Source organism: Nicotiana sylvestris, chromosome 8, assembly GCF_000393655.2.
Source record: "Nicotiana sylvestris chromosome 8, ASM39365v2, whole genome shotgun sequence".
Lineage (NCBI taxonomy): Eukaryota > Viridiplantae > Streptophyta > Magnoliopsida > Solanales > Solanaceae > Nicotiana > Nicotiana sylvestris.
In genome coordinates this window covers 164,817,957-164,890,045 of record NC_091064.1, presented here as the reverse complement: position 1 = coordinate 164,890,045, position 72,089 = coordinate 164,817,957, and the positions used below count along the sequence as shown (strand labels likewise).

Below are 72,089 nucleotides of genomic sequence, written 5' to 3'. Positions count from 1 at the left end.
ACGTTGCAATCTTCCTAAAAATGAATAAAAGCGGATTCAATTAAAAATGCACATAGGTTTGAACATGTACTAAAATCAGATAATTAAGCCGAATATAACAGTTGAGAGACCGTGCTAGAACCACGGAACTCGGGAATGCCTAACACCTTCTTCCGGGTTAACAGAATTCCTTACTCGGATTTCTGGTTCGCGGACTGTTAACAGAGTCATATTTTCCTCAGTTCGGGATTCAATCGGTGACTTGGGACACCATTAATCTCCCAAGTGGCGACTCTGAATAAATAATAATAAATCCCGTTCTGATTGTCCTTTAAGTGGAAAAACTCCCTCTACGCCCCTGCAGGCGCAGGTAAAAAGGAGGTGTGACAGCTCTGGCGACTCTGCTGGGGATAAACCAGAATCTCTGGTTCAGGGTTCAAAAATTCGAGCTTAGATAAATTTGTTATATTTGGTTTTATGTGATTGTTTTTACATGTTTGGGTCTAATGTGCTAAATGATGCTTTTACCGCTTTGATATTATCTGAACTGTATATAAACTGTGCCGAAACCCTTCTCTTCTTACCTCCGGGGATGTGCTTACTTGTTGAGACCCCCTATTCTGTTTGTGTCATACCTTGAAATAAGAAAGAGGCCGGACAAGTTACAAAGCCGGACGATCTCGCGGGTCCCCGGTACGTTGCCCCCTCCTCGACTCGAGTTGTTCGCTCGGGTACACAGTCTATAACAAATACTCAGGCTTTGAACCTAGAATAACATGACTTCATGTCGGATCCCTAGTAGGAACGATTATTTGCATCATATTGCATTTGACTTAGGGGACTCAACACAGGGGTTAGGTCCGTCTAGGAGTAGCAACCTGAAATGAAAAAGACCATCCTGATGCATCTTATTTGTTTTCCGCACATTTATTTGCTTCGGACTTGCATGCTGACCGACTTTTGAATGTTTTGAGGAAAGAGAAATAGCAGGATGAGGGTTAAAGAGAGTTAATCGCCTGTTTTTAGAAAAAAACAATGTCCAAATAGTGTCGAAACTCTGCCGAATTTTTGAGAAAATGAAAAAAAAGAAGGAAAAAGAAGGAAAAAGAAGGTTTTGTTTATGAAAAATAGTTTTATTTGCCAATGAAAAGAGTCTTGTTTTCAAAAGAAGTTTGTTTTATCGTCCCGAACTACGCCGATTTGATTCTCACAGGGTGCGGGATACGTAGGCAACCCTCATCGGGTCCAACCTCCCTTTTACAAAAACGTCAAAATTTTTGTCATATGCCATTCTTGCTTAAAATAAGCCGAATGTCCCCAAAAGGGCACCGGAAGGCTATTTTCGCAAGAACAACCACCCTGAGTCATTTTTAAATGGTTTGCGGGCACAACCTTAAAATCTTCCTCCCGGAAGCGCTGAAAGGCCGTGTTTTCAACCGGGTCTTTTATTTCAATTTGAAAAAAAGAAGAAGAAAAGAGTCAGTAATAAATCGAGTAATGCCGTTTTTGGCAAAAATAGCCGAATGTTCCCGAAAGGGACGTCGGAAGGCTGACTTTGCATAAACGGCCACTTTTAGTCATTTTTGGATTTTTGACCAGTTGACTCACCCAGCCTTAAAGTCTTCGTTCCCGAAGTACTGAAAGGCCATGTTCGAAACCAGATCTTCCTTTTAATCTGTGGAAAATTAAAAATAGTCAATTTGTTGAGTCAAATAAATTTTATTTTCTTAATCACCTTAATAAATGTGCAGGATGAGTGCGATGCAAAATGAACCTTTTTCAATAATGACTAAAATCCCTTTCGAGTTGCGGCTATGGTGGGATGATTTAGGTGGTAAGGGGCAAGATGAGGTCAAGAAATATCTAAAAGGTCTTACGGGTTTATTAGAAATCCAGCCTAGGGGGGATATCATAAGAGCTTTGGTCACCTGCTGGGACCCGGCACACAATGTCTTCCACTTCCCCGATTTTGAACTCACCCCAACTTTAAAGGAAATAGCCGGGTACATCGGAAATGCTGAAGTTCCGATAAGGCAAAAATACCTGGTTGCTCCAAGAGCTGTCACCGTGCATCGGTTTTTAGATTCATTAAAAATACCTAGGACGGTCCATAACTAAGATTTGGCCGCGAGTTTTTGTAATCCGCGCTTCATATACGATAGATACGGTCATGTCGGAGGATTCAACAATCCGGGTAACAAGTTATGCAGCAAAAGTAACCGTCAGAAATGGGATGAGCATTGACGAGTGACTTTTATGATAACCTTTTTGGGCCTTTTGGTGTTTCCAAGGAAAGACAGAAACATTGATTTGAAAATAGCCGGGGTCGTCAGTACCTTGCTCACTCAAGATGAAAGCACTCTTGCACCTATGATAGTATCTGATATCTTCCGAGCTCTCACAGCCTGCAAATCCAGAGGGAACTTTTTCGAGGGGTGTAACTTGTTGCTACAAATATGGATGACTGAGCATCTTTGCCACCGTTCCCAGCTCTTGAGTTATGGTGCCTCGAAGAAAACTTGCATAGAAGAATTCCAAGCAAGAATCAAGGGGGTCAGTCTACCTGAGGGAGTTACGGCGTGGACATCATTCTTTCGGACCCTCACGGCCAGCCAAATATAGTGGACGCTAGGATGGTTGCCCGTTGATGAGGTCATATATATGTCGGCAGCTAGGACCCACTTTCTATTGATGGGGCTCAAGAGCATTCAGCCCTACGCGCCATATAGGGTTTTGAGACAACTCGGGAGATGCCAAACAGTGCCACAGGAGGAAGATCTTAGTGCTCAAGTAATTAAGATTAGCCCTGACGGACAGTTTCCTGAAGCAAGAGTCCGTCAGATCTGGAGTGAATGCCAATATTTAAAAGTAGATACTTGCGTGCAGGATTGGGCCAAAGGCAAAGTGGCGCCATGATACCTTGCTTGGTACAAGAGAGAACTTAAGCACGAAAGGCCGGCTAAAAGACCCCATCTCCAGGAGTTCGTCAAGGCGTCACAAGAACAATGGGAATGGTTGGCTAAAGAACACGAGTACAGGGTGACAATAGGCAAGTTGGAGAAGCAAGTTATGGATTTGAAATTTGAGAAAGATTTGCATATCGCTGCAGATGAGGGAGAAAGGAGAAAACTAGCTCAGGAAAACGAGGTCCTCAAAACTCAAATCCAGGAAATGAAAATAGCTTCCAGAAGCTAGGAGAGAAGCTGGGCTGAGAAAAGGCTCATAAACTGTCTAAAGAAGAAAGTCCTCGAGTATCAAGAAGACCTGGAAAAATCTAAAGTTGGTCTAGCGAGAATCCAGGTGAAATGGATAAAGAAGACAGAAGAGCAAGTACGGTTCATGCAACAAATGAAGTGGGACTACGAAGAGCGGATCTTCAGACAAGACCGAGATGCCAGAAAAGATATGGAAAGGGACAAAATTAAGGGAAGAATCGACGATATCGGGCACTACATCATCATAAAGTGCCTAGCTTGTGAGGATATGTCCTGTACCACCTTATTTGCTTCAATAATGATTTATGTCCACCAGATCATGGAAGATTTGAAAGATCTGCAAAGGGGCCTTGCACCAAAGCCCGCGGCGAGGCCGAACGACGCCCCGCGGGTGCCAAAATTCAAAACTTTGAGACATTTATAGTTTGAGTCTGTATTTTCCTTGTCTTCAGAGTTTACTGTCCGTTGGAGTTTGTATTTCCCTTTTTGCATAAAGTCTATGGTCTGTATCAAGCCTGTCAGATTCCTTTCAAAAATGTTTTGCCTTGTAATAAAACGTTTTGCTAATGAAGATTGAAAAATCCAAAAATAGTGTCTCTATTTTCCGCACTCGTGACAGAACTACGCACGGTCTGATTCATGCGGGGACATGATACATAGGCAATCTCTATACGATTCGACCACTACTAAAAAAGAAAAAAAGGAAAAATGAAAAATAAATAAAGAAGGATAGAATAAAGGAAGCTTAAAAGAAGGGGCACAATTATGAGAGGCCGGAATGACGCACGCAACCGAAGCAAATGCATGATAGAAAATTGTTAATTGCCTAGGTGCATTGCATACCAACGTGTAATTGCGTATGTGTTAAACTCTGAAAACTAACAAGTTTGTTGATTTCCATAGAATTCAAGCAGTTAATTTATTTAGAGGATACTGGCACATTACCATTACCAAACCAGATCAAAGGGACCAATACCGGAAATCATGTCTAGCCCAGATGTCGACATTAGTGTTGAGGTAGAGGAGTTGGACGTCTATAAAATGAAAGAGGAGATGCTCAAGCTTAAGCAACAGATGGCCGAAATGTACCAGGCCTGGTCCAAAGGGCAATCACCGCCAGCTTACCCAGCTAACCCGGCTTTTACCCCACCATTAGCTCAGTCTCAGGATCATCCCGCCACCGATCCAGGCTTTCCCATTTATCAACACTACCATGGAACTACTTCTCATACGCCACAAGCTCCACCACAAAAATCAATTCCATATCCTCCTCCGCCAATCACCCCTGTCTTTGTGGCATCTTCACCAACTACACTCCATAAATCCCCAAGTGAACCTGTGTTCCAAGCTCAGGACAACCAGTATTATCCCCCGGAGCTCACCTTCAAAGCGCCCGAAACCTATCCACATGATCCACATTCTGACATACCAGGGAAAGCAGAAAAACCGGCCAGAAATCCTGAACAGGAAGATATGTTCAGAAAAATGAAAAGCATAGAACAATCCTTCAGGGATATGAGAGGGTTAGGAGGTCAGGTGAGTGTAGCTTACAAAGACCTGTGTTTGTTCCCAAATGTACAGCTACCGACAGGGTTCAAAATGCCCAAATTCGACTTGTACAACGGACACGGTGATCCGGTGGCTCATTTGAGAGGTTTTTGCAGTAAGATGAGGGGAGCCGGAGGAAAGTATGAATTGCTAATGGCTTACTTCAGTCAGAGTATGAGCGGAGCAGCATTGGAGTGGTACACCCACCAAGATCACAGAAGATGGTATACATGGGATGATCTGGCACAAGCATTCGCTTGTCACTTTCAGTATAATCTTGAGATCATTCCAGACCGACTATCTTTGACTAAACTAGAGAAGAAGCACAGTGAAAGCTTTAGAGAATATGGTTTCCGGTGGAGGGAGCAAGCAGCAAGGGTAAATCCCCCAATGAAAGAGAGCGAGATGGTTGATTACTTTTTGCAGGCTTTGGAGCCGACCTACTTTGGTCATCTTGTGTCCGCAATTGGCAAATCTTTTAATGAGGTTGTAAAAATGGGAGGCATGGTCGAGGAGGGGCTTAAATCCAACAAAATCATGAGTTATTCAGCGATCAAGGCAACTACCCAGGCCATTCAAAGTGACATTGGGGGTGTGCTCGGGAAAAAGAAGAAAGAAGATGTCACGACTGTTGAGTCCGGAGCCTGGTTCGGATCTAGAGGCCCGTCACCCTACTATAGCCAATCACGACCCTACCACCAAAATTACCCCCACACTTCATATAGCCCTCCACAGCACTACTACCCACAACCAGATCCCTATTTTTTCGTCCATCATGCACAAGCCTATACCCAAACCCCGGTACACGCACAATGGCACGCGCCGACTCCACAAAATCCATACCCAGCTCCACAAAACACATATCCACCCCCAAGGGCCTACAGAAATCCCCCCGGGATAGGTTTCCGACCAAACCCAGCCCTCAAGAATGAGAGCTCACAGAAGCAAAAGACTTTCACTCCACTGGGATCTTTTCCACAGATTGAGGCAGTTGGGCATGTTGAATCCAATTGAGCCTAAAATGCCAAATCCTCCCCCTAGAAATCTTGACCATTCGGTGAGTTGTGGGTACTGTTCAGGGGCCCCAGGGCATGATACAGAGAAATGTTGGAAGCAGAAAACAGTTGTGCAAGAGCTTATCGATACTCATCGGATCGAGGTTCAAGCCCTAGAAGCACCAAAATATCCACATAGATGTTTTTGCGTCCGACATTTCTCTAGCCAAAATCCGGGAGGAGTTAATCAAAGCACTCATTGAGTACAAAGATGTTTTTGCGTGGTCATATGACGACATGCCAGGTTTAAGCACTGATTTAGTGGTCCACAAATTGCCTATTGATCCAACGTTCCCACCCGTCAAGCAAAAGTTGAGGAAATTCAAAACTGATATGAGTGTGAAGATTAAAGAAGAAGTTACCAAGCAGTTGGATGCAAAGGTTATTCAGGTCACTCGATATCCTGTCTGGTTGTCTAATGTCGTGCCTGTATCGAAGAAGGACGGCAAGATCAGAGTATGCGTCGATTACCGCAATCTCAACAAAGCAAGTCTGAAGGATAACTTCCCACTACCCAATATCCACATTTTGATCGATAATTGTGCCAAGCACGAGATTGGATCTTTTGTGGATTGCTATGCCGGGTATCATCAGATTCTAATGGATGAAGAAGATGCAGAAAAGACGGCTTTCATCACGTCGTGGGGAACTTATTGCTACCGAGTAATGCCATTTGGGTTGAAGAATGCTGGGGCAACTTATATGAGAGCGATGACTACTGTATTTCATGATATAATACACAAGGATATTGAGGTATACGTAGATGATGTGATCATAAAATCAAAGCATCAGGCCGACCACGTCGAGGATTTGAGGAAATTCTTCCAGAGGCTTCGTAGGTACAACCTCAATCTTAACCCCGCCAAGTGTGCATTTGGTGTTCCATCTGGAAAGCTGTTAGGATTCATAGTCAGTCAGCGAGGCATCGAGTTGGACCCATCAAAGATAAAAGTCATACAAGATTTTCCCCCTCCGAGGAACAAGACTGAAGTGATGAGTCTGTTAGGAATGCTGAACTACATCAGCTGGTTTATTGCTCAGCTCACGACAACTTGTGAGCCTATTTTCAAGTTGTTGAGGAAGGACGTTACGGTCAAGTGGACTGATGAGTATCAAGAAACATTTGACAAGATAAAAGGTTACTTGACAAACCCACCTGTGCTGATTCCGCCAGAACCAGGGAGACCCTTGATTCTTTATTTGACAGTCTTGGAAAATTCATTTGGTTGTGTACTGGGGCAGCATGACGTCACCGGCAGGAAAGAACAAGCCATCTATTATCTTAGCAAAAAGTTCACAACTTATGAGGTTAAGTACACTCACCTGGAAAGGACATGTTGCGCCCTAACTTGGGTGGCACAGAAATTGAAACATTATTTGTCATCCTACACTACTTACCTCATTTCACGCTTGGATCCATTGAAGTATATCTTTCAAAAGCCTATGCCGACAGGAAGACTTGCAAAATGGCAGATTTTGCTCACAGAGTTTGACATAATCTATGTGACTCGAACTGCGATGAAAGCCCAAGCATTGGCCGATCATTTGGCCGAGAACCCGGTCGATGAAGAGTATGAGCCACTAAGGACTTATTTTCCTGATGAAGAGGTGATGCATATTGATGAACTAGAACAAGCCGAAAAACCAAGCTGGAAACTTTTCTTTGATGGGGCTGCTAACATGAAAGGAGTCGGAATAGGAGCTGTGCTTATTTCTGAAACAGGGCATCACTATCATGTTACTTCTCAGCTTCGTTTTTATTGTACCAACAATATGGCTGAGTACGAAGCATGTATTTTGGGTTTAAGGTTAGTTGCAGACATGGATGTCCAGGAAATCTTGGTCTTGGGAGACTCGGACCTTCTGGTACATCAAATTCAAGGAGAATGGGAAACGCGATATCTGAAGCTCATACCATACCGGCAATGCTTGCATGATCTTTGTCAACGGTTTAGATCAGTGGAGTTCAGGCATATTCCAAGGGTCCATAATGAGGTCGCCGATGCTTTGGCTACCCTAGCATCAATGCTGCACCATCCGGACAAAGCTTATGTCGATCCTTTGCATATTCAAGTCCGAGATCAGCATGCTTATTGTAACATGATTGAAGAAGAACTGGATGGCGAACCATGGTTCCACGATATCAAGGAATACATCAGAATGGGGATATACCCAGTGCAAGCCACGGGGGATCAAAAGAGAACAATTTGACGGTTGACAAGTGGATTTTTCTTGAGTGGAGGAGTTCTGTATAAAAGAACACCAGACTTGGGATTGTTAAGATGCATAGATGCTAGACAGGCTATGGCTGTCATGTCCGAAGCACATTTAGGAGTCTGCGGACCACATATGAGTAGATATGTGCTGGCGAAGAAAATTCTCTGAGCAGGTTATTATTGGCTCTCCATGGAGCGAGATTGTATTAGTTTTGTGCGCAAATGTCATCAGTGCCAGATACACGGAGATTTGATTCATTCTCCGCCATCGGAATTACACACAATGTCATCACCATGGCCCTTCGTCGCTTGGGGCATGGATATCATTTTACCAATTGAGCCAGCAGCATCCAACGGGCATAGGTTCATTCTGATAGCCATTGATTATTTCACCAAATGGGTTGAGGCCAAAACTTTCAAATCTGTGACCAAAAAAGCAGTGGTCGATTTTGTTCACTCAAATATCATCTGTCGATTTGGAATCCCGAAGGTGATCATCATAGATAATGGTGCTAATCTTAACAGTAAATTGATGGAAGAGGTATGCCAACAGTTTAAGATTACACACCGCAATTCTACCCCATATCGTCCCAAGGCGAATGGAGCAGTTGAGGTAGCCAACAAAAACATAAAGAAGATACTTCGAAAAATGGTAGAAGGTTCGAGGCAATGGCATGAAAAATTACCATTTGCATTGTTGGGTTATCGCACCACTGTCCGTACTTCAGTAGGTGCAACTTCTTATTTGTTGGTATATGGAACTGAAGCCGTAATACCTGCAGAAGTTGAAATCTCATCCCTTTGGATTGTCGCTGAAGCTGATATTGATGATGATGAGTGGGTCAAAACTCGTCTGGAGCAATTGAACTTGATTGATGAAAAAAGATTGGCAGCTGTGTGTCATGGTCAGTTATATCAAAAGAGAATGGCAGGAGCATACAACAAAAAGGTGCGTCCTCGGAGGTTTGAAGTGGGCCAGCAAGTGCTGAAACGCATCCTTCCACATCAGGCTGAGGCAAAAGGCAAGTTCGCCCTGAATTGGCAAGGGCCATTCATTGTGACCAAAGTGTTGTCCAATGGTGCTTTATGTTTAACAGATATCGAAGGAAAATGCATCGACATGGCTATCAATTTTGACGCAGTTAAGAGATATTATGTATGATTTCTTTTAATTGTAATTGTTGTTTGTTTGCATTTGGCATCATATCGGAGAATGAAATGACGGAGGCAATTTGTTCTTCCATCCAAACACTTCAACCTTTTCTTCCCCTTTTGTGCCTTATTTATTCTTTCATATACCTCTTTTGGAATCAGTAATGAAAATGGAAAAAGGGGAAAAAATAATGATAATAAAGACAAAAGAAAAGTCATAAGAAAAACAAAGGAATTGGGAACTACGTTTGACCTGATTCCTCAAAAAAGGATACGTAGGCGCCTAACGGCTCGGTCATAGTGTAATAAGAATAAAAAATCCCCAAGCAAGAAAAACTGGGGCAGAAGTTGTGTTTATAATTTTGGGGAAAGAAAGTTGATTCCAAGAGTTGTAATGTTTTACCCATCAAAATTATTTTAAATTTTTCTTTAGCCATACACCAGAAACCCATATTGATGTCCAAAAGACCTCCCGATCAGTATCCGAGAAGTGCCAAGTCAGGCAAATGGAAGTCTGGAGTAACACTTTGGCCCCCAACAGAAAAGAAATGAAATGAGAGAATCCCCAGCAGAAAGGAAATGAAATGAGAGAATCTCATCAGTAACACCCCAATCCCCAGCTGAAAGGAAATAAAATGAGAGAGTCTTATTGGTGAAAACCTTCACGGGCACCATAAGACGACGGAAGTTGAGAGAAATAAAATGAAAGAGTCTTATCGGTGAAAACCTTCACAGGCACCGTAAGGCGATGAGAGTTGAGAGAAACGAGAAAGTCTTATTAATGAAAACCTCTCGAAGGGCACTATAAGGTGACAAGGAATTGAAAGTGGGCAAACGAGGTAAGGTTGACAGAAATGATCCGTCGAGGCATCAAGCAGAACAAAGATGTTGATTCGGCAAAAGAGTTGGGTGGCGGGACCTTTTGAAATGCAAAGTAAGGTTATCAGAAAGATTGATGGATGTAAACAGACTGGGTTGATTAGGCCGAAATGCACGACATGATCATTGAGATCAGTTATACCTTTCAGATAAGTCCTTTTCCTTTTTCTCTTCAAACAATTATTCAGAAAGAATTTTCTTTTCATCTTTGGAAGTCATCATCTTTCATTTCTTTTGGTTAAGGATTTTTTTTATATAGTAGTTTGTCTTTAAGAAGGATTTTCAAAGCCAACTACCAATCGCCAACATGGGGCAAGGTAAATGGGGATAAGACAGGCCGAAGATCATGTGACGGGACAAGAAAGACGTCATTATAAGACCAAATGACGGATTGCTCTAAGATGTCGAGGAAAGTATGGAGTAAAAGTGGAAAACAACGGTTGAGAAGTTGGCAAATAACAGAAGCATCAAGAAGGTCTAAAGTTATCGGCCAAGTTTCAAGATGGTCGAACAACGCAGAGCGTGGAAAAAAGAAAAAGGGAAAACCATCCCCAGCAGGAACGTCCTCCACGTTTTAAACTAACAAATTTTCTTTGATTTGAAGCGGGGACATGAAATGTTATTGATGATGGAAAGACATGCCACAAGAAAGATTGTCAAACTGGGGCAGAAAATTTTCTTTCATTTCGAAAATTTTCTGGAAGTCTAACACAAGTTTGTTGAAAAGCGGTATCCCCAGCAGTTTTCGGGAGAAAGCAAAACAAGTTTTAAAGAAAGCAATTTCGGGAGGAAGATAACATAAGTCTTAAGGGAAGTAGTTTCAGAGGAAGGAAAACACCAGCTTTAAGGGAAGTAGTCTTTGAATGAGGAGAATAACATATTTTTGAATGAAACACCAGTGTTATCCCCAACAGTTTTCAGAGGATTGAAACACCAGTTTTGAAGGACGCAGTTCTGAAAGAAGATGATTCAAGTTAGAAGGAAAATGGTTCAGGAGGCAGGAAGGAACAGCGACAATAGAACGCATTTTAAGAAGTTGTTAAAGTCAGGAGACCGCCTGGAGAATGGAGGCTGTTTTATCTTTAAATTGTTGTTGAAGTCAGGAGCCCGCCTGGAGAATGGAGGCTGTTTTATCTTTAAATTGCTGTTGAAGTCAGGAGCCCGCCTGGAGAATGGAGGTGTTATATCTTTAAGTTGCAGTTGAAGTCAAGAGCCTGCCTGGAGAATGGAGGTGTTATATTTTAAGAAGTTGTCGAAGTCAGGAGCCCTCCTGGAGAATGGAGGTGTTATATTTTAAGAAGTTGTTAAAGTCAGGAGCCCGCCTGGAGAATAGAGGTTGTTATACGTTCAAGTTGTAGTCGAAGTCAGGAGCTCGCCTGGAGAATGGAGGTATTATCTTTTAAGTCGTAGTAGAAGTCAGGAGCCCGCCTGGAGAATGGAGGTGTTATATTTTAAGAAGTTGTTGAAGTCAGGAGCCCGCCTGGAGAATGGAGGTGTTATATTTTAAGAAGTTGTTGAAGTCAGGAGCCCGTCTGGAGAATGGAGGTATTATCTTGTCAAGTCATAGAGGAAGTCAGGAGCCCGCTTGTAGAATAGAGGACTACACTCAATTTCAAGTTAGAAGTCGGTAAAGCGGAGGGTTACAACAAAATATCCCCAGCATAAATTCTGCTGCAGAAATCATAAGGAAGACTACTAGAGCAAGTTTGAAGATAGATAAGATGTTGTAATCCCTAGTTTAGTCTAGCTTATTGTTTTCTTTTAGCACGGTGTAATAAGGAGGTCGGAAAGCAGTAGTAACAACATGCAGCAGTAGTAACAGCAAAATTGTAATCCCATGGTAGTCCCAGCTACCGAAACTTCCCGAACTAATTAACCTCATTCCCTTTTAGCCAGTGATATGTAGGAAACCTACGAAGCAAAGGTTCGGTTAAATCTTTCAAAAAATGTTTCACACGGAGTAGTCCAACGGGCAAAAATCGCTCGTATCCGCTCACTTTATCTTTGCACGAAAACCCTTCGTGTTTTCGGACAAAGAGGGGCAGCTGTGAGCACGTGATTTTTGCTTCACGGAAACTACTCCAAAAAATTCAAAATAAAATAATTTTCCTTTGTGTGCAATTTTGAGAATTTTCGTGGCATTTTTGGATAATTATTTGTATTTGTCTGTGTATGTTTATTTTTTAAATTAATAAAAAATACAAAAAATATGTCGCATTTGCATTTAGGATTTAATTCTACAATTAGGAGTAATTAAGTTTGTTTTACAAAAATGAAAAAATCACAAAAATAATGTATTTTGCATTTTTAGCATTTAATGTCCAAGTTGTGTGATTTTATTTTTTAATTAATATTTAATCTTGTGTGTCAATTATTATTTAGGTTTAATTAATATTTTTAATTTAATTTTGGTTTTACAACTTATTTTAGAATTTTTGGTAATTAGGAATTAAAAAGGAAAATAATAGAAAGGAAAAACAAGTGAAATAAGAAACACATTCTGAACTGGGCCATTTTTTTTTGGACCCAAAATCAGGCCCAAATCACCCTATTTACCCGGTCCAATATGCCTGATCTCTCAGATGACTCAAACGGCGCTGTTTAGGCGTCTCAAATCTAAATCGTTGATCAAACAGATCAAACGGTCCAGTTCAGCCCCAACATTGGTTCAAACGACACCGTTTCAGGTGATTAAATCTGAACCATCCGTTCCTTTTGATCTAACGGTCCCAGGATTCCCCCATAACCCGGTCCATTTCACCTCGGGTCGACCCAGTCTCGTAGCATGGCCAAACGATGTTGTTTCCTATTAGTAAAATGATCCAGGCCGTTGATCGTGATTGATCCAACGGCCAAGATCAAACGCCCCCTCCCGTATATAACCCTAATCCCTTACCCCACACCCCCAAACCAAACCCCCCTCACCCCATCGTCTCTCTCTCAAGCTCAGAAACGAACCAGACCAAACCCTAGCCGCCATTGTTACACCTTCGCCTGAAACCCAGCGGCAACAACGTCACCGGTCACCAAATTAACACCCCTAAGCCATCTGACCACCCTCGTTACGAATCTGTTAACCGTTGGCCTCGAATCAACCTCTAGCTTCTCGAATCTTCAATCGAAGATTCGAGCAAAACCTAAACCTATCCCAACCAGTCCCAAACTCACACCACGACACCCCCTGACCTCCCTCGTGCCCAAAATACCTTTGGCTTGGTTCAAATCTTGCTAGAACCATTCGAACCCCGAATGGAACCAAGACCCCTATAAAGACCAAACCTGGGTTTTGTCCGAAATTAAATGAATTTGGGCGTCTAATCGACCTTAGTCGAAGTGTTCTCCGTTGAGAACACTCGATTAAGGTCCGTTCGACCTCAAAAAGTTTGAGTCAAGAATTCGACCTGGGTTCGTCTAGTTTCTGTTTTGTTAAGGTATTTTTTTTCTCCTTTCTTTCTTGTTCTATTTTTGTTACGGTTAATTGTGTTTAGTTTAGTTATAATCCAGTTTTTGTTCATTGCTTCTTCTTCTTCTCCAATCAGACCTTTTTATTTGGTCGAGTCTGCTTCTGTTCATGGTCGAATATATGTTATTAGCCATGTAATTTGTTAGTTTATAAGTTCCCTGTTTTTGTCAATACCATTCGAATCACTTCTTGGTCTGTTTATTCTGATTGTTTGTTGTTAACTGCTAAATATTATAGCCTGTGTAATCAATTGAATAAGCGTCGTCGATTAGTCTTTTAGGCTTGAATGTTATGTTAACATGATAATAGTTCAACCTTTGGTTCATACCAGTATGTTTACCATCCTGCATCTTGTATATACTTGAATTATAGTTGTGTTTGCTCGTTCCCTGTATTTTGTTTGACCTCCTGTTCTTTATAGTTGTTCGCATGAACCTCCTTTCTTGATTTATACCGCTTCAATTTTGGCTTGTATTATTGAATCCCTGCTCAATCACTGGGTCTGAGTTGATCAGGATTGGTTCCCAATATGATCAACTCATTCCCTTTGATTGATGCCATGTTTGAAATGATCTGGTCTTCTGCTTTGAATCACTATGTGAATTTGATAGTGGGAATTGGTTTATAGCTATAGTAATTTAGTGATCAATTAGAAATTAGTTGTTAGGGTTACAACTTATAGAGTTTTAATAACAGATCAATGAAGCTTAGGGCAGGGGAGTAATACACAGGGGTTTCAGGGGTAGTTTTGGGATTTAAAAGTTGGCAAAACGGTCTTGCTAAGTGGGCTGTCAGTAAAACACTTAATTAACATTAAACTAATGTATTTGTTTAGTGCTAATGGGGAACAAAACATAATGGTAGGTGAAGACTTAAAAGGGATTGATTAAAATATGTGGCTCATGCCTGTTTGAACATTAAATAAGGAAAAGACATACTCTAGTGGAATTAAAAGAAGATCACGGGCAGAATTAGTGGGAGGATTCTGCCTGAGTGCTTTTGAGAGGGGGCAAGGTCAGTGTTTGGTATAAAAATAGGGGTCTGGACAAAGTTAAGGGGGGATCCTTTTTTTTTAGTCTGGTCTTGGTTTTTCTTTTGGGCAAACCTTAGAAGAGAAAAGCAATCTGAAAAGAGAGAGAAAAGAGTTCAAAGTTTGAATACAAACAGGTTTTGAGATAGCTTGAGAGGAGTTTGGGTGTAGTGTTGCAGTAGTGTGTTTTTTCTGATTTCATTTCTGAGGTCGTTTGAGCTGTTTGAGTTTGAGTGTTCTGGTTTTAACTGGTTTCAAATTCACCTGGGTTTGCTGCATATGTTACTGGGTTGTTTGTGGATTGTTGTTTGTATTGCTGCTCGTATTACTGTTGTACTGCTGTTGACTTCCTCTTTATTCTTCTGTTTGCTCCAATCCAGGTACTCACTTGGACCTCGTATGAACTTTAAAGGATCAATGTAGGTCTGATTTGAAGATTAAATGATAAAGTGCTGCTTGGGTTGATCTCTGAATTTTTTCTCTTTTGTTTTGGTTTAAAGGTGTAAAACAGTCACGTTTACTTGAAACTTTGTATCATATGTATAATTGGACTTTTCAAACTAGAATTGTCTGTATGTTGCTTCATTAGTTTAGTCCTAGTGTATTTTAATTTCCTATAAATAATCAGTACTTTAGAACTTATATTGACTGGAATTACTCATCTCATACTCTACATCAGAGTATCTATGAGATATGAGTACTGTTGAAGAGCTGCGATTCAATTAATGAATTCACAGTTCGACAAAGATTTTAAGCCGTGATTTAACGTATTCTAGTATCACTGGTGAATTCCAAATCGAGATTCAAAAGTTACCTAACATATAGGTCATTTAAAATGAAGAGATAAGTCACCAGTTGTGCATATTCAAATAACCTTGAGTTCAGTTTCAACAAATTTGCTTTTGTTTCGTCAAACAATCAATGTGTGTTGCTTAGCCATAACAGATTTGAGTTGAAGTGCCTGCCAAAATGAATTTGTTTTACTCATTTTAACTGTGTGACAGATTCAGTATGTTTGGTTAACCGTGTATGAATCAGTGAATATGCATGTGATGATTCAAAGTTAGCATGTTGAAATTAGCATGAATTCAGAAATGATTATGTGTTCACCAATAATTGAGCCCGTTGTGGGTTAAAATCAGTAGGCTAAGATTCAAATAAAATCAGTACGGGATCTAGGCTCATTTAAGAGCCTAAACGTGACAGCCTCTGTTTGAACAAGATCTGGGCCTGAATCTGCTTAAGGCCCAGCGTCAGACAACCCTTCCCCTCTTGTAAGGTTAAACAATTCTCCTTCTTTTGGGCTGATTTTGAAGCCCAATGTGCTAAAGATACTAGGTTGTTTACTAAAGCTTTTGATTTAACATTGTGATGTAATACTTTCAATGATGGTTTATTAACAATGCTAATTAATTAGGGCCCTTTTAGAGACAATACTTAATAGAAAAATCATAGTTCTTTTAGGTTGACTTTAAAATAAATGAGGTGCGCCGCGCCAAACCAATATCATACATTGCGTGGCCCTCTCAATTATAGTAAAAATAGTTTTAGACCTTGGGACGTGCCATTTAGCGAATTTTATGGCCTTCCTCAAAGTTAATAATACGCTAGTTGCTTTAGGCCCGATTTTAATAATATTACCTTCTTAAACTCGGGTGCGCATTTATGTGACCCAAATCCAAATCTCAACAATGTTAAAATATGTCAAAGACCACGGGGGCATTTATGTGACGTGGTTCAAGACGTGTTTTAATAATGTTACAATCTTCCTAAAAATGAATAAAAGCGAATTCAATTAAAAATGCACATAGGTTTGAACATATACTAAAATCAGATAATTAAGCCGAATATAACAGTTGAGAGACCGTGCTAGAACCACGGAACTCGGGAATACCTAACACCTTCTTCCGGGTTAACAGAATTCCTTACTCGGATTTCTGGTTCGCGGACTGTTAACATAGTCATATTTTCCTCGGTTCGGGATTCAACCGGTGACTTGGGACACCATTAATCTCCCAAGTGGCGACTCTAGATAAATAATAATAAATCCCGTTCCGATTGTCCTTTAAGTGGAAAAACTCCCTCTACGCCCCTACGGGCGCAGGTAAAAAGGAGGTGTGACACCAACTACAAAGTCCATGGTGATTCGCTCCCACTTCCATTCTGGAATGTCCATCTGCTGACGCAAGCCACCCGGTCTCTTATGCTCATATTTCACCTACTGACAATTGAGACACCGAGGTACAAATCCTACAATGTCCTTCTTCATTCTCCTCCACCAATAATGTTGTCTCATATCCTGATACATCTTCGCGGCACCCGGATGAATAGAATACCACGAGCTATTAGCCTCCTCTAGAATCAACTCCTGAAGCCCATCCACATTGGGCACGCATATCCAGCCCTGCATCCTCAATACCCTATCATCACCAATAGTCACATCTCTATCATCGTTGTGCTGAACTTTGTCCTTAAGGACAAGCAAATAAGGATCATCATGCTGGCTCTCTCTGATGCGATCAAATAAGGAAGATCGAGAAATCACACAAGCCAATACTCGACTGGGCTCCAAAATATCTAACCTCACGAACCGATTGGCCAAGGCCTGGACACCAACTGCAAGAGGTATCTCCCCAATAGGAATATACGGCAAACTCCCCATACTAACCGCCTTCCTACTCAAGGCATCATCCACCACATTGGCCTTCCTCGAATGGTACAAAATAGTAATATAATAGTCCTTTAGTAGCTCCAACTATCTCCACTGCCTCAAATTGAGATCCTTCTGCTTGAACAAGTGCTGGAGGCTATGATGATCAATAAACACCTCACAAGACACACCATACAAATAATGCCTCCAAATCTTCAACGCATGAACAATGGCAGCCAACTCCAAATCATGAACATAGTAGTTCTTCTCATGGGGCTTCAACTGACGAGAAGCATAAGCAATAACTCTACCCTCATGCATTAACACACACTCAATACTAACTCTCAAAGCATTACAGTACACTGTATATGAACCTGAAGCTGATGGCAGAACTAACACTGGAGCCGTGATCAAGGCAGGCTTGAGCTTCTGAAAGCTCTCCTCAAACTCATCCGCCCACATGAAAGGAGCACTCTTTTGAGTAAACTTGGTCAAGGGTGATGCAATAGATAAAAATCCCTGCACAAACCGATGATAATAACCCACCAAACCAAGAAAGCTGCGAATCTTCGTGGCTGAGGATGGTCTGGGCCAACTCTGAACTGCCTCTATCTTCTTCGGATCAACCTGAATACCCTCACTGGACTCCACGTGCCCCAAGAATGCCACTGAACTGAGCCAAATCTCACACTTGGAGAACTTTTCACAAAGTTTCTCCTCCCTCAATCTCTGCAACAGAACTCTCAAATGCTCCGCGTGCTCTTCCTGACTACGCGAGTATACTAGAATATCATCAATGAAAACAATCACGAACGAGTCGAGATATGGCTGAAACACGCTATTCATCAAATGCATGAACGCTGATGGGGCATTGGTCAGCCCAAAAGACATCACAAGAAACTCATAATGACCATATCGAGTCTTGAAAGTTGTCTTAAGAATATCCGAGTCCCTGCTCTTCAACTGGTGCTACCATGAACGAAGATCAATCTTGGAGAACACTCTCGCTCCCTGAAGCTGGTCAAATAAATCATCGATACAAGGCAAATGAATACTTGTTCTTGATTGTAGTTTTGTTCAACTGCTTGTAATCAATTCACATCCTCATCGTGCCATCCTTCTTCTTCACAAATAGAAGGGACGCAGCCCAAGGCGACACGTTAGTTCGAATAAACCCTTATCAAGGAGTTCCTAAAGCTGCACCTTCAACTCCGCTGGTGCCATATGATACCGTGGAATAGAAATGGGATGAGTGACCGGCACCAGATCAATACCAAAATCAATATCCCTGTATGGTGGCATGCCCGACAGGTCTGCAAGAAACACATCGAGAAAATCCCTCACAACAGGAACAAAATCAATACTAGGAGTCTCTACACCAACATACCTCACAAAGGCTAAGTATGAAAGACAACCCTTTCCAACCATCCGCTGGGCCTTCAAGAACGAGATCACCCTACTGGGAACAAAATCAGTCGAACCTCGCTACTCAATCTATGGCACACCCAGCATAGCCAATGTCATTGTCTTAGCATGACAGTCCAAAATAGCACAACACGGAAATAGCCAATCCATGCCCAATACCATATCGAATTCCACCATACAAAGCAACAATAGGTCCACTCAAGTCTCCAAAACCCCAATAGTCACTACACACGACCGGTACACACAGTCCACAATAATAGTATCGCCCACCAGTGTAGATACACGAACAGATGAAACAAGAGACTCACAGGGTATATCCAAATAACGAGCAAAATATGATGACACATATGAAAAAGTGGAACTGAGATCAAATAACACAGAGGCATCTCTGTGGTAGACTTAGACAATACGAGTAATCACAGCATCCGAAGCAATAGTATCAGGTCTAGCTGGGAGTGCATAGAAACGGGCCTGAACACCACTTGATCGACCTCCCCCTTGAGGCGACCCTAGCTGACTGTCCTCTACCCCTAGCTGGGTGGGTGGTGGTGAAGTAACTGGTGCCAACGCCGATGGCTGACTCCTCTACTGAGATAAACCCCCAAGACGACGAGGACACTGCCTCCACATGTGACCCAACTCTCCACACTCATAACAACTCCCTGGTGTTAGAGATGGGGACTGAAGAGAACCTTTAGCACCGGAATGACTAGTAGATGCACCTGGCATAAAAGAGCCCTGAACTGATGGAGCACGGGACGAACTCTGGGCTGTAAGGGCACTGAGTGATGAATGGCCCTGATGATAACTGTGACAACCATGACCCGATGATGCCCACAATAACCTAGGCGGGCTGAATAAGTATGCCTGATGGGCGGCCTTTGTCGTGCTGAAACTAACCTCTCGAAGGAGCATCACCAAAACTACCAAATCCCCGAGGCCTTTTGGCCTCCCTCGCATCTCGCTCCTAGCGACGAACTGACTTAATCTTGTGGGCAATGTCAACAACCTCCTCAAAAGTAGCACCAGATACCCTCTTCCTGGTCATGAGAATCCGAAGCTGATACGTGAGGCCATCAACGAACCTCCTGATCCTCTCTCTATCCATAGGAACCAACCAAGCAACATGACGAGCCAACTCCAAGAACCTCATCTCATACTGTATCACAGTCATATCCCCCTGACACAACTGCTCGAACTGCCTGCGCAGATCCTCTCTGCGAAACTATGGCACATACTTCTTCAAAAGAGAACGGAGAACTACTGCCAGTTAAGGGGCGCTACACCAATAGACCTACGCCTCTCATAAGCCTCCCACCAAGTGAAGGAAGCTCCAGAAAACTGAAAAGTAGTAAATGCTACCCCACTGGTCTCCAGAATACCCGCTGCATGAAGAATCCTCTAACACCTGTCCAAGAAAACCCTGGTCATCCTCGCCCTCTATACCACTAAAAGTCAGAGGCTGAAGTCTACCAAACCTCTCCAATCTGCACTGCTCGTCCTCTAACATAACAGGAGCTTCATAGTCCTAAGCAGTTGCAACCGGCTGGGTTGGAGGTGCCCCCGATGTCTGAAGCCCTGCACGACCTGCTCAGGTGTGCGAGCGATGGGAGTCTAAGTACCTCCTCTGGCCTGAGAAGTGTTTTGGCTGTAGTAACTGAGACAGCCGGAGCTAGGGCAGTGCACACTGATAGAATCTGGGCCAGGGCCTCCTGAAAGCCTGGAATCACAATAGGCATAGTCGGTGCCTGAGCTGATACTGCTGGAGTATCCACAACTGGGACCTGATCATGAACTAGGGTGACTGGTGGATCTGCAGATGCTGCCCTAGCTGCTGTGCGGGCTGCACCCCTGCCCTTACCACGACCTCGACCGCGTCCTCGTCCTCTAGTGTCCCCAACTGGTGGTCGTCCATGCTGACTAGTAGCACGTGTCTTCACCATCTGTGAGAGAATAGAATAACAGAAGTTTAGTACTCAGATCAAAAGATTCACAAGAATTCAAGAATATGAAGTTTTTACTAAAGGTTCTGCAGCCTTCCGAGGATAAATACAAACGTCTTCGTACCGATCCGCGAGACTCTACTAAACTTTCTTATGACTCGTGAGACCTATGTAACCTAGGATCTGATACCAACTTGTCACAACCCTAAAATGGACTCGGTCGTGATGGAGCCTATCATGAAACTAGGCCAACCGACACAAACTCCAAACCAACAAAAATAATTATAATAAGTCATTTAAAGACATTAATAAGCTAAAATCCCAAAATGTAAGGTAGAATAGAACAAACACAGCCCGACATCGGGGTGTCACCAGTTATGAGAATCTACAACTCATCTAAAAATATGATAAATACAATATAGTCTGATACAAAGCTAGTACAAAGCGAAATAAAGATAGGAAGGAGAAGCACTGGGCTGCGAATGCCAAGCAACTACCTAGTCAACTTCGAAAGCTTGTTGGAAGACAAATCAGCACTCGCTAGCGTGATCTGAGACTCCTAGATCAGCACACAGGGTGTATGGAGTAATGTGAGTACGCCAACTCAGTAAGTAATAACAGTAAAGGCAACTGAGCAGTAAGAAAACACGCAAACCATAGAATAATGCTACAGCAAAACAATATAAGTTCAGAACAATGCAGTAAAGTGGTAAAACTCGTAAAAAACATCTCAGTTCAGTAAAAAAACCTTTTAAAAAATCTTTCAATAGATTAAACGAGTGATGAAAACAGTGAGAAAAAAGATAGAAATATAAACAGCCCCTCGGGCAAAACATATACCACAACTGCCCCTCGGGCATAAATATCAGCAGAACCAACCCCTTGGGCTACCTCTCAATCACTCGTACCAGCCCCTCGGGCAATAACATGAAACAACAACAGCCCCTTGGGCAATATCACATCTCATATTGGGTACCCATTCTCACTAGGGGTGTGCAGACTCCGGAGGGGCTCCTACAGCCCAAGCGCTATAACAAGCCATCTCGTGGCATAATCAAACTGGCCCTCGGCCTCATAACAAGCCACCTCATGGCTTAACAAATCAGGCCCTCAACATTATAATCTTGAATCAGTACAACATTGCGTGCGCAGCCCGATCCCATAATATCCTCATAACACAGGCCCTCGACCTCACTCAGTCAGAAATCTCTCAAACCACTCAGGCAACAGTAAAACATGATGCTTAGCCCAAAATATCATTTAAAATATCAAAACGGAGTAAATATGACTGAGTTATGAAAACAGTAGAATACAACATGACTGAATACAAATATGAAGTCAAAATAATGAGGAATAGTGGTAAAAATCCCCTAAGGGTCCAAAATAGTTGGCACGTGGCCCAAATATGACATTCAACCAAAAACATGATAATACTTTCCCAAACAAAAATGATATCAAAATGTTTTCAATCAAATACGCGACTTAATAGTCATACAAGATGGACTAAGTCACAATCCCCAATGGTGCACGACCCCACGCTCGTCATCTAGCATGTGCGTCACCTCAAAGTAGCACAATAATGTGAATTCGGGATTTCATACCCTCAGGACAATATTTACAATCATTACTTACCTCTATCCGGTCCAAACTCTAGCTCTTGAAAGAGAGGGGTGCCTTCGGGAACGCGGACATAGGTGGTGCATGGCTGTCGTCAGCTTGTGCCGTAAGGTGTGATGCCTTTGTCTCTTGACTCGGCCTCCGGATGCTCCAAATCAAACCAAAAACAGATTTATACCATCAAAATATGCTAAGGGAACAAAGCTCACTCGAAAATAACCAATTTACATAAAAAATCCTGAAATTGGCCAACCCGACCCCCGGGCCCACGTCTCGGATTCTAATAAAAACCACAAAACTAGAATCCTTGCACTCCCACGAGTTCATACATATTAAATACATTAAAATCCGACCAAAAATGACCCCTCAAATCCTCAAATCAAAGTCTCAAATTCCAAGCCCTAACTCTCCAATTTTTGGCTTTAGATTCCACATTTCATGTTTGATTAGGTAGAAATCACGATAGGAATGAGTATTATGTTCATAAATCTCACCTCCAATTGTTTCCCTTTGATTCTCTCTTCAATTCTTCTCAAAAAAGCTCCAAAACCGACTACAAAAGGGTGAAATATGGCCAAAAATCGTGAAAATGGCCTTTTAAACATTCTACCCAGCATTTTAAAATTACTTAATCGCGACCGAGGAAAATTCCTCGCGATCGCGAAGCACAAATCTGACTGCCCTCAAATTAACCCTACGTAATCGCATAACACTCCACGCAATCGCGTAGCACTACCTTGGCAACCATACGCTATCGCAGTCCAACTCATGCGACCGCATAGAACAAACCTCACCTCTCACTCCAACTCATTTTCTCCAACGCGAATGCGACATTGACCACGCGTTCGCGAAGAACAAACTCTCAACCAAACGCGATCGCATACTGAACTTCGCGATCACACTGAACAAATTCCACATCTACCCCACAAAGCCTACGCGACCGCAGACCCTTCTACATGATCGCAATGAACAACTGTCTGCAACAGACCTGAAGGAAAATCTGCAACTTTTCAAACATGAATTTGATCCGTTTAACCACCCGAAACTCACCCGAGGTCCTCGCGACCTCAACCAAACATGCCAACATATCCCATAACATCATTCAAACTTGTTCGAATCTTCAGAACACTCAAAACAACATCAAAACACCAAATTAACATCCAATTCAAGCCTAAGAATTCCAAAAAACTTCCAAATTCCGCTTTCGATCAAAAAGTCTATCAAACCTCGTCCGAATAACCTGAAATTTTGCACACACGTCATAAATAACACAATGAACCTAAACAAACTTCTTAAATTCTATTCAGACCTATTTATCAAAATCTCCCCTATCAACCGAAAAACGCGAAAATTCTAATTTCGCCAATTCAAGCCTAAATCTACCCCGGACCTCTAAAACACATTTCGATCACACTCCTAAGTCACAAATCACCTTTCGAAGCTATCCGAACCATTAGAATTTACACCCGAGCCCTTTTTCATATAAGTCAACATCCGGTTGACTTTTCCAACCTAAGTTTACTCAAAAGAGACTAAGTGTCTCATTCCTTTCCAAAACCTCTTTGATCCCGAACCAAGCAACCTGATATCACATAATACAACTGAACAAGACAATAAGAAGCGAAAATGGGGAAAATGTAGCGGTAACTCATGAAACGACCAGTCGGTTCGTTACAGATTTAGATGAGCCAAAATCCACTAATGGTTACGTGTTTACCCTTGGAGGGGTGTTGGTATGAAAATCAGCTAAACAAACAATAATATACTTTAATGGGAAGAGTAGACATATCCGATTGAGACATAACGTGATAAAACGTCTGCTGAAAGATGGAATTATTTCCATAGATTATGTGAACTCTGAAGTGAATTTGGCCGATTCTCTAACTAAACCTTTGGGAAGAAAATTAATACCTGAAATATCGAGGGGAATGGGAATATTGCCAGCTTTAGTTATATCAACAGTGATGGGAACCCAACCTATGTAATTGGAGTTCCCATAAAGTAGGTTCATATGGGTAATAACAAGTCGTTAGTTGATCAAATTTGCACTATTAAATTATATCTCTTCCTATGGTGTGTGTATATAGTGCAAGACTGCAAGGAATGGGAGGCTGAGTTATTAAACTCTTAATATAATAATCCATAGTCTTTTATAGGTGGTGTATTATGCTGCAGAATACACTTGATGGATGGACCTATATGAGTGTGAAGTGGGGCCACTCTATGAAATTTATGGAAAAATATTTCTAGAGCACTCATAAAAACCAGACGCGTGCATGGCCTAGTAGCGCAAAACTGCAACAAATAACAAAGTGTGTGCGGGTATAATGTGATAGATAAGACACTAAACTTACAAAAAAAATTGGTTCATAGAAGTTCTAAACTTCACCAATTATTCTGTAAGTTTAATTTTATTCTAACTAGGTCCGGTTCATAGTCCAAGAGACATCAGATTCGACGCATTGTGCTCATTTGTGAAAACTAGCAAAACTCCTTATTTATTATATTTCTTAATATTCTTTTTGAGCTATGTGGGGATCATTAGAAAAAATATTTTAATATCTCAAAAATAATATTTAAAACTATGTCTAGGTTCATTCTCTTAATATAATATTAATGGGTCTTAATACAAAATGTATTGATGGTATAATTTCAATGGAAAATTTGAAGGTATAATTTCAATGGAAAATTTGAAAATATAAAAAATGATGATTAAAGAAATAACTATGATTTTAACTTGGCATTTGATAGTTGTTTCGACCAAAAGCACAGGCAAGTATACGTAGTCGTCAAGTAATAAAGTGATTAAAAGTCGGATGTCGAACCCACGAGGACTTGCGATTAACTATTAACTAAATTAGACTTTCTTAATTATCTAAACGAGGATTAGCCTAGAAGTATTTGATTCTGACTAATTAAAATAAAGAAAAATTAATAATGAACTTTGAACAGAGGAAGAGCAGATATTTATGTTATTAATGTGATGAAAACAATCTAGGGTTATGGGTTATCTAACAATCGTATTGTATTTTTCAATTGAATTGACTAATTAATTTATTTGATTTATTGGTTGACAGGGTTAATATTGTTCATAAGAATATATCGAGTTCTTACTCACCTATTCAAGCTAACCTAACGCCTATATGTCTATGGAGTTAGAATCAACAAGAACGCATTTATAATTCTTGTAAATCAACCAAGTAAGGCAATTAGGTATATGTCTATCCTAACCGCGAATCCATTCCCCGATGCCCAGGTTCAAGAACTTGCTCTATTTAATCTTATATGCAATCTAGAATTCTTACTTTTGAGTTCAATTCTAGATTCGTAGATAGTATTCAATTGGTGATCAACAATTAAATAATTTAGTGCAAGATTAAATAAATAAACTAATATGATAAACTAAGAAATCAAAATTAATATCCGAATAACAATAGTCATGAAAGAACCACAACCCTAGAACGTTAAGTTTAGCTCCACATAGACATGGTAGGAAAACAACAAATTATATAAAGAAACATAAAAATTTCAAAGTTTTTTTTGAAGAAAGATGGAACTTGATGAATTTCGGCCCCCATGGCAGCTCTATGCTTGTGTTTTCCTCTAAAAAAATGTCCTCCCGAGTGTTTCGTACTTTTGTTCTCCTCCAAAAATCACGTCCTACTTTTCAGAATAAGTTTAGGGTTGCTTTTATATGAGTTGGAGGCGTCGTAGGGCCGAAATAACCGAGTCCCAGTCGAAATAGGACATATTCACGTTTTGAGCGTCCAGGGCAGCGTGAGGCGCTGGCCCTGGCGCTCAAATATTTTAGCTACTGTAAATTGCGCCACAGCCAGCGTCCCATGCTGGCTGTGGCCCTCAAATTTTACTTTTTGTCTTTTTGTCCCGATTTCGCTCCAATTCGCGCCATTTCGTTCCAAATTGCATCCGAATGATTCCTACACATAAAAATACCACAATTTAGCACAAATCATCATATTAAACGTCTCAAATCGTCAAGACATGAGCAAAATATGAGGCGATTTATATCAAAATATGCATACATTAAGTCGATTATCAATAGCTTTCAATGATTTTAACATTGTGACATCTATAGATTTAAATGAGTTTAACGTTTTGGCATTAAGCCTTAATGGCTTTAGCTTTCATCATATGTCCATATTTCTTTTCAACTATATATAAATATGTCGATCTTGTGTTCATTTGGTAGTAGTGTGAAAAAAGTAAAAACTTTTTTTCTCCTTTCTTTTGTATTGTTTTTTTTAATACAATCTTTGTTATTTCTACTCTTAGTTATACTAGAAGAGCTTATTGAATCCTGGAGGATACACCTAATAATATTTATTACGATGTGAGCGAAATATCCTTAAGGACAGTATACTTGACACGCCTCAAGCTAAATCTTATTTTTCATAATCCAATATTTTTTACAACAGAACCATCGTGCTAAACAACTTATTATATTCATTTGATACTCTCCTTTTGAGGTGCACGACATGCACTCGACAATGTTAACTTATTATGGTTAACTAATAAACTGAGATACTGATTTTATTAGTTAACCCTTGTTAAGTTATAAAGTATATGAAAGATTATATACTTATTTGTTTGATATAAGCATCGTGTTGGAGTGAATATATTACTCTATTAAAACACATAGATAAGGAAATTTCTGATATTACTTTCTTGAATCAAAAGTACTGTACATAGTAGTGTATTTATCTGGTAACAATAAAAGATGGAATCTCTTGAATACTCAAATTCCCATGAGCAGCCCATACTAGTGGATTTATTTAATTTTGTCTGGTATTATGTACTACATTTTGTTAAAAGTAGTGTCATATTCTTTCTTGCCGTTGGAGGATGTGGAGCATGTGGGAATATTGTCATATTCTCTCCGGTCATTTTCTCTTACTTTATCCACAAACCCATTCAACTTCCCAATATCCCCCCTCAAGTTGGAGGGGCTCGAAGAGACTCCCAACTTGCTAATTATCGAGTGATGAGCAGGCCCATGGAAGGGTTTAGTAAATATATATGCAAGCTGAGATGAGGATGGGACAAACGAGAGAGAGATGAGTCTGGCTACAAATTGTTGTTAGACAAAATGACAATCGAGCTCAACATGTTTAGTGCGCTCGTGGAACACTGGATTTTTTGCGATGTGGATAGCTGCTTGCCTGTCAGAGTGAATTGGGATTGGAAGAGATGGTGCTACTGATAGATCCTTCAATAGGCGTACCAACCAAGTGATTTCAGGGACTACCCGACGCATTGATTAATACTCCACTTCAGCGGATGAAAGGGAAACTGAGATTTGTTTCTTGGATTTCCAAGATATAGGTGAACCCCCAATATTTATGAAAAATCCGCTTACAAAACGACGAGAATTCGGGCATGATGCCCAATCCGAGTCATAAAAGGTAACTAGGCAAAAAGAGGCCTCAAATGTCATAAAAAGGCCTATCCTCGGGTTTCCTAAAAGGTATTTAAGGCATCTAATTGCAGCATCGAAGTGAGGTCTTTGGGGGTCCTGCATGAATTGACTTAAATGTTGCACTATGAATTATAAATCGGGTCACGTATGCGTTAAAAATTTAACTTTCCCAAAATTCTCCGGTATGTAGTTGGATCAGCAAGAGGCTCCCCTGAATTGGCATGGAGTTTGCAGTTACGGACGAGTGGAGAAGATACTGGCTTTGAATCAATGCAGTCAAATTCTTGTAGCAAATCCAAGGTAAATTTTCTCTGACTAAGTATGAGTCCATTTGGTTTTCTGATTATCTCTACACCAAGAAAATAATGTGCATGGCCTAGATCCTTAATTCTAAACTCATGATTAAGAAACTCCTTTAGTCTACTAAACTCATCAATATCATTCCCAGTAAGTAGTATATCATCAACGTATATAGCCACAATTGACACCTTAGATTCAAAATTCTTAAAAAATAAAGAGTAATCATTTAGTGAATGAGAGTACCCTTTGAAATTCAAAGCTGTTGTGAGTCGAGCATACTATTGTCGTGAAGCTTGACGCAATCCATAAAGAGATTTTTTCAAAAGGCATACATGATTTGGTGAAGGTGGTTGCATACCAGTTGGAAATCTCATGTAAACTTCTTCTTGTAAATCTCCATGTAAGAAAGCGTTGTTGACATATAGTTGGAAAAGCTCCCAGTTTTTCTTAACTACAATTTCTAATAAACATCGTATGGTTGTCATTTTCACCACTGGTGAAAATGTTTCATTGAAATCAATTCCTTCACGTTGAATATCTCCCCTAACCACCAGTCGTGCCTTTAGCCTTTCTACTCTTCCATTTGAATTATACTTTACCTTGTACACCTACTTACAAGGCAAAACTTTCTTCCCTTTCAACAACTCCACTACTTCCCAAGTCTTATTTTGTTCTAAAGCTACAAATTCTGTAGCCATAGCTTCTAGCCATCCTGGGTGTAAAGCAACATGTGAATAGAAAGTTGGCTCTGAAATATGTATTACAGAATTGAGTATATTCTGATTGGTGAGAGTTAAGGCTGCAAAAGGTAGAACAGTGGGAGAAGGAGGTGAAAGAAAATAAGAATCTGTGTGATCAGATAAAATCACGGTGTTGCAGACATAATCACTTAGATAAGATGGAGTTTGATGAGGCCTGCTGGATCTCCTAAGTATAGTATCCAACATTGGTGAAGCTGAAGGCGTATTAGGTGGATGTTGGATATGAGTAGGATGAAAAGAATTAGGGGAGTTTTGTGATTATGTCTCTGAAAGTTCCGAATGACCTGGATGTTGGGAAGATGTAGGATCTGGAGGAGATTGATTATGTGTATTGATGCAGGGAGATAGAGTGTATGTGTTATTGATCGGAAACATGGGAGGATCAATTTGAGATGAAAAAGGAAAGACATATTCATAAAATATCACATTTCTAGACACAAAATACTTTTTAGATTGAAAGTCGAGTAATTTGTAACCCTTCTTTCCAAAAGGGTAACCCAAGAATACGCAAGACATAAATCTAGGATCTAATTTAGACCTTTGTTGTGATAGAGTGGAAGCATAGCATAAACAACCAAAGACTCTTAAAGAAGAATAATCAGGCAACTTCCCAAACAACTTCTCATAAGGTGTTTTTGAATGTAGAACTTTGGAGGGAAACCTATTAAGAAAAGTGGCTATAAGAAGGCAATCTCCCCAATAGGAAACTGGCAAATGTGACTGAAAAAGAAGGGCTCTACATGTTTCAAGTAAGTATCTATGTTTCCTCTCTACAACCCCATTTTGTTGAGGGGTAGCCACACAGGTTGTCTGGCAGATAATCCCTTGTGAAGAAAAAAATATGATGTTGAGCTTCTAGAACCTAGCTCAAAAGCATTATCCGACCTTACTATTCTAACTTTTGTGTTGAATTGTCTTTCAATCATTGCCAAAAAAAAACTTGAGAATGGTAAAGGCATTACTTTTGGTACTAAGAAGGTATGTCCAAGTTCCTCTACTATAGTCGCCAACTATAGTTAAAAAATACTTATACCCACATGTGTGCTTTGTTTATAGGGTCCCCAAGTATCTACATGTATAAACTCAAAAATAGAAGTAGAGGAGATTGCACTGGATTGAAATAACAATTTAGTTTGCCTTGCTAGCTTACATACTTGACATGGATCATGTATTTGAGATAAAGAAGCATTTGGAATAACTGAAATTTTATTTATATTTGAAAAGGCATATGCCCCAAACTCTTGTGCCAAAGGCTTACATCAGTGGACCCTTTAAGAAAACTAGGAACTGAATTGGAAATTGCAACATTTACTGGCTGCTTAGAATTAAAGACTGAATTAGAAATTGCAGGATTACTGGGCTGCTTACAGTTGACCTTAAACTGAGAAAAACCTTGATTTCTATCCTTAGAACTAGACTGACTAGACTTCAAAATGTATAGACCTTTCTTGACTTCACCAAGAACCAGAAGCCTCTTCATTGAAGGGCCCTACATTATAACACCATATGAAAAGAAAACTAGCAGACAATTAAATTGATTATACAAATTCTGAATAGAGAGTAAATTGTATCTGAAACTTGGAACATATAAGACATTTGAAAGAATGAGATTTGGAAAAACCCTGACATTTCCCTAATGGGTAATTTTTATCTTGTGTGAGTTAGGCAAGCTAATGTGTAAATGTCTGTTTACTGGTTTTATATTAAATATGATTGATGCATCATATGTCATATGTTTTGATGCGCCTGAATCTAAAATCCAGGTGAGGGAATTTATTGAAGAAGAATAAGAAAAAGATTTGGAGTTGGGCAATGCTTTACCAGCACAGTTGGCAGATGCTACGGCTTCAGATTTTTGCTCGTTCTGACCATCTTTGACATGTTGAAGTAAGTTAAAAAGTTTATTGAGATGCTCCTGAGTTATAGACTTGTTACCTCCTTCAAAAACATTGACTGATTCTGATGGAATCTTTGATCCTGCATATGCTGCATTGCTGTGTGCGACTCCTTGATATTTCTTAGACTTGGTAAACTTAAAATCTTCAGGAAATCCCACAATCCTATAGTATTTTTCTGCTGTATGCCCGGGTTTCTTACAAAAACTGCATATCAAGTTGTTTCCCCTTCCCTCATTGTTTCACTTCTGCTTACTTTCAAACTTTCCTTGTATCTGGTTTCCAAACTTGTTTATGGCAAGGAAAGCAGACTCTCCCGGGTGTTGTGTGACATGATCCCTTTGTTTTTCTTCTTGAATGAGAAGTGAGTAGGCTTGATTTATGGTTGGGAGAGGAGACATCATTAAGATGTTACTTTTAACATTTGAATAAGCTTCATTCAATCCCATGAGGAACTGAATGAGCCTTCCTTCTTGGTAAGATTTGAGTGACTTAGCTTTGCCACCACATGAGCATGTACAACTACAATGAACTTAAGTGTTCAGGGTATCTAATTCATCCCAAATTTTCTTTATTTTTGTGTAGTACCCTGCTACATCTGATGAACCTTGAGTTAAATTACTTAACTCTTTTTGTAGTTGATATAGTTGAGCCCCATTACATTGGCCAAATCTGTCCTCCAATTTTGTCCAAAGATCCTTAGCAGTCTTTGAATAAATAACACTCTCTGCTATCTCCTTGGAGAGTGAGTTGAGCAGCCAAGAAATCACCATGTCATTGCACCAATTCCAGGCTTGTGAAAGAGTTGAAGTGCCTGCTGGTTCAACAAAACTTCCATCAATGAAGCCTACTTTATTTTTAGCAGACAAAACAATGAGAACTCCTCTTCTCCATCCAGCATATCCTTTTCCATCAAATATGGAATTTACCAGGAGCATCCCCGGAGAGTCGGAAGGGTGAAGGTAATAAACATGAGTGGAGTCAATCACAATAATACTCCCTGAATCAAGGGTAGAGGTCTCCTATGTGGTAGATTCCATGATGAAGAGAGCAAGAAAGGAGATTGAGAATGAAAAATAAAAAATAAAAAAAAATTCGCAGAAACCTAAAACATGAACACTGCTCTGATACCATATTAAAACACAGAGATAAGGAAATTTATGGTTTTACTTTCTTGAATCAAAAGTGTTGTACATAGTAGTGTATTTATCCGGTAACAATAAAAGATGGAATCTCTTGAATACTCAAATGCCCATGAGCAGCCCATACTAGTGGATTTGTTTAATTTTGTCCGATACTATGTACTACTTTTTGTTAAAGTAGTGCCATATTCTTTCTTGCCGTTGGAGGATGTAGAGCATGTGAGAATATTGTCATATTCTGTCTAGTCATTTTCCCTAACTTTATCCACAAACCCATTCAACTTCCCAATATCCTCTAACATAATTTAAATGCTCCAAATGCTCGTCATTTATAATTTTTGGAATGGGTAGGCAAGCACATAAATGCACATGATCTAAACTTGGTCTAGAAACTTGTGGTCAAGACGATCAAGTCTTTGGTTTTATGAGTTAAAAATCATATATATATATATATATATATATATATATATATATATATATATATATATATATTCTTCGTCGTATTCTTTTATTTTTTTGTTTTTAAATTCAAGATTTTCCGTTGATATGTCTAACAAATATGAATACCGCAGCTTGTACCCTTTGCCTTTAGAAACTTCAGATTATTTGTGCTACGAAGTCGTTGCTTCATTTGTTTTTTAAGTAAAAAGTCATATGTACACTGGTTCCTCTTTCTTCTTCTTCTTCTTCTCTCTCTTTGCTTTTTTTTTTCTTTTCAAAATTCGTGATTTTCCGTTGACCTGGCTAACAAATATAATGCCATAAACTGTACCCTTTGCTTTGAAAAATTCAGATCACTACGACATTCTTTATAGGATTTTTCTAATTTTTCAATTGTCGGAACAAAAATGGTTTGACGTACAACTAAACTAAAACTATATATGATAATCACATTCTTTAACATTAAAATGTATTGTATTTTTTGTTTGAGTAATTGATTTGATTTGGTAATGATTGATTATTTATCCTTAGTTCTCTATTACGGAATATTTGCTAAATTTCTGACCATGTTCAAGAGTAAACTAGGAGATTGGAAAGGCAATTAATTTTGAAGAATATCGAAATAATTATTTTATAATAGAAAACAGAGATTTTCTTGTGATGGTTAAAGAGGTATGTGGATATCACACGAACATATTTAGAAAAGCAAAGTAAAAAAGTGAATTAGGCTGGTAGACTTTTAAATTAATAGGTAACGAAAAAGTAAAAAGTTGACACTTTCTGAAAAAGACAATTCTTAATGTCATAGCCAATAATGATAGCCCAAATGTGGGTTTGGTAAAGAAGGAAAAGCGTTGGCAGACGCCGCGTAACGCAGCGCTTTTGCTGTCAGCCAAATATTCCGCTTTATTAGTTGGACTTCTATGCGTAAAGCAAAGATTTTCCTTGCATGTGTTTTGTAGCAATGACCCACATAACCGTTCTAAAAGGGCTTACTATTTTAGGAATTAGTCAATATATTCAGAATTTCAACTTTTTATTTTAATTTTTAAGATATAAATACAGTTAAACTTCTCTATAACAATTTTGGTTGATCTGATTTTTTGGTAATAGTGAAGTGCTGTTATAGGAAAAATATATTATTATATAATATAAAAATCGATTCCAAGAAAAACTTAGCTTTTATAATGAATGCTTGCTATATAAGGATATTTTTATAGAGGAATCTGACTGTATCCTGATTTGACTTGAAACTAAGATTTTTTATCGATGTTTCAGGACAAAATAAGTATTAGTTAATTTCTAAATAGTAGCTCTAAGAATGGATGTTTGTATACTTCCCCTGTTTTTTTTTCCTGTCAAGTCCAGTGATTATTACTCCCTTTGTCCATAATAAGTGACCATTTCATCTTTTATTTGGTCCAAAATAAGTGTCCATTTATATAACCAAGAAGGAATTAATTTTTTTTCCAAAATTTTTCCTTATTTACATATTCCAATGTGTCAAGATAACAATTAATTAAGGTTAATGTAGTGAATACATTTTTTCCTCTAAAAGTTTGTATTTTTTTAATGGGCGTGCCAAAGGTAAAATGGTCACTTATTGTGCACATGAGGGGTATTATGAAAGTCTGAAGAAATGTTGCTTATATAAGTTTTTTTTTTAAAACGTTAATTCAAGAAAAGTCTAAAATTTAACCATATTCCAATGGTCGATCAAACAAAAGGAGAAAAAAATATGGACGAAGAGAGAGAATTATACCAACCGAATTTATTACTTGGTGGACGTATGATGGTAATTGATTCTTCTTTTTAAAGTTTTAGATGGTGAAAGTTGAAAGAAAGCTCTAGTTTAGAACCATTTATTGATTGCTACATTAGGCGTTAAAGTCTTAAAGACAAGAGCTAACACACTAATGAAAAGTTACGTTACATGCATATTGGATAGGTTCAGAATTTAATTTAGCTCCTAACCATTTGAAAGAGAGTTTGTAACTTCCAACGTTGCCTACATGTTCTTAATTTAACACCGAACCTTTTTACATTTTGTACATATTCTTCCTGTAACTCATTTTGTACGTGACGGTAGTACCCTCGCCTCACTCTCTACTTAACTGCAAAGAATAGCATTAGAAGGCGTAGTTTTTGGATTATAAAGGGTAAAACGTTTCGGTGTGTCCAACCTAGTCCGGAACCAAAATGTGATTCTTTTGGACTCAAAACACCTTTTTAGGTATTAAAAAAAGTTATCATTCTATATAAAACGCGGTTATACCTTAACGGTTGTTTGGGATATTAAGGTAAAACATAAAATGCGGTAACAAACCGCGATTTATATAGTAGCTGATAAGACAACTACATAAAACACGATTTATTACTGCGTTTTATATAAAGCGCTATAATGAACCGTGTTTTACATATTTTCTCGGTCCACCAATAACTCTTCTGCGCTTAACTGACATAATAATAATTCAAATATGTAAAACGCCCTTTTAAACAGCGTTTTACTCCAAAAATGTGACCCCCCAGATTGGGCATTGTCTTATTTAAAGGCGTTAAGGGTTTTGAGAAAAATCATTCAGAAATACTCCAATTTCGTGATAAATTTTTCTTGTTCTTAAATTCTCAAGCTTTTTTCATAATGTCTGAAGAGCGGAAAGTAAGGGTTTCATTATATTGGGGAGGGGGGAGGGGGGAGGGTGAGGTTGTGGTGGCGAATAACTCAATGAGCTATAGTTTATCTCCACAGAGTCATATTAAGTTGACACTTACAATGGAGTACGATAGACTGGTATCGTTGTTATGCAAAAAAAATGAGGTTGAGCAAACGTTCGGTGAATCTTAAAACCGGAAGATATCCACATTATGTGACTCTGCAACGGTTGCTTGTTATGCTGAGTTTAACATCGAGGATGATGAAACTCAGAGAGATTTTTTGAGGACTCCGGATGAATACCGAGAACTTATTTGATAAAAATGTTGGAAATGTACGTGAAGCATGAAGACGTTCGCTATAATGATATTGCGCAAAGCAGTGATAACCCTCAATCATCAAGATATAATTAAATAATTAATTTTTATAAATAAATATTCACATAAGGGTTCTAGACTCGATATTTGAGGCCCAATAGCACCAAGATATCTTAAATTCTTCTATGTGTTAGTTTTATTATAATTTTATATGTTAGTTTGTAACTTAAATAATTAATTTTTATAATTAAATATTCACATATGGGTTCCAGGTTCGTGGAGTCCAGTAGCACCAATTTATTGTATATGTTAGTTTTATTATTTTACATGTTAGTTTTATAATTTCATATGTTTATTTGTAAATTAAATAATTAATTTTTATAATTATCCAATATTTAATTATTAAAGATTTATATATGTGTTCCAGGATCGATATTTGCAGCCCAGTAGCACCAAATATATGTTGACTATAATTGGACAAAGTTTGTGTTTGATCTATCAATTATCTTGACGTATTTTTGAGTATAAGAGATACTTAAACTACAGGAAAACTACGCTAAAAGGCACTACATTTTACTACACTAAAAGACACTACATTACTAGTCTTTAAGCAAATAAATAATTTAAATCAGATAAAATACAACAAATATATTGTAATCACAAAACATTCACAAAAATACATATAAAACAGTAATAGTAATTTATTAACAAATAATAACTATTTCATAATTTTTACATATTTTTTTACTACATTAATATCTTAGTCCGGATAAAAATAACATACCAATTTAATCGCAAAAAAAAAATACAAAATAACATACAACACATTCAAAACAATTAATATGCATTATTTATACGAGTTTGGACATAAACTAAATAGGAATACCTCGATTTATTTATGTTTTTTCGGAAAGTTGAAGATTTGAAAATTTGACTCCGCAACAAGCAACCCACAACAATAGAGGGCTTGACTAGAATGTCGGACCAATAATATCTACTTTTTATGGGACGGGTGGGGTCCACACGAGTTTTTTGATTGTTAATGGGGGGGGGGGGGGAGACCGCCGTATTTTTTAAGGGGGAAGGGGGAAGATTCAGGACAGAAACGCGGGGAAGGGGAAGGGATCTATTATTTATGTATATAAAATGCGGTTCATTATCGTATTTTATATAAAACGCGGTAATGTATCGCACTTTATATAGAGGTCTTATCAGCTACTATATAAATCGTTGTTTGTTACCGCGTTCTATATAAAACGTGGTTATTAACCGCGTTTTATATAGAAATATAACTTCTTTTTAATTCAAAAAAATATTTTGAGTCCAAAAGAACCACATTTCAGTTCTGGACTCCATCCAACCTTCATAGCGGTGCTAGAAATGTTTTTGGGAATTGTGCAAATTGTAAAAGGTTGGGCACGTCCAACTCTTATGTAGGATTTGAGGAGGTAAAAAGGCAAGCTAAGGATCAATCCCAAATTCTAGCAGTATAAGTTTGCTTTACTATTTTTTAAGGGTAAAATAAAAGTTTTAAGTTAAATTATTTTAAAATATACAAATATAATATTCTTCTTGAAATAACTATAAAGAAAAGTGTACAATATAAAATGGGACAGAGCTGGTGGGATTTTACAAATTTAAAACTTATACTCCCTTCTGTTTCAGTTTATGTGAACCTATTTAGCTCGACATTGAATTTAAGAAAAAAAGAGAACACTTTTGAGCTTGTGGTGCAAAATGAGGCACATATATTTTGTGTGACTACAAATTATTGGATAACGGTAAATTATTTTTCAAATATAGATTATTTTTTTTTTGGCACGAACTAAAAAAATATAGGTTCGTATTAATTGAAATGGAGAAAGTATATAGAAGTCGATAAAGCTATGGTAAAATATGAACATTTAATTTAAAATCATAAAACAATAAGTCGATAAAGTAGCTCAAGACTATTATAAACCTTTTTAGAGACATTTATTCTTTAACATTCTCCTGCACATATAATTCGGCTCTAAAATTCTACAAGTGAATTTCATTTTTTGGTCTTCTATTTTTGCTCGTTCTTTTCCTTTTTTTCTCTTTTTTTTTTAAAAAATGTAGGAATAACTCAATTATAAGTAAATGAGTTACCTGAAGTAGCTCGTCATGTCGAAACATGTTAGTGGCTCGCTGTGCTTATTGAAGTTTAGTTTTGATGTCGTGTAAAAATTGGGAGCATCCAACTAAATATATAATGGAGTATTTACTTTCAGCATTTTTATTAAATTTATTTTGCAAAAACCCTTCTTTTCGAGTAAAAAATCACCAAAAGAAAAAAAAAATTCAGAAAATGTTTGGGGGGCAAATATGTCATTATAAGGAAAGAAATAAACCGATAACGGCGAGCGAGGAATGAAAAGAATGGCAAGAAAGAAAGGTTCAAAACTGGTAACTGTTGCAACTACTTCCAGTCCTCACTTTGTGTAAGGCAACGCGGAATTCTCCGTCTCCTTCTCTTTCTCATAACACCTGTATTTTACTTATTCCTCTCTCACAATGATCTCATTCACCAGACCCTATTTCCTGGTACTCTCCCCTAACCCACTTTCTTTTTTTTCTTTTGGTAATACTTTCACACTATATTACTCAGCAGCGTTTTCAGTTTCACACTTAAATTTTTTAATTTGACATTGAAAAGTTGCATTCAAACATTTTGAATTTCATTGTTTCTTGGGTTATAAAAGGTGGGTTGTTCTGTTCTTGGTAGCAGAAGCAAAGAACATTTGTAGTTTTCTTGGGTATTTATTTACTCTTTCTTTTGTTGTCTTTGTGGGTTATTGTTGTTTCAGTTTGTTTCATTGGCAGAGAAAGGCATTGGGGTTGTTTTTATTGGGTCAAAGAGGAGGAGGAATATTAAAGATACGGGTAGTAATGGAGAGCACATTGAAGGAAATTTCATCAAATGGTGATTCTGTTCTTGATATGAAAGATAAATGTGGTGTTGCTGGTGGCGTTGAGGATATGTATGGAGAGGATAGAGCTACTGAAGATCAGCCTATCACCCCTTGGACTTTTTCTGTTGCTAGGTAATCTCTTCTATTTTTTCTTTAATTGTCTATGATCTTTTGCTTCATTTTGCTATGAACAACAAACCCTCTAATCCCACAAGTGGATTCTGGGGAGGGTAATATGTACGCAGACATTACTCCTACCTGGGTAGAGACTCATTTTGCTATGGTTTGTGTTAATTTATTTTTTGGAAAATTTTCAGGAAACCCGCAGCCGCTACCCTTCGGTGCGCGCTGGCTAACCTGCTCACTACGTAATAGTTCGCAAATCACACAGGAGATAGAAACTGCACTAGGCACACCCGGTGCGACGGGCTCTAACTGAGGAAGCTGCTAGTGAGGGAATCGATCCCAGGTCTCTCATGTGGGAGACCACTCACCCAACCAACTCATCCAACCCTTGCGGGCTGTTGTGTTAATTTATTAATACCCCAAAAGAATATTGTATTACTCCTTGTTTCATTATGTAAAATTTTAGTGGTCTTTGTAGATCACAAAATAAGGGATCTAATGTGTGGAGAGTAGTTGCAAATTGTGTTATTATCCTATTTCCCTTGGATTATCTGATTTTATTCAGTTACTTTCCTGTTCCAGGCGTAGCGTTTTACTTGTTACCCCTTTTTGTGGCTGGATTGACAAACTAATGAGTGTTTGGTTGTGAAAATTGTGAATTTAGTTTGTGTTATAGGCTGAGCATTGTCAACTTTATGTGATAACTAGTCCTTCCTGACAAATCATCTTTGTTGATTTCAGTGGATATAGTTTGTTACGGGATCCACACTACAACAAAGGGCTTGCCTTCACTGAAGAAGAGAGAGATGCTCACTATCTGCGCGGCCTTCTACCTCCTACTGTTTTAAGCCAAGAACTTCAGGTTATTCGATAATCCTTGACTTATAAACTTGAGTTCTCTGTTTCCATTTCCACTCATAATTAGACCGCTAAACCTTTTTCATCAAATATCAGGAGAAGAGATTGATACACAATCTCCGCCAATATCAAGTTCCACTGCAAAGATACATGGCCATGATGGATCTTCAGGTAATTTTACCTCTTCTGTAACATGTTAGATTCCATGTCAGTTAAATTTTATGAGGTTACATATTGGATCTTTTGTATGTTTGCATGGCAATCGGTGTAAAGTCTTGGATTTACTCCTTAAAGGATGTTTTTATGGAAGTAATCTACTTTAGTTTTTTTTTTTAATCTTATGACAATGGTAAGCTATCAAAAAAAAATAATGGTAAGCTATGCGTTTAAAATCTCACAATTTACCTATTGGACTTACCAATATAGCATGTCTATATGGGTCCAGAATTCGTGTCCTTTTCTCTTTGTCGTTTTTATTTTATCATGTGTGTAACCCTTTTTATGCCCTCTTAGAGCAAAGGCTGTAAACTACCACATCTATAATTTGAACACGCTAAATAATTTGGCATTTCTCAAGGACTGCATAAGAAACTATCTGGGGAAGAGTAAGGGAATACAATCTCCATTAATACGTTACTTGGCTGTTCTATAACCTAAGTTATTTCATGATGATTCCACTCTATGATCAGACTGATCGGTGATTCTGTGTCTCTGCTGCTAAAATTCTGCTTATAATTTGCTTTTGCAATTCGCAGGAAAGAAATGAAAGGTTATTTTACAAGCTTCTCATCGATCATGTTGAGGAGCTCTTGCCAATTGTATATACCCCAACAGTTGGCGAGGCTTGCCAGAAGTACGGAAGCATTTTCAGGCGTCCTCAGGGTCTCTTTATCAGCTTAAAAGAAAAGTAATTTCCCTTGTTCCTTTCTTTCTTTGTAGTCATCCATTTTTTCTGTTCCTTTTAATTGTACGTCAAATGCTCTTCTGCTCCATGTTAATGTACTTACCTTTCTACTGAAACTTTCAGGGGAAAGATTCTTGAGGTATTGAAAAACTGGCCTGAGAAGAGTATTCAAGTCATTGTTGTAACAGATGGGGAGCGGATATTAGGACTTGGTGACCTTGGCTGTCAGGTAAATCTGTCAAGTTCGTCTAGTTATCGGATTTATTCCCTAATCGCGTGTTATTTGAACAACTGGACAGAACTAATTAGAGAGACAGTTCTATCTCTACTTTACTTGTACACAGTTGCAGATGGATAACATCATTGACCAAAAGTTCCAAAATTGTTTCAGGGTATGGGTATTCCAGTTGGAAAGCTCTCTCTTTATACTGCTCTTGGGGGTGTTCGTCCCTCAGTAGTAAGCACTAGTCCAACTTTGTTTCTTTGTACACTTATCATTATCTCAAACTGATCTCATAATTAGTCCTTGTGCTTTTTGCATTTTGTGGATGGAACGCTTTACACTTCTTGAAATTTGCTTGCCTCCAAATTTCCCTTTTTACTATGCTTTCTCATACATGTCTGAGTGGAATTTTGGCTATTTCCAGCTTGTATTAATTTGGATGCTATCAGCCAATAAAAATTTGGCATGTTAAAGAAGATGAATACGTTTTCTCAGAGGATCTCCATCTATGTCCACAAAATTCTGTTTCTTCTAATGTCTATATCAAGTGGATCAGAATATCATGTGTTCTAACATCTTAACAGATTTCATCTTCTTGAAGTTTTAATGTGGTTTCCTTGTCTAAACTTGATATGGATCAGTCTTCAATGATATCTTCCAAACAACTAAAATGTTTAATATTTGTTGTATCAGTATGAGGGCTGATATTTATGACTACATTATATTGATTTCATTAGACAATCTGTGTCAGAAATTCACACTATTATTTTTTAATCTTCAGTGTCTTCCTATAACCATTGATGTTGGCACGAATAATCAGCAGTTACTGGATAATGAGTTCTACATTGGACTCAAGCAGAAAAGAGCTACAGGGCAGGTCTGATGATCTTTTCCATTCCTTTACTTTGCGTTGTCAGACTACAGATGAAATTAATGCAGTTGTCAAACTCTACCTTTCCGGAAGCTGAAATTTCATTCATGTTTTTCTCTTAAAGGAATATGCTGAACTTCTGGAGGAGTTTATGTCTGCAGTTAAGCAAAACTACGGAGAGAAAGTCCTCATTCAGGTATGTCACTAACTTTAAATATCCTAGTGCATTTGCTATCTTCTCCCTGCTTCCCCAAATATCATGAAGCACCAATCTGAAGAACTTTGTCTCTTCGGTTCACTTATTTATGTCCTAAAGTTGCCTAATAAATTTTTCAGTTTGAAGATTTTGCAAACCACAATGCATTCAATCTTCTTGCAAAGTATCGCACTACACATCTTGTATTCAATGATGATATACAGGTAGATATTGTGAGACTGACCGGCAACTTGAAACTTTTACCTTCTTTTTGAGTGGATTAATAATCCTTATACTTATTTTACAGGGCACAGCATCTGTGGTTCTGGCCGGGCTTATCGCATCTCTAAAACTACTTGGTGGAACACTGGCTGACCATACTTTCTTATTCTTAGGTGCTGGAGAGGTGAGATTCATCAACCATTTCCCCTTCACATTTTCTGGGTTATTTAATTGCTCTTCAAGAGTTTCATTATGTACTAATACTGTATATTGGTTTGGACTAGAACAGTAGGCAGATTTTATTCTACTTAAATTAGAAAGTAATGTGACACCTTATTTCCCGGCAAGAGCTTCAGCCTTCTCACTGTCCAACTAGATTAGCTTTTGCCTTCTTTTTTTTATAGTTGAAACAAGGGTTTACTACTTAACTTTACTTGCTTATTTCTTCAGAGTAGTTTATTCATATACATTTTAAGTTAATGGCACAAATTTAGGCACGAATTTATGTTTTTCCTTTACAACTCACCATTTTCAGTTGGCCATGATATTTAGACCTAGGACTTTATCTTCTGCTTTGGAGATTGATATAATAACTAACTTCCATCAATTACAGAAATGTCTGTTTCATTTCTTTGCAATCTAGAAGCCTAACTACCCATCTACTGGCAAAAGCCTGAGATGAAAGGCGGGCCAATACTGTCCATTAAGGCCATTAGTGCTGCACTGGTGCTAGTCTATCTGCTAAAAGAACTTTTTTCCTGGATTAACTAGACCAAGTGGATACCTATATACAAAATGGCCATATACATTGGGGATTTTGTAAATGTCATAAAAATACTGATCAAAATATCAATAAGAGCACATTATGTGTCAACGTTAGGAATCTTGTTTTTAACTTTCTTGTCTTTTGCTTCCTGAAGGCTGGAACTGGTATTGCTGAGCTCATAGCACTTGAGATAACAAAAAGGGTTCGAACTACTCTTCATCTTCTTTTTCTCATTTTTTCTTTTTTTGAATCTTCTGTACTAAATTTCTGGATTTGCCTTTCAGACTAGTGTTCCTTTAGAAGAAGCTCGAAAGAAGATTTGGCTTGTTGACTCTAAGGTATATATCATGATCTGACGTTCCAGTAAAATGCCACACGCAATAAATTGATCTCTACCTACATGCTTGAATATCATTTATGTTCGTATCAGCATCTCCTTTTCCCACAAACAGTTTTTTAATTTATTACAGGGACTGGTGGTTAGTTCTCGTTTGGAGTCCCTTCAGCACTTCAAAAAGCCTTGGGCTCATGATCACGAACCTGTTAAGGAACTTATAGATGCCGTCAAGGTGTGAAATTTGCGTCTTTCTATTGAAGCGTGATGTGACTTAAATAGATGATGGCAAAAAACACATTCCTTATCTCACTTTATTCTCCATTTGTTAGGCAATAAAGCCAACTGTTCTAATAGGAACTTCAGGAGTTGGAAAAACATTTACGAAGGAAGTCGTGGAGACTATGGCTTCTCTCAATCCGGTAGGTCTCCCCCTCTCTCACACATGCACATGCACACACAAATGAAATATGCATGCATAGACACTGCAATATAAGCTCCATGAATCATAGTCTACAATACAATGAAGTTTCTAATTTTGGCACAAATGATGTTCTCCAGAAACCTCTCATTATGGCTTTGTCTAATCCGACATCACAAGCTGAATGCACTGCTGAGGAAGCGTATACATGGAGCAAGGTAAATTCCAGTATAAAGCTTAGATAGCTCAGGGTTTCTACAATGTGCTAACTCAAGCCGGTAATTTTTTATGTACAAATTACTGAGCGCGTTACCTCTTTCCCTTTCGGCCACGTACAGGGTCATGCAATCTTTGCTAGTGGAAGCCCATTTGACCCGTTTGAGTATGAGGGACGGACTTTTGTGTCTGGCCAGGTGCTGCTCTTTCCCAATAGCAATTGACTGTTCTTGAGTAATAATTTGGATATTTACCCTTCTTTTGCTGAACTTTTCAGGCCAACAATGCCTACATATTCCCTGGATTTGGTTTGGGAATTATAATGTCTGGCACAATTCGTGTGCATGATGATATGTTACTGGCAGCCTGTAAGTATATTAAAGTCAAGAATTACATATACTTCGAGTCTGATTTAGAATCTCATGTAATCTCTTTATCAGTTAATTAACATGTACTATAGATTGATGCTAATTTCGTAGGATGTTAGCGAAAGGAGGGAAAAGTCTTTTCATGCATGTAATTTGACTTCAATCATTTCTTTCATGAAACAGCGGAAGCTTTGGCAGCTCAGGTGACAGAGGAAGACTATTTAAAGGGACGGATCTACCCATCATTCACTAACATCAGAAAAATATCAGCCCATATTGCGGCCGAAGTAGCTGCTAAGGCATATGAACTTGGTGAGTCCTCCAAAGTGGTTTAACAAATTAAGCACCTAGCTCAAACTTGCTGATGATGAATCTTTAACTTAACCACTTTTTTCAGGTCTAGCAACACGTCTCCCTCGTCCTACGGATCTTGAAAAGTATGCTGAGAGCTGCATGTACACTCCAGTATACCGCACCTATCGCTAAACTGGGAATTTTGGCTGACATTTAATCACATTTCCGGCTATATTAGGAGCTTTGAGTTTTATTTTCAATTTTATTTATAGATGAAACATTTTGTATGCTACTTCCACAACCTAGTAGAGTCATTCATGTTTGTTAATAAATTTTGTTATTAGCAGTGAGAAAGGATGAGATTTCCTGATCTTACTCTCCTTTTTCTTTTCTTTTTGTTTTTTGTTTTAAAGAGTTAAGAGGTGAACATTGTTGGCCAGTTTATATTAGTAGAAGCAGAACTATTTCTTTGTCAGATGACACGCTTATAATAAATTCTGTTTTGCCGGAAAATATCTCTCTGTATGAAAAAAGCTGGAAACTGTATACGCTTCTTTAAGATCTCGCCGGAGAAAATCTGAAAATCAGAGGTTTGCTAACTCCGATCGAAAAACCAACCAAAACTCATCGGAATTAGAGATCTATGTCAAAAATGGATAGTGTTGTCAGAACCCTAGTTTTTGTCGTCCATATCTGCTGGAACTTCGATTGGTTAGATCGGGGAGTTGCCTCCATTTTCTCATATTGCCACAACGATGTATATAGCTATATTATACCTAATGTGAGACACTGACACTTTTTGAGTTTAGCTATTTAAACTTAACTCTCTAACGTCTTAACTTGAGGATTTCCTCTCACTAATTAAAGAGATATTGTGCTTCATAATCATGGAAGATAAAGTTATGTATTGCGAATTATCAATCAGCCCTGAATCTTGTTCTGCTTCAGTTAATACTTATGTCTTTGATCTTGACTTTTAATGTATGCAACTCTGATGTACTCTGCACATAATCATCAAAGATTCCAGGTTATGTTGAGCATTTGCTGTCTGTTTTCTCCAATAGTGTCGTCACCATGTATGCATTTTTGCTCGTATTTTTCAGCTTTTTGTATCAAACCTCTTTTACAGTTGAATTACTTATCTATTTAAATATAGGAGTCTCTCCACAAGCCTTGCTTTATTTCTGTGAAATTGTTAGGTTTCTCTTTCGTTAGCAAAGAAGATGCGTCTTTATAATTCAAGCTCAAAGAGCGCGAGAAATTCAGTGCGAGTTTAACTCTATTTTGCACCAGAAAATTGAAAGTCCAAGCTGAATTAGATATATTTCACTTTGAATGCAAGTGAAGTGTTTGTCCACTATTTTGTTACTTCAAAGACAGTGATGCACAATTTATAGGTTTCTACTTTGCTGGTACGATACAAGGAACTAGTTAATGTTCGACACAACATATAGTCGGATAAAGTTTTGGCAGAGGGAGCCAGAAATGCTGCTGTGAGCACGTGATTTTTGCTTTACGAGAAATTACCCCAAAAGAAATCAAAAAATAAAACAAATTTCCTTTATGTACAATTTTTGAGAATTTGCGTGGCATTTTAGATAGTTATTTATAGTTTTGTATGTGAATGTTTATTTTTATTAATTAAAAATACAAAAAATATGTTGCGTGTGAATTTAGGATTTTATTCTACTATTAGGAATTAATTAAATCATATTTGGTTTTTCAAAGGAAGAAAATCACAAAAATACGTATTTTTGTATTTTTATCATTTAATATCTGATTGTGTGATTTTTGTTTTAATTAGTGTTTAATTTTAGATTTTAAGAGCCAATTAGATTTTAATTATTAAGAGTCAATTAGTATTAGTGTTTATAAATTAGGAATTTAAAAGGAGAAAAAATAGTAAAAGAAAAAGAAGGAAAAGTTGAGCAAAAATAGAAAGATTTCGGATTTGGGCAAATTTTAAAAGAAAACTCCAGGCCCAAAAACACATCTTACCCAGTCAAACCTTAACCAAACCAGACCTGACCTCTCATTAAAACCAAACGACCCTGTTTCTACACCAAACGACCCCGTCCCGTCCTTCACCAATTAATCCGAGCCGTTAAGATCATTTGATCTAACGGCTCAAATTAATTGTCACATTTAATATACCCCAAAACCCCCAAACCCGCTTCATTTCCAACTCCTCCCCCCCTTTTTGTTTCGTCTCTTTCAGAGACAAACCAAACGACCTCGGAACCCTAGCGCCGCCCTTCCACCCCCTCACCATAAACCCGGCGGCAACGACGCCGGAGACCGCCAAATTAACACCACGGAACCTCCATGCCTTCCTCTTCCCAAATCCCGGACCCTTGTACCTCGAATCATCCCCCACCGTCTCGAATCTTCGTTTGAAGATTCGATCGGAACCCTAAAGCCACCCCAACCAGTCCCAAACTCACATCACGGGACCCCCGGACCTCCCCCATCTCTAGAACACTGGGTTTTGCTCAAATCATGCTAGAACGGTTCGAATCCCAAATTGAACCAGGGAACCCTAACGAAGACCAAAACCGGAATTGGTCCAAATTAGAAGAAATTTGGGGTTCATAATCGACCTTAGTCGAGTGTTCTCAGTCGAGAACACTTGATTAAGGTCCATTTGACCTCAAAATATTAGAGTCGGTTCAAGCCTTAGCCCGTTTGGTTTCTGATTTTTGTGAGGTATTTCTCCTTTCTCTTTTGCTCTATTTTTATTTTTGTGTTTAGTTTGTTGTATCAGTTTTTGGTTATTTTGTCATTTATCTTCTTCTCCTCCTTTTACGGATCTTTTCTTTGGTCCGAATTTTTCTGACTGTTGATTGTATATTATAAACTACGTAGTCGATTAATTAAGTTTCGTCAATTAAGTGTTTGTAGTTTGTTTGTTCCCTTTGAAATGTTTGGTGCCAGTTTTGTTTATGTTGACATTCCCTGATTCAGAGTTTCAAGTTAGTTCGATTCTGCTGCCTGAATCCATTGGCATTTGAATTCATACTAGTTTCGAATTGAATTACAATTAATCAAGCACTTAGTTTGGATTGATATTGAATTGATAGCCCTGTTTTATGCACTTTAGATAGAATTACTGGTCCTGTTTATTCATTTTAGATTTTAGACATCAGAAAGCATGTGAATTGTAGTTCTTTAATGAATTAAAGGTAACTTGACAGCATGTGATGTCAGGGCATATTCATGCTGCCCATACTTGTTTAGTTTAATAAAAGGAAAACCATTTTAATAATGAAAAAGAGGGATGTCAGGGGAATCTGATGGGGAATACATTGTTGTTTGAGTCTTGAGTGGAAAAACAGAGGGAATAACATGGGAGAGAATCAGTTTTTAATTGACTAAGTGCTCTAAGAGCTGGAAAAAGAGGCCTGCTGTGATATATAAAAGGGAGGGAGTTTGGAGAGGAGAGAATCGAGTTTTTTAGAACCTAAGGGAGTCTATTTTTCGAACCAGTGAAGAGAGTTCATTCTTGACTTCAGTTCTACATAGAAAACAAACAAAAAGCAAAAGAAAACCTCTGAAAAACTCTAAAATTCCAGAAAAGGCATTGTTCCATTGTTAAATTCACAGTTAGTTTGAGATTTAGGCCAAATCGAAGCTACTCTAGGCTAGTTGTTTAAGCTGTTGGTTTCAGATTTGTCCCAACTGATTTCGAGTTGGTGTTTGATTTATTTCCAATTGGTTTTGAGTCGATCTGTTTAGCTCTTTTGGTTTTTCTAAAACATTTCTGGATCTCCGAGTTTCACTGGGTTGGTTCTTATTGTCCCATACTGCTGATTGTGGTGCTACTGCTGTTATTTGCTATCTACTGCTGCTGATTTACCTCTCCTTCTTCTCACTTTCCAATTCAGGTACACACTCGAATTAGCAATTGATGTAATCACAAATGAGATCGGAATGAGTCGACTTTCAGATTTGTAATCAAGTGTTAATCTGGATATATATAGGTGCAGTTTGTTTAAGTTGATAAGTAGAGATATGTATTCAGCTTGTTTGATTTGAATAGTATTACGAATTGTTTAATTGGAGACACATTTGGACTATTTAGTTTACTTTACTTGGTAATCAACCATGCTGTAGCTTCATGGTAATTAATACTTAGTTAGCTAAAGTTAAACTTGAAATAATGCAGATATATAGCTGATGTGAACTGGTATGCGACATTCATGACATTTCTGGTTTTAAGTTTAGTTTGCATTCGCATAGATTCGTATGGAATTGGTTTTTTTAGTAAGTCATCAATGGTTGTTTCGTTGGTGTATAGGCAGATTTGGAATGAAGGTTGATTTAGCTTACCTATGTTAGCATTAATGAAACAATCAAGTTAATTGGTTTGTCCAAACTAAAATCTTTCTTCGATTTATAATTGGAAGCTAGTGATTCAAATGTGTTCAGGGAACTTAACTTGCTATAATACTGCAAAGAATCGTTTTGGATTCTCGACTGATTGGTTCAAGGTAAAATGAAAACGTTATATTACCATAGAACACATTCTTAGGCTTTCCCTTTATTTGAGTAGTCTTTGAATTTATCGGATAAGGTATTGGACCCTATTGCATTGAAATCCATAGGCAGTTGGTATAGGTAGTTGCTTCAGTAATCAGTCCTCACAGGCTGGGCCTCAATACTCAACTGGACGGCCCAAGTCATGCTCAATTATGTGCCGTTTCAGGTTCAAACTTGGCAACTTATCAAACAATGTTAACAAATCAGGCCCCTTTTTCTTTATATTTTAAAGACAAACAGTATAGAAAATCATAGTCTTTTAGGATTGGCTTTAAAATGAATGAAATGAGCCTCGTCAAATAAAATGCATAACTTGTAGGGCCCTCTTTAATTGTTCATGTTTAAAATACTTAGAATACGGGATGAGCCGTCTAGCGAACTTTACGGCTTTCCCCAAAGATAATAATGCGTTAGACTCTTTTGGCGTGATTTTAATTAAATTACATTCTTAAACTCATGTGCGTATTTATGTGACCCAAATCCAAATCTCAACGGAGTCGAAATGTATTAACAACCACGGGTGCATTGATTGCGACGTGGTTCGAGATGCATTTTCACGACGTTGCAATTCTATTAAAAATAATAATAATAGCGGTTTAAAGTTAATAAAAGCACATAAGTTATAACATGTATTAAAATCAGATATTTAGCCATTACAACAATTTAAGCGACCGTGCTAGAACCACGGGATCCGGGGGTGCCTAACACCTTCCCTCGGGTCAACAAAATTCCTTACTTAGAATTTTTGGTTCGCAGACTTCATTTGGAAAGTCGAATATTTTCCTCGAATTGGGATTCAAGATAAACCGGTGACTTGGGACACCAAAAGCCAAACCTTTCCCAAGTGGCGACTCTGAAACAAATAAATAATCCCATTTTCGAATAATGTCACTTAAAAATGGAAAAACTCCCTCACGCATTTATCCTTCGGGGTAGGTGCACAAAAAGGAGGTGTGACAGCTCTGGCGACTCTACTGGGGAACCAAACCCAGAACTTCGGTTCAGGGTTCAAGAATTCGAGCTTAGAATAACTGTTATAGTTGGCTTGTTTTATCTGATTTTTACATGTTGAGCCTAATGTGCTAAATGCCGCTTTTACCGCTTTGATATTGTTTGGACTGTATATAAATTGCTACGAAACTATCCTCTCTTTGAGTCTTCTAAATCATCTGGGAAGTGTGCACCTCGTGTGACTTCTTTTCTGTTAGAGTCTTATCCCAATTTTAGAACGAGGTTCGGACAAGTTGCAAAGCCGGTGAAGCTTCTGTATTCCCGGTAGCTGCCCCCCCTCGGCTCGAGCTGTCCGCTCGGGTAAGCCAGGTCTAGAACAATAAACCCAGGTTTTAAATCTAGTATAACAAGCCTCATGTCGGATCCCTAGTAGGAACGTTTGTTTGCATCATGTGCATTTGACCTTGGAGACTCAACACAGGGGTTGAGTCTGTCTAGGACAGGCGTACCCAAATGAAAAAGACCATCCTGATGCATCTTACATGATACTTGCGCATTTGTTTGTTTCGGCTTGCATGTTGACCGGCTTCTAGAACAGAGGAAGAAAATCAAAAAAAAATCAAAAAATCAAAATATCAAAAAAATAATAATAATAATATAGGAGTGAGAGGTATGTATTTAGAAAATTCTGAAACTCTGCCGGAATTCCGAAAAAAAAAATAATACGTAGGCATGTTTCCCCTGTTACGTCAAAACGGGCGAACTATGCGGGTCTGATTCTCACCGGATGTGAGATACGTAGGCAAACCTCATCGGTTCCGGTCCACCATTTTCAAAAACATCCAAAAATATTTTCCTTTACTTCCTTCTTTAGAAAAGTCTTTCTTTAAGACCCCAATTTAAAAAAAATCCAAAAATATTTTTTTATTAATTTCTTCTCAAAATTCAAAAATATTTTCATTCTTCTTTCAAAATTGGAAAGAAAATTCAAAATTCAAAAATATGTCATTTTTAGAAGCATTTCTTTCATAAGAAGGTGATGTCATTCTTATCTAAAATAGTTGAATGTCCCCAAAAGGACGTCGGAAGGCCGTTTTTGCAAGAACAACCACCTTTAGTAGTTTTTTTTTAGGTTTTGGCCGTTTAGCAAACACAACCTTAAAATCTTTTTCCCCGAAGTGCTGAAAGGCCGTATTTGCAAAGCCGGATTTTTTATGGAATTTTGATAACCTTTTCTTGAGTCCAAATGAGTCATAACCTTTAAAATTAAATCACCCTAATAAATGTGCAGGATGAGCACAGATGAAAACGAACCCTTCGCAGCTCTTGAAGAGATCCCCTTACAGCTCCACATGTGGTGGAATGACCTAGGAAAAGGTAGCCGAGGAACTGTGATAAAAGTTTTGGGTGGTCTTGTCGGACTTTTTAACATCAAGCCAAGATTGGACGTGATTGAAGCCGTGATACCTTTTTGGGATCCGACTCTCAATGTGTTTTGCTTTTCTGATTTTGAGCTCACACCCACGCTAGAGGAAATTGCGGGTTACGCCGGCCTAGTGGAAACTTTAGAAGTCCGAACACTTACGACTCAACTCTACGCACGATCTAGATTCAGGAAGAAGGTAACAACCCTAGATGTCATGTAGCCTCCTGATTATAAATGTGGCGCGCTACACATCCATAATCAAGACTCTACTAGACACGGCTCATAGACAACCCCTAGGACAGACTTGCTCTGATACCAAGTTTGTCACGACCCAAACTGAAGGGCCATGACTAGCACCCGACCACACTTGCCGAGCACCAACGTACATTTCATCTAACCTTCATTATTATCTTTTAGGGCTGACGAGATCAATATAAATGGTAGACCTAGATCATGGACAACCAGCAATAAAATATGACGGCATGAACATACATAGCAGGGGATGACCAGACAATCAAGAAACTACATATAAGGTATGAGCTACCACGCTACTATGAAAGACTATACAACAAAAACTAGCCGACAAGGCATACCAAACTATACATGAGCCGACACCTGTCTATGAGCCTCTAAAAGAACATAAGTGTTGCAACATAGCCGGAACAGGGCCCCGACATACCCATAATGTCTATAACAAAAATTGCATACCAAGACCAAGGCAAGTCCGGAGAAGGGATCTCGCCAATCACCGCTGAACTGGACAGTCTACTGTGGTGGGGGAGCTGCACCTGCCTGTCTATCAGGACCTGCAGCACGACATGCAGTGTCCACAAATAAAAGGACGTCAGTACGAATAAAGTACTGAGTATGTAAGGCAAGGAACCATAAATACGATCAGTAATGTAAGCAAGGATAGAGAATATACAACCTGTAACATCTTAGTACCTCTGAGGGCTACTTACATGAAATGCATGATACATATGTATAAATACATAAACCTTTAAAGCATTCACCTCTGTGGGCATCATCATCATCATATCGTACCCGACCATAATAGGCTTAGTAAAAAAATGTACCCGGCCATCATAAGGCTCGGTAGAATCGTACCCGACCACGTGGAGCTCGGTAAAACCCAACTGATCAGTGGTTGCACAATAGGTGCCGTACCCAGCCAACTATAGCGTGGCTCGGTAGAGTAAAATAGATACATATATATAATGCATGCTCGACTCATAGAATCACATTCTAAACCTTTCGGAGTGACGTAAGGTCGGTATCCTCTGTACACGTTATTAGGACTAACTCTTCACTATGAACCTTATAAGATTTAGGAAGTACGAACAACATTGATAACATAAGAATAAGAGAAGCAACATTAACATCAATCGTTCCATAAGAGGGAAAACAATGTAAGTACTGCTAGCTTCTAAGAGTAGAGTATCTTGGAAGATCGTTCATTACATTATGTACAATCGGAGTCGTGCAAAAGAAGGAAAGGGATAGCCTCACATACCTTGTATATACTGCCCCAATCTCAAGCTATGCAATTGTCAAAACTCCTTAGTCTACAATAAGAGAAACGATACTATCGTTATCATTTAAGCGTCATAACTATTATGTATCGACCACAACCTATTTTATGATGAAACGGACAGCACCTCCCCTATATATATGACCTCACACCATTCAAAACAGTCACCAAACAGCCCAAACAACATCAATAATAAACATATTGAGCCTCCCAAAATAGTCCACACACAGCCTAATCACTTCATACATACGACGACCACCGTAGTCGTGTCAAACAACCTGGAAATGTTACGGATAACTATCAGCCCATAACCCTACATATATATGGTGTTTATCCACACCCTTCCTCCTCCAAAACTCCACAATATAGTAGTAAAATACGCATCCCAACAACAACACAAAATAGTCCACAAAACAATAACATTACTACCAAGCCTTTCGATATATATCTCACAAGTTCTAGCTTCAATGGCTTAGCCGCAACTTGGATAATCTTAAATACATATAGAGTAAGAGGTTCCTTACCTTTATACAGAAAGAACAACTCCAATTTGACCTTAAATTTCCATGAAATATCCCTCCAATGCTGCCACAACAACAAAAAAGCGAAACTAGCGATCAATTAGTGTTTTTCGGCACTAGAATCACTTTAGAAGGCTTGAAATCACCTAGGATTGATATTAAGAACATGAGGGAGTATTTACAGAACATAAACCCTTTAAAAAAACCTCCCACACGAGCTGGAACGACACAAAAATGAGCAACAACAAGAAGAACAAGAGACTTACTAGCGCCACGGAATTCCCGACACTTGATTTGTGTTGTTTGCCCTTTTTTGGGTCTTGAATCTTGAGAGAACCTTGAGAGGATGTTCCTAGGGTTCTAAGGTCTGAAAATAGTGAGAATAAATGACTTAAAACGGGTTGGAGGCATCCTATATAGGTCCAAATATCTTAAACCGCCTTAGTGGGCCGCATAGAGAGGTGTTTGGCGCAGTCTCGCGAAAACATGAATATCTATCTATTCCAAGATCGTATCGGTGAACGGTTTAATGAGTTGGAAACTAGACTCATAGATATTTAATTTGGTTGGTATATCACCCCGTAATTCCTTGTAAATTATGAGAAACGATTAGAAACATTTGACCTAATGTTTAAGTAAAATTATGAACCTAAGTTGCGACAAGTTTTGTCGACTTTTGTTTCATAACTCGTTTGACTTCAAGACTTATAATACGGATATTATATGATTAAAATACCTTAATAAATGACCTCTTGAGTGTATTAAGCACCGCTAGATTACTTGAAAATACGAGTTACAACATCCTTGATTCGTTTAACTTCTAATACTGGTTAATCACCCGTATACACTCTTGTATCACTTAAGACCAATAGGATTGATTTCTTATCATCTAAAAGATAATTCCTTCTTGGATTTATGTTAACTAATATATGGCATGAACTAACACATGTGGATATGGGTTGTAACATATAATATGTCCGCGGAAAGACGACAACATAGAATTGGGCCTCGTGGGAATGGTAGATGTCGCCATCAAGAAAGCTAATGGCACATTAGTTTCCCTGATCTTATCTGAGATTTACCAAGCATTGACCGTCTGTCGAGAAGGGGGAAAATTCTTCCAAGGCTACAACTTACTGCTACAGCTGTGGATACTGGAACATCTCTGCCACCATGTCGGGTATATGAACTACGACATGACTGGTTTGGATTGCATCAAAGAATTTGAAAGCCGAGTGGCGGGGGTTGAATTTCCAGAGGGTACCGAAGCTTGGTTTGCCCACTTGAGTTCTTTAACTTCGGATAAAATCGAGTGGACGTTTGGATGGCTCCCTGCCACCGAAGTCATATACATGTCAGCTAAAGCGTGCTACTTTCTCCTAATGGGCATCCGGAGCATCCAGCCATATGCTCCTCACAGGGTTTTGTGCCAACTAGGAAGATTTCAAACCGTCCCCCATGACGAAGATTTGAGTGTACATGTCATCGAATTGGTCCCAAAGGCTGTATTTCCAGAAGGAAGAGTTCGTCAAGTTTGGAATGAGGGCAGATTTCTCGAACCCAAGACTATGGTGCGGGATCTAGCTAGAGGTGAGGTGGACCCCAATTATATGGTTTGGTTTGGCAAAAGATTTCAAATTCCTCGAGAGCCCGAGAGACCTGCTAAGAGACCTCATCTCCAACAATTCACTAACGACTCGCAGAAGCAGTGGGGCTGGTTAGCAAAAGAAGAAATCTATAGGGCTAAGATAAGTAAATTAGAGGGACAAATCAGGGACCTCAAATTTGGCCACAGTATACAAGCTGCCGCAGATGAAGGGGAAAAGAAAAAGCTAACTCAGGAAAACGAGGCTCTCAAAGCTCAAATCCATAAAATGAGAATAACTGCTAGAAACCCGGAAAGAAGCCGGGCAGATGAAAGGCTTATAAGCGGGTCTGAGAAAGAAAGTACTTGAGTGTCAAGATGACCTAGAAAAATCTGAGGCTAGTCTAGCAAAAGTCCGAGCATAATTGGCAGAGAATGCAGAAGGGCGGGCAGAGTTTGTGCGACAAATGAAAAGAAAATATGAGGGGACAATCGCCAATTTAAAGAGAAAGCTAATCACCCTTGAAAATGAGGCGGACAAACAGGCCAGGAATTTTAAAGTCGATAGGGAACATTGTTATGCTTTGATGGACCAAATGGACGAAGATATGCAACAATTGCGGAATCAAAATCATCATGACACTCAAGTGTTGGAAGCCCGGAATCAGCAAATCGGGCGTTTACTTTAGGAAAAGGGTATTGTCCGAGAGAGGGTTAGAGCCATTGCCGACTACATCGTCATGAAATGCCACGCATGTGAGGATATGACTTAGACCACTTTCTTCGCTGCTGTAATGATATTTGTCCGCCAGATAATGAGTGATTTGGAGCGGCTTCAAGGGGATCTCACACGTAGGCCCGTGAGACCGAATGATGTCCCACGGGCCCCAGGAGTCGAAACATTGATGTATTCATGATTTTTCACTTATTGAGTCTGTATTTTGGAAATTATTTTTTAGTCTGTTGGTAGTTTTAAAATTCCAAGAAAATTAGTAGTTTGAAGTCTTTTGTAATAAAGTTTAGGAGTTTTATTAATGAAAATTTGAAAATTCCCAAAAAATTGTTTCTTTATTTTCCGCACTTGTTTTTCTTGAACTACGTAATGATCTAATTCACGCGGCGTCGTGATATGTAGGCAATCCTCATCGGATCCGGTCACGATTTTTGTAAATAACTCAAATAAGAGAGGGATGCGAAAAAGATAGCCAAAGAAAAACCAAAAGTAAAACGAAAAAAAGGGCAAGGAAAGAGAGGAAAGAAAAGAGTGGAAAATGGGAATAAGAGGAGAAGTACAAAAGCCAAAAAAAAAAGGAAAATAAGCAGAGCCGGGATGAAACATGTAGCCGTTGCGAAACATGTAGAAACACATTTAACTGTATAGGTGCATCACACCCCAACGTGCGATTTCCTATGTGTTAATTGCTTCAAACTAACTGGTTTATTGTCTACTTTTCCAGAGTTTCTATAGTAAGGTGGTTGGTTTTGTGGTAGTCTGGATTCACATTCATACTTCACAAGGTCAAAAGGAAGTGTTGAAATGTCTTTGGAAATTCCTCTGCCAACAGTTCCTATTCCAGAGGATAGTCCGATCTCGGCCAGCCAAACATCTGAGTCAGCAACGACTGAGGAAAATAGAATTCTGCGTCTCCGAATGATGGAAATGTGGGACGTCTGGGCCAATGGAAAAGAACCGCCAAGTGCGATCCCTGGATTCCCTGAGCTTTTTCCTAGGGCAAGTGGGACCTCCAACATCCCCATAAATTATCCAAATACCCCACTGGGATATCTTACCATTTCAGCCCACTTTGCTGGAACACCTTCTGAGTCTCGCCCCCAGGTGTTAGCTTCAAGTGTGGCTTCAAACATATTCACCGCGCCACCTTGTTCAGCTACGGCACAACCTGCTTTACCCAGGCCTAACTTTGATTCATCTTCCTTCACATTTCAAGCACCATCTTTCCAAGTGGAACCTCCTCAGCTTCCTACTTATACTTACCCTCAACCACCCCAATTTGAATTCACTGCGGGGCAAGAAAAGACCACCAAAACTCCTGAGCAAGAAGAGATTGTGAGGAAGATGAGGAGTATGGAACAAAGTCTCAAAAGCATACAAGGATTGAGTGGACAGAAGAGTGTATCATATGCCGACTTATGCATGTTCCCTCATGTGCACCTACCATTGGGATTCAAAACCCCAAAATTTGATAAGTACGATGGGCATGGTGATCCTATTGCTCATCTCAAGAGATATTGCAATCAGCTGCGAGGAGCCGGTGGAAAGGAAGAACTACTCATGGCCTATTTCGGAGAAAGTCTGGTTGGCATCGCATCTGAGTGGTACATGGACCAGGATATATCCCGCTGATACATCTAAGATGATCTTGCTAGAGATTTCGTCAGGCAGTTCCAGTACAACATTGATATTGCTCCAGATAGGAACTCATTGACAAACTTGAAAAAGAAATCCTCAGAAAGCTTCCGAGAGTACGCAGTTAAATGGCGTGAGAAGGCATCCAGGGTGAAGCCTCCGATGGATGAGGTTGAAATGGTCACAGTTTTCCTTCAAGCTCAGGAAGCTGACTACTTCCAAAATATGATGTCCGCAATGGGTAAACCGTTCGCTGAAGTTATCAAGATTGGCGAAATGGTTGAAAATGGGCTGAAAACGGGTCGAATTCTAAGCCAATCCGCTATCAGAGCTATCTCCCAAGCCATTCAGGGTGGGTCTGGAGGAATAGCAAAGGGAAAGAAAAAGGAAGAAACATCCATGGCAGTGTCGGGTGCAAGGAGAAACTGTACTCCCAGATCCCTTTTCTCAGAAAGGACCCCGCAACACTATTACCCTCACCAAGACTTGGCCTATACTCCTCAGCCATACTCGGTCATGAATGCTCAGCCTTATGTCCGGCCACAATAACAAGCCAACAGAAATCAAGCTCCATTTCCTAGAAACCAACCTCCTTACCAAACCCACTACAACCCTCGTCCTCCACAAAATAATTTCCACCCTCATGAACCGCCCAAGAGGCCAAATTTCACACTAATTGGCGAAACCTACTCTAGCCTGTTACCAAAGCTTGTTCAAATGGGTCTGCTACAGCCTGTTCCTCAAACCAGGCAAAACCCAGCATCACCCGCTTATAGAGCCGGTACCCGATGCACCTATCACTCAGGGGCAGAAAGGCATGACATGGATGATTTCTGGACTCTGAAGAGAGCCGTGGAGAACTTGATAGAACAAAGGAAGATAGTGTTGAGGGATGAAGATGTTCCCAATGTGACCAACAACCCACTGCCAGCCCACAACAACGGGCTGGTAATTGGAATGATTTGCGATGATAAGGAATTTGACCCAGCATTGAAGGCCATCATTGCCATTGCTGACGAAGAAAAGAAACCAAAAGCTGCCCCGAAGCAAGATAAAGGGGAGAAAAAGAAAGAAACCACCCCTCCAAAGTCAGAGAAGAAAATTAAAGTTGAGACCGGGGCAATGCCTCCCAAATATGTTGTTCTCTGCATCCCTCAAGGTCTTAAAGAAAAGTAGATGACATTGAGTCCTCCCAGGAGATTCGAGCTGAACAAAACAACCCAGATGTATATGCCCAAGGGGGCTTATGTAATGCGGGGGCCAATTAAGCCATCGAGGCTAAATGAGCCCGTGGTTATTGGACGCGCTCCACAGAAGCCCATGAAAGATCCTACTGTTGTGCCCTAGAACTACAACAAAACGGTGGTGACCTATAAGGGCAAAGAAATCCCAGGAGAAGTTCAAGAAAATAACCCTGTTGAAAAGTATTCCAATTTGGAAGAGGTTAACAACGTTACTAGAAAGCGTTTCACACTTAAGAAGCCCGTGAGTGCCGAAGAAGCGGAGGCTTTCTTTCAAAACATGAAAATGGCAGATTATGAGGTGATTGACCAGCTTCAAAAATTTCCCGAACATGTCTCCTTGCTGGCTTTGTTGATGAACTCCGCCGAATATCAGAAGGTTTTGATCAAGACCCTTAACGAAGCATATGTGCCTGTTGACACTTCTGTAGAGCAGTTGGAGAGAATGGCAGAAAGATTTTTCGCAATCAACCAAATCACTTTCAGCAAAAATGATTTGCCCTCAGAAGGGGCCGCACATAACAAATCCCTACACCTAACAGTCAAATGCAAAGGGCACTACGTGAAAAGGGTTATGTTGGACGGAGGCTCTAGAGTAGACATTTCCCACTTTCAACTCTACAACGCATGGAAATCGGGACCGAAATAATCCGACCCAACAATGTCTGCGTACGTGCCTTCGATGGCATCAAAAGGGACACAATTGGAGAGATCGATCTAATTCTGACCATCGGCCCAGTAGACTGTGAAGTAACCTTCCAGGTTCTAGACATGGACACATCCTACAACTTTCTTTTGGGGAGGCCATGGATTAATGCAGCGGGGGTTGTACCCTCTATGCTTTATTTGGTACCAACACACTTAACTACGTGTTTATGGTTAGAGACAAGGTTTTTGAAAGAAATACCAGAAGAAAGAAGAAGATGAGGCCTTTACGGCCGAAGAGATTGAAGAGATCTGTGGGGCAATGAGGAAGATACTATATGAAACCCACATGGTCCAACTAGGGGAGGGCTCAAGCACCGCTGAGGTGCTGTATATGGGACCCAATGCCAAGCTACAGAATTGGAAGGCTACGCCATTCCCAATCAGGCGGGAGTCCCGGTAGACCTGTCCTGCCACTTTTTCCGCATCACGAGTTATGTCAGGGTGTAACTCGGATGTTTTTCTTTAGTTTCTTGTCTTTTAATTTCTAATGTAAACCCTCTTATCTTCAAATTCAAAGAAATGAAATCATATTTCATCGTCCATCCTTCTTTATTCTTTCTGATTTTGTTATTTTTTCTCTTTTTTCTTTCAGCTCTAATAATGTGGCTTTAAATAACATGACATGCTTGCGGACTTCATGCCCAGATCCAAACACGCTGTCTAACTGCAAAATAATGAACCAAGAACCGGAATATGATGAAGAAGAGGCTTTTAAGGAAATAAATCGAGAATTGGAACAATTTGAGAATAAACCTAAGCCAAACTTAAATGAAACCGAGTCGGTTAATTTGGGTAGCTCTGAAGAAGTCAAAGAAACCAAGATAAGCATTCATACAGATGAAAGAACCAGGGACGCATTGATCCAACTTTTGTTTGAATTCAAAGATGTGTTTGCTTGGTCATACGATGACATGCCAGGATTAAGTGTCGATTTAGTGGTCCATAAGTTGCCAACCTACCCCGATTATTCCCCTATCTAGCAAAAATAGAGGAAGTTCAAAATTGATATCAGTGACAAGATTAAAGAAGAGGTCACAAAACAGTTAAAGGCGGGAGTGATCTGAGTGGTCCGATACACCACATGGCTGGCTAATATAGTTCATGTGCCAAAGAAAGATGGGAAAATCCGGTTGTGCGTTGACTACCGAGATCTGAACAAAGCAATCCCCAAGGACAATTTCCCTTTGCCAAACATCCACATCCTTGTTGATAACTGCGCCAAACATGAAATACAGTCTTTTGTGGATTGTTACACAGGATACCACCAGGTGTTGATGGATGAAGAAGATGCAGAAAAGACAGCTTTTACCACACCTTGGGGCACTTACTGTTATAGAGTCATGCCATTTGGTCTGAAAAATGCCGGGGCAACCTACATGAGGGCCATGACTTCCATTTTTCATTATATGATGCACCAAGAGATAGAGGTGTATGTGGACGATGTAATCATCAAATTCAAAACCCAGGACGACCACGTTCGGGACTTGAGGAAATTCTTTGGGCGGCTGCGCAAATATGATTTAAAGCTGAACCCAGCCAAATGTGCATTTGGAGTACCATTCGGCAAACTCTTGGGATTCATAGTCAGTCGGAGGGGCATCGAGTTAGATCCAACAAAGATAAAGTCTATTCGGGATTTGCCTCCTCCAAGAACCAAGAAAGATGTTATGAGTTTTTTGGGAAGATTGAATTACATCAGTCGTTTCATTGCTCAGTTGACCTCCACGTGTGAACCCGTATTTAAGTTGTTAAATAAAGATGCGGCAATCAAATGGACAGTTGAATGTCAAGAAGCTCTTGATAAAATCAAGGAATATCTGTCAAATCCGCTAGTATTGGCCCCGCCTGAGCCAGGGAGGCCTCTGTTCTTGTACTTGACCGTCTTGGAAAATTCTTTTGGCTGTGTCCTCGGGAAACATGACATGACCGGAAAGAAGGAGCAGGCCATTTACTATCTGAGCAAGAAGTTTACTAGTTATGAAGCCAAGTACACTTTATTGGAAAGAACTTGCTGTGCTTTGACATGGGTCGCTCAGAAGCTGAGGCATTATTTGCAAGCTTATACCACCTACCTCATAACCAGGTTGGATCCTTTAAAGTATATATTTCAGAAACCAATGCCCACTGGGAGATTAGCAAAGTGGCAGATCTTGCTCACGAAGTTTGACATAGTCTATGTCACTCGCACGACAATAAAAGCCCAGGCGTTAGCGGATCATTTGGCTGAGAACCCGATTGATGATGAGTACCAACCTTTGAGAACTTACTTCCCAGATGAAGAAGTAAATTCAGTTGAGGCAATATCTGAAGACACTCATTCTTGGAAAATGTTCTTTGATGGGGCGGTAAACGCAAAAGGTGTTGGAATTGGGGCAATTTTGATCTCACCCACTGGTCAGCACTATCCAGCCACAGATCGGCTTCGTTTCTTCAGTACAAACAACACCGCCGAGTATGAAGCCTGCATTATGGGTATAAACATGGCAATCGACCAAAATGTCGAAGAGTTGTTGATCATGGGAGACTCAGATTTGATTATCCGGCAAGCCCAAGGAGAATGGGAAACCCGAGATGTTAAGCTTATCCCTTATAAGAAGCATGTGGAAGACCTCAGCAAGCGATTCAAGTCAATAGAGTTCAGGTACATTCCTCGTTGTCACAACGAATTAGCCGACGCACTTGCTACTTTGGCCTCAATGCTGTCGTATCCAGGCAATGCTCACGTAGATCCCTTGGAAATTCAAATTCGGGAAAGGCATGGTTATTGTAATACAATTGAAGCAGCACCAAATACCCAACCATGGTACCATGACATCAAAAAGTTTCTGAAAACTCAAGAATACCCCGAGCAAGCCAGTGGAGACCAAAAGAGAACCATTAGACGGCACGCGAGTGGTTTCTTTTTGAGTGGGGATGTCTTATACAAGAGAACTCCGGACCTCAATTTGTTAAGATGTGTTGACGCAGAAGAGGCTGGAAGAATCATGCATGAGGTACACGCGGGAGTATGTGGGCCCCACATGAACGGGTACGTTTTAGCAAAGAAAATCCTTCGAGCGGGTTATTACTGGATGACCATGGAAAAGGACTGTTTTAGTTTCGTTCGGAAGTGTCATCAGTGTCAGGTGCACGGTGATTTGATTCATGCACCTCCCACAGAACTGCATCCCATGTCTGCACCTTGGCCATTTGTTGCCTGGGGCATGGACGTCATTGGGCCAATCGAGTCAAAAGCCTCAAATGGACACAGATTCATACTAGTTTCCATTGACTACTTTACAAAATGGGTTGAAGCAATCACTCTCAAGTCTGTCACCAAGAAAGCTGTGGTAGATTTCGTGCACTCCAATCTTATCTGCCGTTTCGGCATTCCTGCAACTATTATCACAAACAAGGCTGCAAACTTGAATAGTCATTTGATGGGGGAGATATGTGAGCAATTTAAGATAATGTACCGGAACTCTACTCCTTATCGGCCTAAAGGCAATGGAGTCGTTGAAGCAGCAAACAAAAACATCAAAAAGATTTTGAGAAAGATGATTCAAAGTTCCAGGCAGTGGCATGAAAAACTGTCGTTTGCATTGTTGGGATATCGCACTGTTGTGCGCACATCCATTGGAGCCACCCCGTATCTTTTGGTTTATGGCACGGAAGCCGTAATACCCTCCGAGGTCGAAATCCCCTCTCTCCGAATCATTGTTGAAGCCGAAATTTAAAACAGTGAGTGGGTTAAAACCCGTCTGGAACAGTTAACCTTGATCGATGAAAAGCGAATGGCTGCGGTCTGCCACGGGGAATTGTACCAACAAATAATGGCTCGTGCCTATAATAAGAAAGTGCGACCTAGAAATTTTGAAGTGGGGCAACTCGTTTTAAGGAGTATTCTTCCCCATCACCAGGAAGCAAAAGGAAAATTCGCTCCTAATTGGAAGGCCCCATACGTCATCAGAAAGATATTGCCGAGAGGAGCATTGTATCTGGGCGATATCGAAGGAAATGATCCTGAAGCAGTTGTAAATGTAGATGTAGTCAAAATGTACTATATTTAGTCTTTCTGTAACAACAATATTGTCCGATTGGGAGGACGAAGGCTTTTATTCTCGCTACCCAAACACTATCTACCCTTTGCAAACCCATTTGTGCCGGTTACTTTTCTTTGATTGCCCTCTTTGGAACTTGAAAGTGTTATTAAAAAAATGAACAAAAAAAGAAGATGTTTTCCTGAACTACGTTCGACTTGATTCCGAAAGGATACATAGGCAGCCTCTCTATGGGGTTCAGTCACACCAAAATAAAAATCCAAATTCCCTCAAAAATGAAACTGGGGCAAATGTTGTAATGGTCCTGCAATAATCCTGCTTGAATGGTTCCAAAGTTGTAATTCGATCCAAATCATTTTTACCCAAATCCTTTCAAGTCCTTCCGATCAATCAGTGAGAATGTTCAAGGATCATAGGATACAGCTACTTGGATCCGATGCAATAAAAGTGAGAGAAATAAAATGAGAGAGTCTTATTGGTGAAAACCCACACGGGCACCATAAGGCAACGGTGAGCAGAAAAATTGAAAATGAGAGAACCTGTTTAGTGAAAACTCGTAAAGAGTGCTATCAGGTGACGGTGAGAAGAGAAATGAGAGAGGTCGATTGGCGAAAACCCGCAAAGGGCGCCGTCGATCGAAAAGAAGACACCCCCACCACTGAAAGAGTCCTAGACAGGTTTCTCGATTTGAAGATGTGGTTCACAATGAGTTGGATAGTTGTGCATATCGGGTATCCATCCAAGAAGCATGTCATGTCTATTGAAGTCTGCATGCACCTCAAATAAGTCCTTCTTTCCCACAAAGGGACGCTTCTCCTTAAATTCATTTTTTCTTGTCCTTTCTTTACTTTTCCTTGAATCCCTTTCGGTCTAACTCTATTCCGAAACTAATACGAAGAAAAGGCGGCAAGATTGGTTTTACAGGGTTTTGTTTAATAAAGCCAAGTCCAAAGAAAAGTACTCAGCCTCAGTGGGTGCATCAAGTCGATCCCAACTGGCCATGATAGCCGATGCTCTGAAATCAGAGTTATTGAAAATGAAAAGAAATCCAAAGTCAAAAGTCCCTAGAAGCAGATTAAAATGAAAGGGTCAAAGCCTTATACGGTTGAGCCGTCATGATAAATTTCGAAAAGTTGAGTTCCTCGGTTTTAGGAGAGAGACCAATCTTTAGTAAAAGCCAGCAAGCGGCAGAGGTTCTCGCCAAAAGAGTTGGGCCGAGATCAAGTGATCAAAAACAATGAAGGCCACAAAACCGACCACCGTTTCAAACTAACAATTGTTCTTTGTTTGAAAAATTGAAACAGGTGCAATTCAAAGCACCATGAAAGAAGCAGGTGCAGTCAAAAGAAAGAAAAACACGCAAGTGCTGAAGCAGCTTTGCAACAAATAATCAATGCAAAAGGGAAGTTTCCTCCAAGTTCTTTCCTGCTTTGTATAAAAAAAAGATAACAAAAGAATAAAATACCAAAAGAAGATAGTTTAGAATTCCCAATACCGACCTGATACTTCCTTAGCCAACATTAGGGCTCCAATCCCTGAGTTGAGTGAGTTTCCTTTTAGCCGACATTAGGGCTCCAATCCCTGAGTTGTGCATTTTTTCCTTAGCCGACATTAGGGCTCCAATCCCTGAGTCGAACGTCTTTCTTTAGCCAATATTAGGGCTCCAATCCCTGAGTTGAGCAAGTTTTCTTTATCCAATATTAGGGCTCCAATCCCTAAGTTGAGCGTTTTTTCTTTAGCCGACATTATGGCTCTAATCCCTGAGTTGAGCAAGTTCTCTTTAGCCGATATTAGGGCTCCAATCCCTGAGTTGAGCGAGTTTTCTTTAGCCGACATTAGGGCTCCAATCCCTGAGTTGAGCAAGTTTTCTTTAGCCAATATTAGGGCTCCAATCCCTGAGTTGAGCGAGTTTTCTTTAGCCGATATTAGGGCTCCAATCCCTGAGTTGAGCGATTTTTCCTTTAGCCGACATTAGGGCTCCAATCCCTGAGTTGAGCAATTTTTCCTTTAGCCAACATTAGGGCTCCAATACCTGAGTTGAGCAAGTTTTCTTTAGCCGATATTAGGGCTCCAATCCCTGAGTTAAGCGAGTTTTCTTTTGCCGACATTAGGGCTCCAATCCCTGAGTTGAGTGGTTTTTCCTTTAGCCAACATTAGGGCTCCAATCCCTGAATTGAGTTGTTTTTGTTTAGCCGATATTAGGGCTCCAATCCCTGAGTTGAGCGGTTTTTCTTTTAGCCAACATTAGGGCTCCAATCCCTGAGTTGAGCGGTTTTTCTTTCAGCCGACATTAGGGCTCCAATCCCTGAGTTGAGAAAGTTTTCTTTAGCCGACATTAGGGCTCCAATCCCTGAGTTGAGCGGTTTTCCCTTTTAGCCAGTATTAGGGCTCAAATCCCTGAGTTGAGCGTTTTTCCTTAGCCACATTAAGGCTTCAATCCCTGAGTTGAGCGTTTTGCCTTTTGAAAACATTAGGGCTCCAATCCCTGAGTTGCGCCTTTAGACTTGGGGTTCCAGTCCCCTTATCGATTCCGCGGATTTTTATTGCAAATAATTCACGAAATTTTCCTAGTAAAACTGGGGCAGAAAATTTCATTCGTTTGTTTGTTTTGGTATCTGAACAGGTCTGACCTTGAGGCACAGGGTTCAAGATGACCTACGGAGTGAGTCTCAATCCAGAATAAAGAAGAGAAGAAAAGAACAAAAAGAAATGAGCTCAAATATTGGAACAAACAAAGGTGCGGATTGCTCGAAATCTGATTGAAGTCACAAAGATCCGCTAATCCTGTTTTACTCAGTGCTACAGAAAGAAACAAGCACCTACAACTTGTTGAGCATCAAGATTCAGACCGAAGTCTACAGCAAAATCAGCTAAAACTCAAGATCAAGTTTCAAGAGAATTATATATAGGAATCTTGTAACTCATAGTTGATAAGTATAGCTAGCTTAGCTTTGATTTTCCTTTTTGGTGTAATAAGGAGGCCAGTAAGCAATGGCAACAGCAGTAACAGTAAAACCATAGCTCCTGGTAGTCCCTGCTACCAAAACTTCCTGAACTACATTGACCTGATTCCCTTTTAGCCAAGGATATGTAGGAAACCTTCGAAGCAGAGGTTCGGTCAAAACTTTCAAAAAATGCTTCACACGGAGTACTCGAACGGGCAAAAAACGCTCGTATTCGCTCACTTTATCTTTGCACGAAAATCCTTTGTGTTTTCGAACAAAAGGCGCAGCTGTGAGCACGTGATTTTTGCTTTACGAGAAATTACCCCAAAAGAAATCAAAAAATAAAACAAATTTCCTTTGTGTACAATTTTTGAGAATTTGCGTGGCATTTTGGATAGTTATTTATAGTTTTGTATGTGAATATTTATTTTTATTAATTAAAAATACAAAAAATATGTTGCGTGTGAATTTAGGATTTTATTCTACTATTAGGAATTAATTAAATCATATTTGGTTTTTAAAAGGAAGAAAATCACAAAAAATACGTATTTTTGTATTTTTATCATTTAATATCTGATTGTGTGATTTTTGTTTTAATTAGTGTTTAATTTTAGATTTTAAGAGCAAATTAGATTTTAATTATTAAGAGTCAATTAGTATTAGTGTTTATAAATTAGGAATTTAAAAGGAGAAAAAATAGTAAAAGAAAAAGAAGGAAAAGAGAGCAAAAATAGAAAGATTTCGGATTTGGGCAAATTTTAAAAGAAAACTCCCGGCCCAAAAACACATCTTACCCAGTCCAACCTTAACCAAATCGGACCTGACCTCTCATTAAAACCAAACGACCCCGTTTCTACACTAAACGACCCCGTCCCGTCCTTCACCAATTAATCCGAGCCGTTAAGATCATTTGATCTAACGACTCAAATTAATTGTCACATTTAATATACCCAAAAAACCCCAAACCCGCTTCATTTCCAACCCCCCCCCTTTTTGTTTCGTCTCTTTCAGAGACAAACCAAACGACCTCGGAACCCTAGCGCCGCCCTTCCACCCCCTCACCATAAACCCGGCGGCAACGACGCCGGATACCGCCAAATTAACACCACGGAACCTCCATGCCTTCCTCTTCCCAAATCCCGGACCCTTGTACCTCGAATCATCCCCCACCGTCTCGAATCTTCGTTTGAAGATTCGATCGGAACCCTAAAGCCACCCCAACCAGTCCCAAACTCACACCACGGGACCCCCGGACCTCCCCCATCTCTAGAACACTCTGGGTTTTGCTCGAATCATGCTAGAACAGTTCGAATCCCAAATTGAACCAGGGAACCCTAACGAAGACTAAAACTGGAATTGGTCCAAAATAGAAGAAATTGGGGTTCATAATCGACCTTAGTCGAGTGTTCTCAGTCGTGAACACTCGATTAAGGTCCATTTGACCTCAAAATATTAGAGTCGGTTCAAGCCTTAGCCCGTTTGGTTCCTAATTTTTGTGAGGTATTTCTCCTTTCTCTTTTGCTCTATTTTTATTTTTGTGTTTAGTTTGTTGTATCAGGTTTTGGTTATTTTTTCATTTATCTTCTTCTCCTCCTTTTACGAATCTTTTCTTTGGTCCGAATTTTTCTGACTGTTGATTGTATGTTATAAACTACGTAGTCGATTAATTAAGTTTCTTCAATTAAGTGTTTGTAGTTTGTTTGTTCCCTTTGAAATGTTTGGTGCCAGTTTTGTTTATGTTGACATTCCCTGATTCAGAGTTTCAAGTTAGTTCGATTCTGCTGCCTGAATCCATTGGCATTTGAATTCATACTAGTTTCGAATTGAATTACAATTAATCAAGCACTTAGTTTGGATTGATATTAAATTGATAGCCATGTTTTATGCACTTTAGATAGAATTACTGGCCCTGTTTATTCATTTTAGATTTTGGACATCAAAAAGCATGTGAATTGTAGTTCTTTAATGAATTAAAGGTAACTTGACAGCATGTGCTGTCAGGGCATATTCATGCTGCCCATACTTGTTTAGTTTAATAAAAGGAAAACCATTTTGATAATGAAAAAGAGGGTTGTCAGGGGAATCTGATGGGGAATACATTGTTGTTTGAGTCTTGAGTGGAAAAACATAGGGAATAACATGTGAGAGAATCAGTTTTTAATTGACTAAGTGCTCTAAGAGCTGGAAAAAGAGGTCTGTTGTGATATATAAAAGGGAGGGAGTTTGGAGAGGAGAGGATCGAGTTTTTTAGAACCTAAGGGAGTCTATTTTCGAACCAGTGAAGAGAGTTCATTCTTGACTTCATTTCTACATAGAAAACAAACAAAAAGCAAAAGAAAACCTCTAAAAAACTCTAAAATTCCATAAAAGGCATTGTTCTATTGTTAAATTCACAGTTAGTTTGAGATTTAGGCCCAATCGAAGCTACTCTAGGCTGGTTGTTTAAGCTGTTGGTTTCAGATTTGTCCCAGCTGATTTCGACTTGGTGTTTGGTTTATTTCCAATTGATTTTGAGTCGATCTATTTATCTCTTTTGGTTTTTCTAAAACATTTCTGGATCTCTGAGTTTCACTGGGCTGGTTCTTATTGTCCCATACTGCTGATTATGGTGCTACTGCTGTTATTTGCTATCTGCTGCTGCTGATTTACCTCTCCTTCTTCTCACTTTCTAATTCAGGTACACACTCGAATTAGCAATTGATGTAATCACAAATGAGATCGGAATGACTCGACTTTCAGATTTGTAATCAAGTGTTAATATGGATATATATAGGTGCAGTTTGTTTAAGTTGATAAGTAGAGATATGTATTCAGCTTGTTTGATTTGAATAGTATTACGAATCTGAAATAGTCAGAACCTTCCTGCCTTTTACTTCTTCTCTATACTTGGAGTCGTTTATAGTCTCCTGGGTTTTCTGCTATTCCTACTGTACTGGTTTGCGGTGTTGCTGAATCTGCTGTTGCTGTGTTATTACTGCTGCTGACTTCTCCTTCTTTTGTTCTTGTACTGCTGTTTCCAGGTACACATTTGTACAATCTCGGCTTGAAGCAAAAATGAAATATTAATCAGGCTTTGTTCCTGTTGAATTCCTCCTGTTTAGATTTGTGGTTGAATATAATTTTCTTTTCTTTGTATAAAAATGTAGTTGATTGATTAAATTAGTAACGATGTCACATATGTATAACTTCTTCATCTAATAATGTTAGTTTAAATTAATCAAAGAATAGTTAATCTGTTTTGATATTATGGTGTGTCAATCTCACGTTTTAGTATTATTGAATAATAGAATATAGAATGAAAGCAGTTTTTCTTTGTACAAACTCGGTCGCAATTTTCCATTCGCATTAGCCGTAAACTAATAATTAATAAGTTACGTTTTTAGCATGTAATTAATTAAGAGATTTTCTTTTATTTTAGAGACGAACTTAATAGGAAAATATAGTCACTGTAGGTTTATCCTTTTAAATAAAAATGAGACGAGCCTCGACAAACAAAAATGCACAAGCTGCGGGGCCCTCTAAATGTATATATTAAAATACTTAGAATTCGGGACAGGCCGTTTAGCGAATTTTACGGCCTTCCCAAAATAACAATACGCTAGTTGCTTTAGGCGCACCTTTAATAATTTAACCTTCTTAAACACGGGTGCACATTGATGTGACCCAAATCCAAATCTCAACGGAGTCAAAATGTGTCGACGACCACGGGTGCATTGATTGTGACGTGGTTCGAGATGCATTTTCACGACGTTGCAATTCTATAAAAATAAATGATAATAATAAAAGCGGTTTAAACTTAATAAAAGCACATAAGTCACAACATGTATTTAAATCAGATATTTAGCCATTATAACAATTTAAGCGACCGTGCTAGAACCACGGGATTCGGGGGTGCCTAACACCTTCCCTCGGGTCAACAGAATTCCTTACTTAGAATTTCTGGTTCGCAGACTTCATTTGGAAAGTCGAATATTTTCCTCGAATTGGGATTCAAGATAAACCGGTGACTTGGGACACCAAAAGCCAAACCTTTCCCAAGTGGAGACTCTGAAACAAATAAATAATCCCATTTTCGAATAATGTCTAAAAATGGAAAAACTCCCTCACGCATTTATCCTTCGGGGTAGGTGCGCAAAAAGGAGGTGTGACAGCTGCAGACATAGTGGACATTACTATCAACCTTTAAAGATAACTTAGGGATGATCTATAGAATCTTGGGTCAATCCTATTCTCTGTGGAAAGATAAGTATTTTGCATCACTATTCTATACTTACATTTATTCGGCCTTTAAAGGAGCACTGACCATTAATTAGTCAATGTATAACTTCTTTTAATTGTCCTCTAATTCGGATCTCAGTATCCAACTTGTTTCTAACTACTTCTAGGTAATACCTCTTCTTTTTGTTAGACATTAGGAAATTTTTCGATGGGAAGGTGTTATAGAAGGTAATTGCCAGTGATTTAAAGAGACAAAATTGCTCTCAGTGGGAGCTAAGAAATCGTTCTAGGAATTTTTTGAAGGATCAGAACCTTAATGGAGAGCAGTGGGTGTTAAACGTGTAAACCTTACAAGTTTTAGCAATTGGTCACCTATGTGCATTTGACATATTTTTGTATTTGTACATTTCAAAAGTCTAATTCTTTTTAGACAAGTCTTCCCAGACATGTTAATATTTGAATATGCCCTAGTGAGAAGGTATGAGAGGTTGGCTATGGTGGGTCCGATGAGAGGAAGAGGGAGGCTAAAGAAGTATTGAGGAGAGGTGATTAGGCAGGACATATGTCACGACCCAAATCCTAACCTGTCGTGATGGTGCCTATCGTGGTACTAGGCAAGCCGACATTTCCAAAATGCTCCCAACATTTAACAGAAAATGAATCAAACAATGTTAAATAACCAAAGTTTCCATAAAACGGGGTAAAAACCCAAAACACAAATGCGGAAAAATTACTCCCAAATCGGGGTGTCACTAAGCTCATGAGCATCTATGCATCACCAGTCTAGAAAAGGAATGTCTATGAAAGTCCGGATAAAATACAAATAAAGAAATATAAGGAAGGGGAAACAAAGACTGCGAATGCTGGGCAACTACCTCGTAGTCGCCAGAGATCAACCGTGCACGATATCAACGCCCACCATGTCCGGAAATACCTGAATCTACAAGCAGGGTGTAGCATGAGTACAACCAACTCAATAATTAACAATACTAAATAAGGAACTGAAATATAGTGATGAGCTACATAGTTATAATTCATTTTCAGTAGTCTCAACAAGGAAAATAGGCATGCTTTCAAATCCAGCAATTTAAGTCAAATGGGTTTATTCATGTCAAGTTCAAGTAAAAACCGGATATAATATCTCTTAGAAGTTTCAACATAGTGACATATAGCAGCTATGTGCAACAACAATGAAAGCAAATACAACCTCTCAAGGCAACAATCTCTCAATCTTTCTCAATAGCTTATCACTCGGCACTCAGCCCACAACACTCACACTCAATAGGTACAGACTTCGAAGGGGCTCCTTCAGCCCAAGCGCTATATAGCTGCGGCGTGCAGCCCGATCCCATAATATATATATAGCCATAAGGCACGTTGCAGCATGCAATCCGATCCATATATATACATCCCTAAGGCTCGTTGCAGCTTGCAACCTGATCCATATACATATTGCCTTAAGGCTCATTGCGGCGTGCAACCCGATCCATATGTAAATATATAGCTCACAGCTCGACACTCAGGCCCTAACTCAGTCATCAACCTCTCCAGTCTCTCGGGCTCTCAGAAAATCATAAAGATCAGTCCAAACTGAAATAACATAATGTATCAACAAGAAACAAGAAGAGACTGAGATATGATACGCAAGTAAAACCGTGACTGAGTACAAGACAACAATTAGCAAATAATTCAACAAGTATACGACCTCTGCAGGTCCCAACAATATCAATACATAGCCTCAACATGATTTCTAACATGATTTGCAATCAAATTTCTATAACACAGGGAGAGCATATAGCTAACAACAAGTTATTCAACTTTACAATTCCATGGAATGGACCAAGTCACAATTTCTACGGTGCAAGCCCACATGCCCGTCACCTAGCATGTGCGTCACCTCTAAACCAATCACATAACACATAGTCCGGGGTTTCATACCCTCAGAACCAGATTTAGAACTATTACTTACCTCAATCCGAGCAAAGCTCTACTTCAATATGCCTTTGCCTCGTAAGTCGGCCTCCAAATGTCCCAAATCTAGCCACAAGCAGTACAATACAATCAATACAGGCTAAAGGAATCAATTCTACAAGAAATTATGAAGTTCTAACTCAAAAATCCGAAATCGGCTCAAATCCAGCCCTGGGCCCACGTCTTGAAATCCAA

The 72,089-nt window shown here is 39.3% G+C and overlaps 1 protein-coding gene across 5 annotated transcripts; it reads left to right on the top strand.

The window, feature by feature from the left end:
• The first annotated feature begins 37,532 nt into the window (after positions 1 to 37,532).
• LOC104247285 (NADP-dependent malic enzyme-like) lies at positions 37,533 to 44,363 on the top strand. Of its 5 annotated transcripts, none has more exons than XM_009803239.2 (20): positions 37,533 to 37,580; positions 37,947 to 38,183; positions 38,919 to 39,039; positions 39,132 to 39,206; positions 39,791 to 39,942; positions 40,063 to 40,168; positions 40,331 to 40,396; positions 40,944 to 41,039; positions 41,158 to 41,229; positions 41,370 to 41,453; positions 41,537 to 41,635; positions 42,372 to 42,419; positions 42,502 to 42,555; positions 42,688 to 42,786; positions 42,884 to 42,973; positions 43,113 to 43,190; positions 43,311 to 43,385; positions 43,466 to 43,556; positions 43,740 to 43,868; positions 43,954 to 44,363. In XM_009803239.2, exons 2-20 carry the CDS (start codon positions 38,029 to 38,031, stop codon positions 44,040 to 44,042), a joined length of 1,779 nt encoding a protein of 592 aa, XP_009801541.2. In that variant the 5' UTR covers positions 37,533 to 37,580; positions 37,947 to 38,028; the 3' UTR covers positions 44,043 to 44,363. The 5 variants fall into 5 exon arrangements, with proteins under 5 accessions (XP_009801541.2, XP_009801544.1, XP_009801542.1 ...); XM_009803242.2 differs by having other exon boundaries at positions 37,571 to 37,683; XM_009803240.2 differs by lacking the exon at positions 37,533 to 37,580 and adding an exon at positions 37,594 to 37,683 and having other exon boundaries at positions 37,963 to 38,183.
• Positions 44,364 to 72,089: the final 27,726 nt, after the last annotated feature.

What these genes read in the sequence shown, in the direction of transcription:
- LOC104247285 (XM_009803240.2), top strand. Translation starts at nt 37,654, where the DNA reads ATGATCTCATTCACCAGACCCTATTTCCTG. An exon ending in GGGGTGTTCGTCCCTCAGTA is followed by an intron (nt 40,397 to 40,943) that starts GTAAGCACTAGT and finishes TTTAATCTTCAG; the next exon opens with TGTCTTCCTATAACCATTGA. An exon ending in TATTCAATGATGATATACAG is followed by an intron (nt 41,454 to 41,536) that starts GTAGATATTGTG and finishes CTTATTTTACAG; the next exon opens with GGCACAGCATCTGTGGTTCT.